General features: G+C 55.6%; 2 protein-coding genes and 1 long non-coding RNA gene across 12 annotated transcripts in view; 2 read left to right on the top strand and 1 right to left on the bottom strand.

The window, feature by feature from the left end:
- Window positions 1–581: 581 nt before the first annotated feature.
- Window positions 582–2,734, top strand: RNF227 (ring finger protein 227). The gene is made up of 2 exons (XM_084760822.1): window positions 582–1,197; window positions 1,299–2,734. Exons 1-2 carry the CDS (start codon window positions 681–683, stop codon window positions 1,352–1,354), a joined length of 573 nt encoding a protein of 190 aa, XP_084616948.1. The 5' UTR covers window positions 582–680; the 3' UTR covers window positions 1,355–2,734.
- A 635-nt stretch (window positions 2,735–3,369) lies between these two features.
- On the bottom strand, window positions 3,370–42,539 carry CHD3 (chromodomain helicase DNA binding protein 3). Of its 9 annotated transcripts, none has more exons than XM_084764686.1 (40): window positions 42,257–42,539; window positions 37,709–37,821; window positions 36,822–36,992; window positions 36,561–36,685; window positions 35,333–35,619; window positions 34,970–35,100; window positions 34,662–34,812; window positions 34,327–34,517; window positions 33,801–34,031; window positions 33,420–33,623; window positions 33,063–33,274; window positions 32,193–32,324; window positions 31,464–31,563; window positions 30,952–31,143; window positions 30,618–30,818; window positions 30,043–30,180; window positions 29,605–29,726; window positions 29,305–29,478; window positions 28,916–29,057; window positions 28,626–28,757; window positions 15,968–16,085; window positions 15,658–15,782; window positions 15,253–15,484; window positions 14,804–14,970; window positions 14,197–14,374; window positions 13,761–13,826; window positions 12,119–12,204; window positions 11,850–11,983; window positions 11,150–11,294; window positions 10,824–10,986; window positions 9,889–10,010; window positions 9,651–9,786; window positions 9,359–9,460; window positions 9,049–9,180; window positions 8,379–8,487; window positions 7,446–7,578; window positions 6,711–6,952; window positions 5,657–5,820; window positions 5,302–5,428; window positions 3,370–4,570 (listed from the first exon to the last, which is right to left on the bottom strand). In XM_084764686.1, exons 1-40 carry the CDS (start codon window positions 42,522–42,524, stop codon window positions 4,333–4,335), a joined length of 6,336 nt encoding a protein of 2,111 aa, XP_084620812.1. In that variant the 5' UTR covers window positions 42,525–42,539; the 3' UTR covers window positions 3,370–4,332. The 9 variants fall into 9 exon arrangements, with proteins under 9 accessions (XP_084620812.1, XP_084620818.1, XP_084620813.1 ...); XM_084764692.1 differs by having other exon boundaries at window positions 6,757–6,952; XM_084764687.1 differs by having other exon boundaries at window positions 9,049–9,177.
- A 9,860-nt stretch (window positions 42,540–52,399) lies between these two features.
- LOC311587647 overlaps window positions 52,400–60,948 on the top strand; it is a 10,096-nt gene continuing 1,547 nt past the window's right edge. The window contains exons 1-3 of one of the 2 annotated variants that reach the window (XR_014775929.1): window positions 52,400–53,610; window positions 55,378–55,482; window positions 60,149–60,948. The exon at window positions 60,149–60,948 is cut by the window's right edge and continues 1,547 nt beyond it. This is a non-coding gene — a long non-coding RNA (uncharacterized lncRNA). The remainder of the gene's footprint in view (window positions 53,611–55,377; window positions 55,483–60,148) is intronic. The other variant, XR_014775928.1, reaches the window with a different exon arrangement.

Here is a 60,948-nt window from a genome sequence, read left to right as displayed (position 1 = left end):
GCTCCTGGAATCCAAGTCCCGCCTTTAGGCTGAGACGTTAGCCAGAATCGAACTCTTTTGAGGGAGGGTGAACTTTCTGGAGCCAGCCTTGCAAAAAACCCAAGAGGTCATATATAAAAAGGAGAGGTGAGGGCTGGGTGAATTATGGCTGGGCAGAATCCAAACAAAGCGGGAGCCCAATTAAAACAGGGCAGAACCGACAGTAAACCCCGCGTATGTAGCCTGTTTGTGGGGGGTTGTGAAAGAGTATGGGCACGTGACAAACTGGCGAGGAGGGCCTTAGAGACTGTGTGCAAGAGGGGACCTGGGCACCAGCACCAGGTTTAAATGACAGCCAGCGCTAGGGTTTTGCTGGGGGGCGAGGAGTTCGACAAGGGGGCTGTGGATGGGACGTGTCCCCCCACCCCACCCCTCGGGCAGTTCTGGCATGGCCTGGGCCATCCACCCCGCTGCGCCCCCACTCGCATTCCCAGCCTCGCGCCTCCACCGCCCCGACGCGTGCCGCGGAAGGGAGCGGTCGATCTGTGCGTGACGCCTCGAGGGCGGGGCGTCACTATTAAAAGGGGACAGAAGCGGCGGCGCCGGCCCCAGGCCCCAGGCCCCAGGCCCCAAGAAGGGCTCGCTCGGTCTGCCTTCTTAGCCGCCCCCGGGATCGACGTCCTCCGGCCCAGGCGGCCACCATGCAACTCCTGATGAGGGTGCCCTCTCTTCCCGAGCGGGGTGAGCTGGACTGCAACATCTGCTTCCGACCCTACAACCTCGGGGCCCGCGCGCCCCGCCGCCTGCCCGGCACGGCGCGCGCCCGCTGCGGCCACACGCTGTGCACCGCCTGCCTGCGCGAGCTGGCCGCGCGGGGCGACGGCAGCCGCACGGCCGCGCGCGTGGTGCGCCTGCGCCGCGCTGTCACGTGCCCGTTCTGCCGCGCGCCCTCCCCGCTCCCGCGCGGCGGCGTCACGGAGATCGCGCTAGACCCCGGCTTGTGGTCGCGGCTGGAGGAGAAAGCCCGGGCTGAAGGTGAAAGAGACCCGATGGGGAGCCCGGCCAAGGAAAGCGGAGGCGACGGAGAGGACGAGGACGGGGAAGAGGAGAGCGAGCAGGGGGCGGGACCCACAAGTGCGGGTTGGCGCGCGCTGCGCCGAATTTTGGACAGGGTCCTGGCGCCGGCGCGCCGCTTGCGGCGTCCGTTGCCTAGCAATGGTGAGGGCCCGCCTGGGGAGGATCCCGGGTACCGCGCGCCGAAGAATGCCGGGTCAGGGTGCACCCCTCCGGTTGCCACTAACCTGTTTTCTTTCCTCCAGTGCTCTACTGCCCAGAGGTCAAGGACATTGCCCACATGACCCGTTGCACGCTGTAACCGAAGAACCCAGGAGGCAGGTGTGAGCAGCATCCCCAAATGGGTTGATGTCAAGACTACCCCCTCTGATGCTGGAATTGGTACGTGCGTGATGGAGTTGAACAGAAAGTGTCCTAGGTGGTGTGAATTCTGAACGGCGGGAGGCTCCTAGACTGTTGCCAGCCTTACGTTTTCAGAATGGAGTGGCCAAGGGACAATAGAAATGTGGGAAGAAACAAATATCACGCCATAGCTTTGGCGTCCGTTCTGGGAGGCTGTGGTGTAAGCAACAGATCCCATCTTATCATTGCTCAGTGGTTGAATATGTTTTCTTAAAAAGCAAAACAAAAACCCGGACAGGACGGGAGATAAGCTAATTTTGATGTCGATGTCGGGTCAATCTCACTTATCTGGTTGTGTGTGTTTGCTGGCGTGCCATCTTCCCACTCTCCGTTCCGTATTCCAGAAAATTACTGAGTTGCCTCCCTGCTCACAATCAGCCTGCCTTCAGCTTGATAGGGCAGGTTTGAAAACGCCCAAGAGGCATCTGCATAACGCCTTAATTAAGATTGATCAAGGACGGGTGAGCCTATTGATGAAGGAAGCAGAATTTAACCCTTTATCTGTTAATCTTTACAGACTGCAGCAATACTGAAAAGAGAGATGCTCACATAATTTTAAGTTTTTGTCCCATAATGGGACATTGCTTATTATATGAAATTAGCTCTATTTAAAGTCCTGTAAATATCTTACTATAGACTAAATTCAAGACCAGCAGCAGTGCTGGTCTCACAGCTTGCTAGAAATGCAGAATTTCAAGACCCCAGTCCACATTCCCTGACATTTTTGGAATCCCAGGTGATCTGTATGTGTGTAAGAAGCCCTGGTTTAGATCTTAGTCACTCTGGGGTGTCATCATTGTCATCCATGTGTAGGAGGAGTATTTAAAACACTAATGACACATTGCTTTAAAGTTCTAAAGTGACATTCTATTGTGAAGAAAACTTTTTCTGAACTCTAAATGTGAATTTACAGTAGACCTCAGTTTTCAGAGGTCATCAGGATCTTTTTGTTGACAAATAATAATATACCTATAGAGTATAAACCTCCATTTTAAAAATGTTTTGTCATTTTCCTGTCCGTAAGTTTCAGCTTAAATGTCCCCTTTTGGAGGCCAGCATGCAGCGGCTGTAATGTGCCTTATTGTCACTGTTTCTGTCTATGTGCTGCCAAAGCTAGTGCTATATTTTCTGGTGTTTTATGCTTTGAGTGTTTCTAGAATGTAAACTCCAAATGGCTACCTGCAGAGCCCATGCAGTGTTAATGCATATGATGTACTCGCTGTCTGTTGATTGTCTACTTTTAATGCAATGGTCTCAAGAATAAAGTATCTGCACTCACTCCAACCTGTGAAAGGCTGTTATTGAATAATACAGTGTTGTCCAGCAGTTTCAATCCTTCATAAGTGACACCACACTGACCCCAGGTCTTTAAAACAAAGTTAAATTTAAAAGCAGCAGCAGCAGCATCCCCTGCTGCACAGTGGACTTGAACCTGTGGAGCTGTAGTGACCTCTGCTGACTCTGGGGGAAGCGGTGGCCTGGAGCTGGGCAGCTGCTGGACACCTCTCCTTGTGTCAGGAAGCCTGCTCCCTCTGCTTGCCACACACTGGCCCCGGGGACCCTGCTGCTCATCAGCCTGTACACTAAGCTCATCGTGTGGTTGGTTTGGGGAGAAGGTCTTATTTTGGTGAATAGATCAAGAGATAAAAATCCAGGAAAGTCACAAAATAGAAAGGGGATTACTAACTGGGGTGGTGGCGGTGGCACACGCCTTTAATCCTGGCACTTGGGAGGCAGAGGCAGGATCTCTGGGTTCCAGGGCAGCCAGGGCTATATAGAGAAACCATGTGTCAGAAAGAAAAACAACAAAACGCAGGGGGAGAGAGTCTATTAAGAAGAAACAGAACAAAGCAACAATTCTTATTTTACCTCCACACCAGAATCCCCCTCCCTCGGTAAAAATGACAGCACACAGAAAGGAAAGTATAATTTATATGTACAACCGATAACCTGATACAGAAGGGATCGGGGCAGACCAGGAGCAGGAGCGAAGAGACTGGGAAAGGGGCAGCAAGGAGGATATGGGGGTTCCCCATGCAAACTGCCACTCCCTGGCCCCTCCTTGAAGGGGGAATGCGCCCGAATCTCCCCAGCCTGTTACCCACTATGTAGCTCTGGTCCCACAGGCAAGGCAGGCTCCTGACTAGGCCCCTGGCCTGACCTACTCAAATTTAGTCTGTATCCAGGCCTTGAGGAGGGAGGATTTAGTTCCCCAGAAACCTGAGCCCCAGAGTGGGGGGATCTGCCCCCATGTCTGGCCCCCGTATTCTCTCCCACCCTTTCTAGGTCACCCAGAACAGGTTGGGGAGCTCCTCTTTGGCTTGAAGGAGTATCACCCAACCATCACTCTTCGTGGGGGTGGTCCTGGGCCCCCAGAGAGGAGAGTCATTCCTAGCACAAGATGCTGGTACGCGGAGGTGACAGAGCCACTGGGACTCAACAGCAGCCAGCTCCCTTGTAGCTGCCCCACCCTCCGTTCAGGAGAGGGAGTGACAGTACCACGCGGCCACCCTCCTCTTCCCTTCTTCCTCCCAGCGCTATTTTCATCCCTCTAATAGAGCTCCCCTCTTCGAGGCTGTTCTCACAGAAGTTCCTGAAGGCCAGGCAAGCCTAGTTCCCCGCTTCACAGGAGGTGGAGGTGATACTGCAGGAAAGGACAGGGGAGGCCACATCTCTTCCCTCCGACAATCATTTACTGGGAAGTGCGTATGTCTGGTGGTGGGGCATATGGGTACCTGAAGACCCTGCTAACCATCTCCCACCCAGACCTCTGCACACCAGCACAGTCTTCAAGGTTTGGTGGGAAAGGTGTGTGGAGGTGGAGAGAGATAGGGGGTCCTTCTTGAAGGGAGGAGTTATAGAGGGACAAGGGAGCTGCTAGCCCAGTGGTGGCCCAAGGGGTGGGGACGGTGGAGGGTTGGCGGCAGGCCCCAAGGCCTGAGATGTGGGTCGGCTCCGGGGTCGGGGCCTCGGTGAAGGGCAGGCCTGGGATGCAGTCAGTCGTCTATACAAATCACCTCCCCTGCTCGGGGCTCCTTCCCATCCAGCCCGTCTGACACCAGCACCCCCATTTCCTTCTCTTTCTTCACCAGCACTGGAGGGCCGTTGGTGGTGGCTGTTTGGGGAGATGAGTAAGGAAAAGTCAGCCCCCACATACCAAGTGGCACTCCCTGACAACAGCCCACCCTGACTGCCAAGTCACTTCCTGCCACTTGTGAATTTCTAATAAATGTAGAAAGACGACTAGGGGTGACCCCTCCTCCTCCGACTAAGGGTGACCCTCCTCCCACTAGGGGTGACCCCTCCTCCTCTGACTAGGGGTGACCCTCCTCCTCAGACTCCTCCTGCAGCACAACGTGACAGGGTCTGACTCACTCTAGCCTCTCTGGGTTGACATTCACTTCCCCTGACGACACCAGGTAGAGGAAGTCCAAGTGGGAGAGAGCTGTGAAGCCGTATGACGGGGAGACTTTTGGTTTTTCTGAGATAGGGTCTTCTACATAGCCCCGGCTGCCCTGAAGCTAGAACTCACAGAGATCCACCTGCTTCTGCCTCCCCAGGTGCTGGGATTAACTGTGTGGAACACCACACCCAGCTGGCTTCTTTTTTGAGACAAGCATCTCACACAAGCCCAGGAGGCTAGCCTGAGGATTCTCAGGAATCCTGCCTCAGCCTCCTGATGAACGGGAGAGGTTAGAACAGCCAGAACAAGGCCAGAATAACTCGTCCCTAAAACCCTGGACACTTACAAGGAAGACATGGGTATAAAGCAGGACAAGGGAGTCAGGCAGAGAGGAAGTTTGGCCAGAGTGAGGGAGAAGCAAGGAGGCAGGAGCACCGTCTAACCTGTGATGAAGGACCCCGCAGGCATCTGGCTGTAATTGGCGCCTGCGGCGGCCAGCGCCCCTACGGGTGCGGCGCTGAAGGCCGCCCCGTACCCCGGAGGTGTGGCGTAAGGACCCGGGGGAAAGGCCTGGAACCAAGAGCAAGCTGAGGTTAGTCAGTCCACAGTTTAGGGGGAAGGATCTGTGGTCCAGAGTCACTAGAGGTTGTGGGATGGGGAGACTCAAGGTGAAGACTGTTGGAGCAGACTGCTCCGTGTGTGTGTGTGTGTGTGTGTGTGTGTGTGTGTGTGTGTGTGTGTGTGTGTGTCTGTGTCTGAGGGACACTGAGAGGTCATGCTAGGGAAGAAGAGGGTTACCGGTGTGGGATGAGGCTCTGTGCCCTTGCTGGCCAGCCGGCTGAGGATGCTGCGCTCGGACATCTGCAGGCGGGCCGCGATGGGGGGTATTCGGGACAGCGTGGCTGGCAGGCGGGTCACATCCGCCTTCATGTCGCTCAGCAACTCCTCCAGCTGGTTCAGAACTGGGGCCCGGGCCACAGAGAAAGAAGGGCAAGAGAAAAGGTGGAAAGAGAGATGGAGCCAGAAAAAGTGACAGTCAGATGGACAAGTATAGCCAGAGAAGAGAGGACACAAGGAACCAAGTGACAAAAATGACAGAAAAGAGACAGGAAAAGAGTGACTCAGAGGAGGAGAGTGTCAGGCCAGATATCACACAGGACAGATGGAAATAAAGAAGAAGAAACAATACGGACAAAGGGTAGGGAAAGACATTGGAAGACATGGGTCGGGGTTGTCAGAACATCCCATACTGGAAGAGGGAGGTTAGGGTTGGGGATGGTGGGGAGGAACGGGAGGCACGGGAAGTATGATTTGAGGGATCAGTTTTTGCACATAGTGGGGGAGGGGAGTTAAAGGGTCAGCGTTACACAGAAGGGCCTAAGGGAGCAGGAGGAGGTCACGACACCAGCTTCTGTTAGGTGGTTAAGATGGCTCTGGGACTTAACCTGCAGTTAGCAAGGTAGGAGGGTGCGGGAGAAAAGGTTGGGGGTCAAAGGAGAGTTTTATGGGGTACGGGCAGTAGTTTTCACTTCATAGGGTGACTGAATATGAGGGAAGTGACCTGCGGGGCCAGAGCTGAGGGCGTCTGTGGTGTACATACACGAACCAAGGCTGCCAGGACCGCGGTAGGTGTGACCATGCAGACCCACCCTGTGAGGTGACTGGTACCCTGCTGGTCACTGGTGTGAACCCGACCAAGTGTGGGTTTGGACAAGGGATAAAGGCTAAAAGCCAACAGTGTTCCAGCTGGGTCAGAGATGGGGTTAGAGGTCAGAGGGGAGTGGCTCAGAGGACAGAGGGGTAAGGGGATGGGGTGTGGGAAGATTTTGAAGGGTGCGGGGTGAAGACTTACGCAGCGTTGTGGGCCCTCCCCCGCGCGGGGCCACCGCGGCCCTTACCCTTGTGCAGGACGGCGTTGGCTGGCTTGTTCCCTGCCAGCGACTCCTTGGAGAGGTGCTGGTGGCTCTCGGCTAGGCACTCGGCCTCGGCAAAGCGGGCGTGGAGGGCCATGGCGGGGTGCGCCGGCTCCTGTGACAGGTTCAGGTAGGCCGCCCGCCGCAGCTGCTCCTCGATCACCAGCGCCTGCTCCAGGAGCTGAGGGTGCAGGGTAGAGGTGAGCACAGGGGAGTGGGGGGACCAGGACGCTAGGGCAGGAGCTGAGGGTGCAGGGTAGAGGTGAGCACAGGGGAGTGGGGGGACCAGGACGCTAGGGCAGGAGCTGAGGGTGCAGGGTAGAGGTGAGCACAGGTCAGTGGGGGGACCAGGACGCTAGGGCAGGAGCTGAGGGTGCAGGGTAGAGGTGAGCACAGGGGAGTGGGGGGACCAGGACGCTAGGGCAGGAGCGGAGGGTGCAGGGTAGAGGTGAGCACAGGGGAGTGGGGGACCAGGACGCTAGGGAGCTACTCCGTCCCCAGAGTGTGTGACCCCAGCATCAACTTCCATCCAGACCACAGTTCCCATCACACGGGCACACACTGTGGCCTTAGCCACACGTGCCATCTCGACTCTCAAGATGGCAACATTCCTTCTAGCCCACGCCTGGGCCAAGCCCTTCCCCCGCCCACTTCTTCCCCCCTTTTATTCCCACCTTGAACCTCCGGGCCAGGAATTTATTTTTCATCTCCAAGAAGTTCCCCTTATTGGCTTCGGTCTTAAATGGTTCGTTGATGATTGCAAACTGAGCATCGTTCTGAATGTCCTGCCACCGCGCATAGCCATGGCTGCCGACGGAGGGGAGGGGACTGTCAAGGAGCGGAACCGAGTGGACCTGGCTGTAAACAGATCTTGCTGGCCAGACTTGCCCAGAATGTGGCACAGGCCTCCCTGACTGAGCGTGAACCTTCTTCTCTTGCGTTCCCCTCTGTCTTGGCTAGTTTTTCTCAACCTGACACAAGTTAGAATTATCTGGGAAAGAGAACATCAGCTGAGAAAACACAGCCACGAGGCTGGGCTGTGGCAAACTTAAAGACATTTCCTTAATTAGTGACTGACATGGGCGGGCCCAGCCCCCTGTAGGCGCTGCCACCCCTGGGCTGGTGGTTCTGGGTCCTGTAAGAAAGGAGGCTGGCTGGGAGTGGTGGTGCACGCCTTTAATCCCAGCACTCAGGAGGCAGAAGCAGGTGGATCTCTTCGAGTTGGAGGCTAGCCTGGTCTACAAAGCGAGTCCAAGTCAGCTAAGGCTAACACAGAGAGACCCTGTCTCGAAAAAAACAACAAACAAACAAAAAAAAGAAAGAAAGAAAGAAAAGAAAAAAAGAAAGGAAGAAAGAAAGAAAGAAAGCAGGCTGAAGAAGCCATGGGTAGCAAGGCAGTAAGCAGCACCCCACCATGGCCTCTGCATCAGCTCCTGCCTCCAGGTTCCGGCCCTGACTTCCCTGGACAATGCGCGACAAGCTGTAATGTGAAATAAACTCCTTCCTCCACAAGTTGCTTCTGGCCATGGTGTTTCTCGCAGCCACAGAGCCGCTGCGACGCCGTCCCCAGCAGAGAGCCCTTCTTCCTGCCCAGAGACAGAGGATACAGGACGATCCCCGCCAGCAGCCAGTAGTCATGTCTGCGGTGCCAGATGTCGTTGAGTCTCCCCGAGGAAATGGCTGCCCGTTCCTCGTTCTGCCACAGTGTGTGCAGCTCTGCAGAGGGCAGGAGAGAGGCAGCAGGGGTCCGTGACCCACGCCCACCCGCAGGCGCACACAGACGGAGAGCTGGTAAGGGCAGAGTGTTCAAGGCCCCTTAGAACTGAAGGGAGGCTTAGGTGGGTGGCTGAGCGGTTAAAAGGACCAGAGCTCGGGTCACAGCACATACATGGCGGCTCACAACCACCTCTAACTCCAGTTACAGAGGGTCCAGCACCATCTCCTGACCGATGGGGCATTGTGCACATGTTGTGCGCACACACACATTCAGGCAAACACTCATACGCATAAAATAAATCTGAAAAGAGTTAAATTTTTAAAAAGGCAGGAAAACACTATGTTAGGAGGTAAATAATCAAGTTAATCATGAACAGGCTCACATTAGGATTAAGACAAAACTTGTACTGGAGACCAGCGGAAGTTTGGTAGGACAGGCAGGATTTAGAGCAAGGCTCATCGCCAGGATGCACCATTTCATTTAATGAGCTTGTTAGCCTCGGACACAGTGAGAAAACCCAAATGGACAGCGAGGGGCAGGGAAGAGACAAGCGCTCACACCTGTGAAGCCACCGTCGGCGATATTGAACATGAACCTCGGCTTCTCCACCTTCTCCTCACGGCGCCCGCTGGCCCGTGGCTCATCTCGAGGAGGCCCAAGGCGAAGCTCCCGGTCTGCTTTTCCATCTTCTGCTAGGCCAAACAAGGCAGAGCTCATACCTCAGGACAGCCTCCTCCTGAGTCCGAACACTAACACATGGACTGCACTGGCTCTTCCGACAGCTGCTCACCCAAGACCCAGGCACTGGGTCCCCCAGACTCTGCCCCCTACCCTCAGAGACTTGGGTGTCCAGCCCTTCTTCCCCGTTACCTCTTTTGCCCAAATCCCCCGGTCCCCGCTCGGGCCGCTCCCTGTGCTCCTGTGCATCCAGCGGTTCCTCCTCCCCTCTTCCTCCTGGTGTTGGCTCTGAGGCTGTGGGGAAAGTCAGGAGGGAGGAGGGAGGAGGGAGGAGGGAGGAGGGAGGGAGGAGGGAGGAGGGAGGGGGGAGGAGGGAGGAGGGAAGAGGGAGGAGGGAGGAAGGGAAGCTGTTACTCTCATCCCAGCTCCAGAAGAGGGAACTCCAGAATTCAAATCCGCGTGGCCACTAGGACAAGACACCCACCGGACTTGTCTCTGTCTCCTCGGTACCCAGGCTCAGGCGCTGTCTCTCCAGGCGCCCCTGGGGCTTCAACCTCTAATAGGCTCTTCCTCGGTTCTAGCCGCTCTCCAAGTGATGGGGCTGGGCTGGGACAATCAACCTGGGGGTGGTCAATTGAGTCAAGATGAGCTAACGCGTCCCTAGGCACCTAGTGGCCAAGGCCTCCCCCCATCTCCTCAGGGAGAAGAGGGTGTTCACACACCTCTGTCTCCATCTTCTCCCCGGCTCTGCTATTCTTCTCTGGTTTCTCTTCTGGATTCTCCGCGTCCTCTTTGTCCGGAGGTGTCCTTACACCATCTGCTTTCTCACTGGGAGCCGGGGTCGCTGTGGGACAAGGCAGTGCTAGGGCTTGGACAAGGCTTACTTGCTCTCCAGAGGTTCGTGTGTTGCACTGAATGCCACTGTGAGATAAGAACCTGGCAGACACTGAACTAACTACAGTATTTACAGGTGGGTTTGGAGGAGGCGATCAGGGTTAGATGACGTCATGGGGTGAGACCTGTAACTGAACCCTGGTGGCGCACGCCTTTAATCCCAGCACTCGGGAGGCAGAGGCAGGCGGATCGCTGTGAGTTCGAGGCCAGCCTGGTCTACAAAGTGAGTCCAGGATAGCCAAGGCTACACAGAGAAACCCTGTCTTGAAAAAAACAAACAGGGGCTGGAGAGATGGCTCAGAGGTTAAGAGCACTGGCTGTTCTTCCAGAGGTCCTGAGTTCAATTCCCAGCAACCACATGGTGGCTCACAACCATCTTTAATGAGATCTGGTGCCCTCTTCTGGCCTGCAGGCACACATGGGGGCAGAGTACTGTATAAATAACAAATAAATAAAATCTTAAAAAGAAAAGAAAAAAACAAACAAACAAAAAGAGGGCTTGGGAAGGCGGCACATGCATGATCTCTGCCATTCACCACGCAGCAGCCGCCGTGACCCAGGATGTTGCAAGCGAGACGCAGCTGTTGACCTTGAACCTCCAAAACCATGAGCCCAAACAAGCCTATTTCCTATACAAAGTTGTGCAACTTCATGTACCGCATTATAATCACACAAACAGACTAATCCAAGGGGGAAAACAGGTTTTCCGCCCTCACATCTGGCCACACTTGTTCCCCGCCATCCGCCCCTGACTTCCAATTACCAGGTTTAGAGGTGCAAGGACTGTTGGTTGTGGACGCCTCCGGAGTGGTGGGCGAGGTTTTGGTGGGAGAGGAAGCCCTGGAAGAGCGTTTGGAGTCAGCACTAGGGTCAGGCATCAGCTCCGGCATGGACCAGCGTCCGTTGATGTGCTCGAACTCCTGCACCTGGGGAAGGAGGCGAGCAGGGACGAGGTCAGTTCCCGGCACCAGGCAAGCAGGAGGCTCTGTCTCCTCTGTACCACACCAGCCTGAGGTGAGACTCAGATGAGAGACAGAGAAGAGCAGAGACTAAGCAGCCGGCCTGACACATGAGGGAGGAAAAGCTGACCTTCTTCTTGACAAGAGACATGACTCCGATTCGGGTCAGCACCTGCTGGCGACTCAGCCCCTCGCGAGGGACCCCATCGGCAAAGGTTTCAGAGCCGTCTGCCCCAGGCTCACACAGATGGCGCATGAACAAAGACACGTAGGCCCTGGAAAGCATGGGAGTGGGAGGGCTTAGCAAAGACTTAGCAGGGTTCGGGCACAGAAGACGACACACAGCTCACTGACTCCCTCAACTTCAACTCCCAGGTGCTTCCAAGACTCCGCCCAAAGGCCACGCACCTGCATCCGCCCTCACTTCCTAGCTCATTCACTGCCTGCAGGCCCCCCACCCCTCCCCTCAGCTGTCAGCTCCCCTGCTGCGTCTCCTGGGACTGGGCACTTTGTCCCTGAGCCATCAGTCAGTTCCTCATCCCGCTCACCAGCTCCTCCTGCCAGGTTTTCATGGCCAAGTAAATGTGAGGCCCGGCCAGCCCGGGTGAGGCTCCTTCCTCAGACACCTCTCCCGTGAGGAGGAGGCCTGGCCCCTTTATTCTAGGCTCTGCTGAGGGGAAGTGGGGCAGGCTGAGCCCACCTCCCAGGAAACAGAGCCTGCACATGACTACGGAGTGGTGATCAGCTGAGTAAGGTCACATCACGCGGCAGCCAATAGGAAGAACAAGAAGACCCAAAGCTCTTGGCTCGGGCCCTCCGTCCGCACTCACTTAAACTCCTTCTCGGTTTTGCCCCTCAGGTCTCGCACTAGCCACTGCGTGGTGAAAGCATCCTGAGGCGGCATCCCCCAGCGCATCACAGCATTAAGGAAAGCCTTCCGCTGTCGAGTATTGAACCCCAATACCTGCATCGGGAAGGTGAGGCAAAGAGGCGGGGCTGTGAATGATGAGGAGCCGGAAGTTCTGCCTACTCCATTCCCAGTGTACCCAGACCCCTTTTTTCCTTAGAGCTCATGCAAGGTGCCTGGCCAGCGTCTCACTTCAATGTTGCCCCCGACTCGAGCCAGCAGTGGGGGCAGCGGCTTGTCCTTTTCGTTCCGGAGCTGCCTCTTTGACTGCCGACGCCCTAAAGGTGAGGGTGACATTGATTAGTGGAGTCAGCACCCCCTCTTAGCCCTCAGTCTGCCTTATACCCATCCCATGACATATAAAACACAGGGCTAGTCTATTCACATTTGCCTCTGATTTTCTTGCAAGCACGTTGTCAGCATTACTACCTGCTAAGGCTAAAACAAGCCATATCCAAAAATTAGTAACAAATATCCTGACAGGCAACGTTACTCGTGGGAAAGTAAAGGTGTTGGGATTCTGCTCCAGTCGGCCTACCTGTGATGTCATTGCCTACCTGTGATGTCATTGCCTACCTGTGATGTCATTGCCTACCTGTGATGTCATTGTCTACCTGCCACGGGGGGGGGCATAGCCCTGCGCAGGGCTATAGAAAAGGACAGACCTTCCTTGTGGCTCTCTCTTTCCCCTCTCTGTCTCTCTCACCCTTCTCTTACTCTCTCGATCTGTCTTTCACTCTGTCGCTCTGTCTCTGTCTCTGCCTCTCTCTGGGGTACCCCTCCCCCCTTCCCTTCTCTCCCCAAGCTCATTTAATAAACCTCATATAATCTAATACCTGGTATCTTCTTATCATTGTCTTGTATCATTAAACGTAAAATTGACCCGGTATCTTACTGCCTTTTATCTATTACTAAACATTTAAAAAATGACATCCTCTTCCTGTTTGGCTTCAGTGTATGCGAGTTTGTACTTTTGGATGGAGTCTGTGCTGCTCAGGCCTCCACCTCCTGCATCCTGTCCAACCCTCCTCGCGGCTGGAGCTGCCGGTGTTGTCACCACACCTCGCCGCCTTTCTTGACCTGAGAACACCTGCTACCACATGGCTGTATGCTCCAGCTTCAACAACAGAGACATCATGGCCGCGACTTCCTTTCCATATTCAATAGTCAGTTTTCCTACCAGAGCAGCTTTTCTTTCTTTTTGAGATACAGCGGCTATGTAGTCAGAATGTGTAGTCAGAATATGTAGTCAGAATGTGTAGTCAGAATGCCTCGAACTAGCAACCCTCCTGCTTTCGCCTAACTGTTGACATTACAAGTGTGTGCTACCATGTTCCCACCCCAAAACAAAGCATTTTAAAGAATTTTTGTTTTTGCTTTTGCTTTTTGTTTTTGAGGCAGAGTTTAGCCTTGGTTGTCCTAGACTCACTTTGTTGACCAAAATGGCCTCAAACTCACAAAGATCTGCCTGTCTCTGCCTTCCTGAGTGCTGGGATTATGGGCATGCATCAGCGTGCCCAGCAAAACAAAGCATTTTTATTGCATAAAAACAGGGGGCTCAGGGGCTAGAGTGATGGCTCAACAATTAAGAGCCCAGGGCTTGATTTCCAGCACCCACACAGTGGCGCACAACCATCTGTAACTGCAGTTTCAGAGGATCTGACAACCTCTTCTGGCCTCTGCAGGTACCAGGCATGCAGACAGTGCACAGACATACATGCAGGTCAAAGTATATACATAAAAATAAATAAATCTTTAACAAATAAAGGACTTAAAGAAAGCTGGAAGGTGAAACTGAAAAAGCTGAGACAAAAAAGTCAAGAGAAGACGCCACCTTCTGGACGCTCATCGAAGTCTTCGTCCTCCTCCTCCGACCCCACCGAGTACTCTGACTGGTTATCTGTGAGGGACCGAGAGGGCTCCATGGTCAGCTCCGCGGCAGCCATACTGGGCTCTCTGCACTTGTGTTCTTCCTCCTGCACTTTTCTCCACCTCCACCCTGGCCCTGGTCCTCCTGAGCCATCTCTGGCCTCTCGGTATTTCCTACTTTCCCACTCTGACGCATGTCACAGCTACGTAAACAATGAGTCCCTGGGGTGCTCACAGGGTCCCTCTGCAGTCCCTAGGTCAGTAAATCTCACAGATCCATCTGGCCTTAGAAACTTCCTCCTGGCCCTTCCTGGTCCCCCAGCCCCCTTCCCGCCCTACAGCCTTGGCAAGAAGCTCTGCCCATCGCATCTTCCCTTCTCTCTCGTCAGGGGTGGCGTCACCTTGATCCTCCTGCGCGGCGTCGTTGTAGTTGACCTGCTTTCGCACCCTCTTGCCCTTGCCCAGGTTGCGGGCCAGGTCCTCCTGCTGCTGCTCATAGTGGTGGCGCAGCAGCTTCTCCCAGTAGTCGGGGTCCACGTTCTCCTCCTGCTTGATGATCTCCCGCTCGATCTCCTCAATCTGAAAGGGCGGCAAGAGTGAAGGCCGCCAGCCGCCTCCTCGCCACACCCACTGCTGCATCAAATCCCTCGCTGGCCAAATCCTGCTTGATGTTCTCGGACCCAGCATCCCGTTTCTGGAGACATTTTCCCTGTCACCTGTTCCCTGCGCCTTTAAACCTCTGCTCTACTTCCCCCTCACTTCCCACAGACACAGAAGCAGCGGTCTGTGACTGCTAGAACTTTCTGTACCTAGGTGTCTCTCCAAAGCTCAGTGTTGTCTCTCAGAATGAGAAGCGTTGGAGGTCCACTGTTGCTTTTTGCTGGGGACCAGGATGAGAGAATAAACCAAAAGCAAGGGTGCAGAATAGTACTACTTCAAAACTTAGTGACCGGCACGGCCCCCCAGAGACGGCCCTGGGGGACAGGGTGTGGCCCCCACACCTCTCACCTTGTCTTCTTCGCGCACGACGTACTGCGCCACCTTGAAGGAGCTAAGATACTCGTTCATGTTCTGCACATCCGTGTCCTCGGTCGCATCCTGGTTTCGGTCCAGCAGCCGAGCAATGGCTTCATTGTCATAGTGGATCACACTGCTGTCCTCCTCCTTATTCTCCCCTGGCAGAGACAAGGGACAGAAGAGGCCACAGCTTAGTCAGGACGGGAGATGCTCCGCCCCCTCCTTCTCACAGGCCTGGAGGAAAGGACTGTTCCCTGGGACTCGTGGCAAGGGTTTTTGCTTTGTGTCCTCAGGTGGCCAACCCTTATCTCAGGAAGACTAGGAAGAAGAAGGTATCTGTCCTGCGCAGGCTGACAGGAAAGGTTTGATTTGGGGGAGCTTCCTGGGGGTGTTTTCCCTGAGGAGCCCGGGCTGCCTCAAGGGCTGCAGAAGAGGCTCACCCTCGTTCTCGTCCTTGAAGAGCTCCTCGGTGCCAAATTTCAGGATGTCATCCAGCTCCTGCTTGGACATGGAGCCAGCCTTGGAGCCCAGACCCGGCCGCACGACCAGATGTGTCAACATCATCTTTCTCTTCGCCACCTGTGTGATTCGTTCTTCCACAGATGCTCGAGTCACAAACCGGTAAATCATCACTTTGTTTGCCTGGCCAATCCGGTGGGCTCTGCTGAAGGCCTACAGGGGCAGGAAGAAATAGAGGGCATCGCAGAGTGACACAGAGAAGCTGACACCGGTAGGGAAAGGCCTTCTTGTCTCTCCTAAGACCCGCCCCTGAGCAGGACAACCTCCTTCATGAACCGGTGTCAACTTGCTGAACGTAACAGGGAATGTGGGGTGCAGGTTCCCACCTGGATGTCATTATGGGGGTTCCAATCTGAATCGAAGATGATGACAGTGTCAGCAGTGGCCAAGTTGATGCCCAGGCCACCAGCTCGGGTGGACAGCAGGAAGCAGAACTGTTGGGCACCAGGAGCTAGGATGTGAGAATTAGGAGGCCAAGTTTACCCCTGGCTGCTAGGTGCTCCGACTATAAACACTGTATCCTAACTCCTGGTCAAGTTTCCAGCATCCCCTCAGCACCCCCCATCCTAAGGACATGGCAGAAGTTTCTCAGGCCTTCCATGTCCACAGGGACCAAAGAATTTACTTCATCCTCACCGTTGAAGCGGTCGATGGCCTCCTGCCTGAGGGCGCCCGTGATGCCGCCGTCGATGCGCTCGTACTTGTAGCCCTCGTAGTCTAGGAAGTCCTCCAGAAGGTCCAACATTTTGGTCATCTAAAAAAGAGACAGTAGGAGTCCAGAGACAGCAGCTGGGACCTCGCTCCCCGAAGGAGCCCTTCCTACAACAAATCCCAGAGCCCTGCACTTACTTGTTTGTTTGTTTGTTTGTTTGTTTTTGGTTTTTCATGACAGGATTTCTCTGTGTAGCCCTGGCTGCCCTGGACTTGCTTTGTAGACCGGGCTGTCCTTGAACTCAGAGATTTGCCTTCCTCTGCTTCCCGAGTGCTGGGATTACAGGCATAAACCACCCTCTCTGGCTTGCTTTATTTTTAAAGACGGGATCTCGCTGTGTAGACCTGGCTGACTTGAAACTCACTATATGGACCAGGGGGGATTCAAGGCGAACACCACCACACTGAGCCCAGACCCTCTTTGTTTTTAACTTGTTTTCCAGTGTTAGGGATCCGGTGCACAGCCTTCTGCAGCTAGGGGAGGGCTCTAGGACAGCACAGCCTCCTGCAGCTAGGGGAGGGCTCTAGGACAGCACAGCCTCCTGCAGCTAGGGAAGGGCTCTAGCACAGCACAGCCTCCTTCAGCTAGGGAAGGGCTCCAGCACAGCACAGCCTCCTGCAGCTAGGGAAGGGCTCTAGCACAGCACAGCCTCCTGCAGCTAGGGGAGGGCTCTAGCACAGCCTCCTGCACCTAGGGAAGGGATCTAGCACAGCCTCCTGCAGCTAGGGAAGGGCTCTAGCACAGCACAGCCTCCTGCAGCTAGGGAAGGGCTCTAGGACAGCACAGCCTCCTGCAGCTAGGGAAGGGCTCTAGGACAGCATAGCCTTCTGCAGCTAGGGAAAGGCTCTAGCACAGCACAGCCTCCTGCAGCTAGGGGAGGGCTCTAGCACAGCCTCCTGCAGCTAGGGAAGGGCTCTAGCACAGCCTCCTGCAGCTAGGGAAGGGCTCTAGCACAGCACAGCCTCCTGCAGCTAGGGAAGGGCTCTAGGACAGCACAGCCTCCTGCAGCTAGAGAAGGGCTCTAGCACAGCACAGCCTCCTGCAGCTAGGGAAGGGCTCCAGCACAGCACAGCCTCCTGCAGCTAGGGGAGGGCTCTAGGACAGCATAGCCTTCTGCAGCTAGGGAAAGGCTCTAGGACAGCACAGCCTCCTGCAGTTAGGGAAGGGCTCTAGCACAGCCTCCTGCAGCTAGGGAAGGGCTCTAGCACAGCACAGCCTCCTGCAGCTAGGGGAGGGCTCTAGCACAGCCTCCTGGAGCTAGGGAAGGGCTCTAGCACAGCACAGCCTCCTGCAGCTAGGAAAGGGCTCTAGGACAGCATAGCCTTCTGCAGCTAGGGAAAGGCTCTAGGACAGCACAGCCTCCTGCAGCTAGGGAAGGGCTCTAGCACAGCCTCCTGCAGCTAGGGGAGGGCTCTAGCACAGCCTCCTGCAGCTACGGAAGGGCTCCAGCACAGCACAGCCTCCTGCAGCTAGGGAAGGGCTCCAGCACAGCACAGCCTCCTGCAGCTAGGGAAGGGCTCTAGCACAGCACAGCCTCCTGCAGCTAGGGGAGGGCTCTAGCACAGCACAGCCTCCTGCAGCTAGGGAAGGGCTCTAGCACAGCACAGCCTCCTGCAGCTAGGGAAGGGCTCCAGCACAGCACAGCCTCCTGCAGCTAGGGGAAGGCTCTACCACAGCACAGCCTCCTGCAGCTAGGGAAGGGCTCTAGCACAGCACAGCCTCAGGCAGCTAGGGAAGGGCTCTAGCACAGCACAGCCTCCTGCAGCTAGGCAAGGGCTCTAGCACAGCACAGCTTCCTGCAGCTAGGGAAGGGCTCCAGCACAGCCTCCTGCAGCTAGGGGAGGGCTCCAGCACAGCACAGCCTCCTGCAGCTAGGGGAGGGCTCTAGCACAGCACAGCCTCCTGCAGCTAGGGGAGGGCTCCAGCACAGCACAGCCTCCTGCAGCTAGGGAAGGGCTCCAGCACAGCACAGCCTCCTGCAGCTAGGGGAAGGCTCTACCACAGCACAGCCTCCTGCAGCTAGGGAAGGGCTCTAGCACAGCACAGCCTCCTGCAGCTAGGGGAGGGCTCTAGCACAGCCTCCTGGAGCTAGGGAAGGGCTCTAGCACAGCACAGCCTCCTGCAGCTAGGAAAGGGCTCTAGGACAGCATAGCCTTCTGCAGCTAGGGAAAGGCTCTAGGACAGCACAGCCTCCTGCAGCTAGGGAAGGGCTCTAGCACAGCCTCCTGCAGCTAGGGGAGGGCTCTAGCACAGCCTCCTGCAGCTACGGAAGGGCTCCAGCACAGCACAGCCTCCTGCAGCTAGGGAAGGGCTCCAGCACAGCACAGCCTCCTGCAGCTAGGGAAGGGCTCTAGCACAGCACAGCCTCCTGCAGCTAGGGGAGGGCTCTAGCACAGCACAGCCTCCTGCAGCTAGGGAAGGGCTCTAGCACAGCACAGCCTCCTGCAGCTAGGGAAGGGCTCCAGCACAGCACAGCCTCCTGCAGCTAGGGGAAGGCTCTACCACAGCACAGCCTCCTGCAGCTAGGGAAGGGCTCTAGCACAGCACAGCCTCAGGCAGCTAGGGAAGGGCTCTAGCACAGCACAGCCTCCTGCAGCTAGGCAAGGGCTCTAGCACAGCACAGCTTCCTGCAGCTAGGGAAGGGCTCCAGCACAGCCTCCTGCAGCTAGGGGAGGGCTCCAGCACAGCACAGCCTCCTGCAGCTAGGGGAGGGCTCTAGCACAGCACAGCCTCCTGCAGCTAGGGGAGGGCTCCAGCACAGCACAGCCTCCTGCAGCTAGGGAAGGGCTCCAGCACAGCACAGCCTCCTGCAGCTAGGGGAGGGCTCTAGCACAGCACAGCCTCCTGCAGCTAGGGGAGGGCTCTAGCACAGCACAGCCTCCTGCAGCTAGGGGACGGCTCCAGCACAGCACAGCCTCCTGCAGCTAGGGGAGGGCTCCAGCACAGCACAGCCTCCTGCAGCTAGGGAAGGGCTCCAGCACAGCACAGCCTCCTGCAGCTAGGGAAGGGCTCTAGCACAGCCTCAGGCAGCTAGGGAAGGGCTCCAGCACAGCACAGCCTCCTGCAGCTAGGGGAGGGCTCCAGCACAGCACAGCCTCCTGCAGCTAGGGAAGGGCTCCAGCACAGCACAGCCTCCTGCAGCTAGGGAAGGGCTCTAGCACAGCACAGCCTCCTGCAGCTAGGGAAGGGCTCTAGCACAGCACAGCCTCCTGCAGCTAGGGAAGGGCTGTAGCACAGCACAGCCTCCTGCAGCTAGGGAAGGGCTGTAGCACAGCCTCCTGCAGCTAGGGAAGGGCTCTAGCACAGCACAGCCTCCTGCAGCTAGGGGAGGGCTCTAGCACAGCCTCCTGCAGCTAGGGGAGGGCTCTAGCACAGCACAGCCTCAAGCAACTAGGGGAGGGCTCTAGCACAGCACAGCCTCCTGCAGCTAGGGAAGGGCTGTAGCACAGCCTCCTGCATCTAGGGGAGGGCTCTAGCACAGCACAGCCTCCTGCAGCTAGGGAAGGGCTGTAGCACAGCCTCCTGCAGCTAGGGAAGGGCTGTAGCACAGCCTCCTGCAGCTAGGGAAGGGCTGTAGCACAGCCTCCTGCAGCTAGGGAAGGGCTCTAGCACAGCACAGCCTCCTGCAGCTAGGGGAGGGCTCTAGCACAGCACAGCCTCCTGCAGCTAGGGAAGGGCTCCAGCACAGAACAGCCTCCTGCAGCTAGGGGAGGGCTCTAGCACAGCCTCCTGCAGCTAGGGGAGGGCTCTAGCACAGCACAGCCTCAAGCAGCTAGGGGAGGGCTCTAGCACAGCACAGCCTCCTGCAGCTAGGGAAGGGCTCTAGCACAGCCTCCTGCAGCTAGAAAAGGGCTCTAGCACAGCACAGCCTCCTGCAGCTAGGGAAGGGCTCTAGCACAGCACAGCCTCCTGCAGCTAGGGAAGGGCTCCAGCACAGCACAGCCTCCTGCAGCTAGGGGAGGGCTCTAGCACAGCCTCCTGCAGCTAGGGGAGGGCTCTAGCACAGCACAGCCTCAAGCAGCTAGGGGAGGGCTCTAGCACAGCACAGCCTCCTGCAGCTAGGGAAGGGCTCTAGCACAGCCTCCTGCAGCTAGAAAAGGGCTCTAGCACAGCACAGCCTCCTGCAGCTAGGGAAGGGCTCTAGCACAGCACAGCCTCCTGCAGCTAGGGAAGGGCTCTAGGACAGCATAGCCTTCTGCAGCTAGGGAAAGGCTCTAGCACAGCCTCCTGCAGCTAGGGAAGGGCTCTAGCACAGCCTCCTGCAGCTAGGGGAGGGCTCTAGCACAGCACAGCCTCCTGCAGTTAGGGAATGGCTCTAGCACAGCCTCCTACAGCTAGGGGAGGGCTCCAGCACAGCACAGCCTCCTGCAGCTAGGGGAGGGCTCTAGCACAGCCTCCTGCAGCTAGGGAAGGGCTCTAGCACAGCACAGCCTCCTGCAGCTAGGGAAGGGCTCTAGCACAGCCTCCTGCAGCTAGGGGAGGGCTCTAGGACAGCACAGCCTCCTGCAGCTAGGGGAGGGCTCTAGCACAGCACGCCTCCTGCAGCTAGGGGAGGGCTCTAGCACAGCACAGCCTCCTGCAGCTAGGGGAGGGCTCTAGCACAGCACAGCCTCCTGCAGCTAGGGGAGGGCTCTAGCACAGCCTCCTGCAGCTAGAAAAGGGCTCCAGCACAGCACAGCCTCCTGCAGCTAGGGGAGGGCTCTAGCACAGCACAGCCTCCTGCAGCTAGGGGAGGGCTCTACCACAGCACAGCCTCCTGCAGCTAGGGAAGGGCTCCAGCACAGCACAGCCTCCTGCAGCTAGGGGAGGGCTCTAGCACAGCCTCCTGCAGCTGGGGAAGGGCTCTAGCACAGCACAGCCTCAGGCAGCTAGGGAAGGGCTCTAGCACAGCACAGCCTCCTGCAGCTAGGGAAGGGCTCTAGCACAGCACAGCCTCAGGCAGCTAGGGAAGGGCTCTCGCACAGCACAGCCTCCTGCAGCTAGGGAAGGGCTCTAGCACAGCACAGCCTCCTGCAGCTAGGGAAGGGCTCTAGCACAGCACAGCCTCCTGCAGCTAGGGAAGGGCTCTAGCACAGCACAGCCTCCTGCAGCTAGGGAAGGGCATTAGCACAGCACAGCCTCCTGCAGCTAGGGGAGGGCTCTAGCACAGCCTCCTGCAGCTAGGGGAGGGCTCTAGCACAGCACAGCCTCAAGCAACTAGGGGAGGGCTCTAGCACAGCACAGCCTCCTGCAGCTAGGGAAGGGCTCTAGCACAGCCTCCTGCAGCTAGGGAAGGGCTCTAGCACAGCACAGCCTCCTGCAGCTAGGGAAGGGCTCTAGCACAGCACAGCCGCCTGCAGCTAGGGAAGGGCTCTAGGACAGCATAGCCTTCTGCAGCTAGGGAAAGGCTCTAGCACAGCACAGCCTCCTGCAGCTAGGGAAGGGCTCTAGCACAGCCTCCTGCAGCTAGGGAAGGGCTCTAGCACAGCCTCCTGCAGCTAGGGAAGGGCTCTAGCACAGCACAGCCTCCTGCAGCTAGGGAAGGGCTCTAGCACAGCCTCCTGCAGCTAGGGGAGGGCTCTAGCACAGCACAGCCTCAGGCAGCTAGGGAAGGGCTCCAGCACAGCCTCCTGCAGCTAGGGAAGGGCTCTAGCACAGCCTCCTGCAGCTAGGGGAGGGCTCTAGCACAGCACAGCCTCCTGCAGTTAGGGAATGGCTCTAGCACAGCCTCCTGCAGCTAGGGGAGGGCTCCAGCACAGCACAGCCTCCTGCAGCTAGGGGAGGGCTCTAGCACAGCCTCCTGCAGCTAGGGAAGGGCTCTAGCACAGCACAGCCTCCTGCAGCTAGGGAAGGGCTCTAGCACAGCCTCCTGCAGCTAGGGGAGGGCTCTATGACAGCACAGCCTCCTGCAGCTAGGGGAGGGCTCTAGCACAGCACAGCCGCCTGCAGCTAGGGGAGGGCTCTAGCACAGCACAGCCTCCTGCAGCTAGGGGAGGGCTCTAGCACAGCACAGCCTCCTGCAGCTAGGGGAGGGCTCTAGCACAGCCTCCTGCAGCTAGGGAAGGGCTCCAGCACAGCACAGCCTCCTGCAGCTAGGGGAGGGCTCTAGCACAGCACAGCCTCCTGCAGCTAGGGGAGGGCTCTAGCACAGCACAGCCTCAGGCAGCTAGGGAAGGGCTCTAGCACAGCACAGCCTCCTGCAGCTAGGGAAGGGCTCTAGCACAGCACAGCCTCAGGCAGCTAGGGAAGGGCTCTAGCACAGCACAGCCTCCTGCAGCTAGGGAAGGGCTCTAGCACAGCACAGCCTCCTGCAGCTAGGGAAGGGCTCTAGCACAGCACAGCCTCCTGCAGCTAGGGAAGGGTTCTAGCACAGCACAGCCTCCTGCAGCTAGGGAAGGGCTCCAGCACAGCACAGCCTCCTGCAGCTAGGGGATAGCTCTAGCACAGCACAGCCTCCTGCAGCTAGGGGAGGGCTCTAGCACAGCCTCCTGCAGCTAGGGAAGGGCTCTAGCACAGCCTCCTGCAGCTAGGGAAGGGCTCTAGGACAGCATAGCCTTCTGCAGCTAGGGAAAGGCTCTAGCACAGCCTCCTGCAGCTAGGGAAGGGCTCTAGCACAGCCTCCTGCAGCTAGGGGAGGGCTCTAGCACAGCACAGCCTCCTGCAGTTAGGGAATGGCTCTAGCACAGCCTCCTACAGCTAGGGGAGGGCTCCAGCACAGCACAGCCTCCTGCAGCTAGGGGAGGGCTCTAGCACAGCCTCCTGCAGCTAGGGAAGGGCTCTAGCACAGCACAGCCTCCTGCAGCTAGGGAAGGGCTCTAGCACAGCCTCCTGCAGCTAGGGGAGGGCTCTAGGACAGCACAGCCTCCTGCAGCTAGGGGAGGGCTCTAGCACAGCACGCCTCCTGCAGCTAGGGGAGGGCTCTAGCACAGCACAGCCTCCTGCAGCTAGGGGAGGGCTCTAGCACAGCACAGCCTCCTGCAGCTAGGGGAGGGCTCTAGCACAGCCTCCTGCAGCTAGAAAAGGGCTCCAGCACAGCACAGCCTCCTGCAGCTAGGGGAGGGCTCTAGCACAGCACAGCCTCCTGCAGCTAGGGGAGGGCTCTACCACAGCACAGCCTCCTGCAGCTAGGGAAGGGCTCCAGCACAGCACAGCCTCCTGCAGCTAGGGGAGGGCTCTAGCACAGCCTCCTGCAGCTGGGGAAGGGCTCTAGCACAGCACAGCCTCAGGCAGCTAGGGAAGGGCTCTAGCACAGCACAGCCTCCTGCAGCTAGGGAAGGGCTCTAGCACAGCACAGCCTCAGGCAGCTAGGGAAGGGCTCTCGCACAGCACAGCCTCCTGCAGCTAGGGAAGGGCTCTAGCACAGCACAGCCTCCTGCAGCTAGGGAAGGGCTCTAGCACAGCACAGCCTCCTGCAGCTAGGGAAGGGCTCTAGCACAGCACAGCCTCCTGCAGCTAGGGAAGGGCTCTAGCACAGCACAGCCTCCTGCAGCTAGGGGAGGGCTCTAGCACAGCCTCCTGCAGCTAGGGGAGGGCTCTAGCACAGCACAGCCTCAAGCAACTAGGGGAGGGCTCTAGCACAGCACAGCCTCCTGCAGCTAGGGAAGGGCTCTAGCACAGCCTCCTGCAGCTAGGGAAGGGCTCTAGCACAGCACAGCCTCCTGCAGCTAGGGAAGGGCTCTAGCACAGCACAGCCGCCTGCAGCGAGGGAAGGGCTCTAGGACAGCATAGCCTTCTGCAGCTAGGGAAAGGCTCTAGCACAGCACAGCCTCCTGCAGCTAGGGAAGGGCTCTAGCACAGCCTCCTGCAGCTAGGGAAGGGCTGTAGCACAGCCTCCTGCAGCTAGGGAAGGGCTCTAGCACAGCACAGCCTCCTGCAGCTAGGGAAGGGCTCTAGCACAGCCTCCTGCAGCTAGGGGAGGGCTCTAGCACAGCACAGCCTCAGGCAGCTAGGGAAGGGCTCCAGCACAGCCTCCTGCAGCTAGGGAAGGGCTCTAGCACAGCCTCCTGCAGCTAGGGGAGGGCTCTAGCACAGCACAGCCTCCTGCAGTTAGGGAATGGCTCTAGCACAGCCTCCTGCAGCTAGGGGAGGGCTCCAGCACAGCACAGCCTCCTGCAGCTAGGGGAGGGCTCTAGCACAGCCTCCTGCAGCTAGGGAAGGGCTCTAGCACAGCACAGCCTCCTGCAGCTAGGGAAGGGCTCTAGCACAGCCTCCTGCAGCTAGGGGAGGGCTCTATGACAGCACAGCCTCCTGCAGCTAGGGGAGGGCTCTAGCACAGCACAGCCTCCTGCAGCTAGGGGAGGGCTCTATGACAGCACAGCCTCCTGCAGCTAGGGGAGAGCTCTAGCACAGCACAGCCTCCTGCAGCTAGGGGAGGGCTCTAGCACAGCCTCCTGCAGCTAGGGAAGGGCTCTAGCACAGCACAGCCTCCTGCAGCTAGGGGAGGGCTCTAGCACAGCACAGCCTCCTGCAGCTAGGGGAGGGCTCTAGCACAGCACAGCCTCCTGCAGCTAGGGAAGGGCTCCAGCACAGCACAGCCTCCTGCAGCTAGGGGAGGGCTCTACCACAGCCTCCTGCAGCTAGGGAAGGGCTCTAGCACAGCACAGCCTCAGGCAGCTAGGGAAGGGCTCTAGCACAGCACAGCCTCCTGCAGCTAGGGAAGGGCTCTAGCACAGCACAGCCTCAGGCAGCTAGGGAAGGGCTCTAGCACAGCACAGCCTCCTGCAGCTAGGGAAGGGCTCTAGCACAGCACAGCCTCCTGCAGCTAGGGAAGGGCTCTAGCACAGCACAGCCTCCTGCAGCTAGGGAAGGGCTCCAGCACAGCACAGCCTCCTGCAGCTAGGGGAGGGCTCTAGCACAGCACAGCCTCCTGCAGCTAGGGGAGGGCTCTAGCACAGCACAGCCTCCTGCAGCTAGGGAAGGGCTCCAGCACAGCACAGCCTCCTGCAGCTAGGGGAGGGCTCTAGCACAGCACAGCCTCCTGCAGCTAGGGGAGGGCTCTAGCACAGCACAGCCTCCTGCAGCTAGGGAAGGGCTCCAGCACAGCACAGCCTCCTGCAGCTAGGGGAGGGCTCTAGCACAGCCTCCTGCAGCTAGGGAAGGGCTCTACCACAGCACAGCCTCCTGCAGCTAGGAAAGGGCTCTAGCACAGCACAGCCTCAGGCAGCTAGGGAAGGGCTCCAGCACAGCACAGCCTCCTGCAGCTAGGGGAGGGCTCCAGCACAGCACAGCCTCCTGCAGCTAGGGGAGGGCTCCAGCACAGCACAGCCTCCTGCAGCTAGGGGAGGGCTCTAGCACAGCACAGCCTCCTGCAGCTAGGGGAGGGCTCTAGCACAGCACAGCCTCCTGCAGCTAGGGAAGGGCTCTAGCACAGCCTCCTGCAGCTAGGGGAGGGCTCTAGCACAGCACAGCCTCCTGCAGTTAGGGAATGGCTCTAGCACAGCCTCCTGCAGCTAGGGGAGGGCTCCAGCACAGCACAGCCTCCTGCAGCTAGTGGAGGGCTCTAGCACAGCCTCCTGCAGCTAGGGAAGGGCTCTAGCACAGCACAGCCTCCTGCAGCTAGGGGAGGGCTCTAGCACAGCACAGCCTCCTGCAGCTAGGGGAGGGCTCTAGCACAGCACAGCCTCCTGCAGCTAAGGAAGGGCTCTAGCACAGCACAGCCTCCTGCAGCTAGGGAAGGGCTCTAGCACAGCCTCCTGCAGCTTGGGAAGGGCTCCAGCACAGCACAGCCTCCTGCAGCTAGGGGAGGGCTCTAGGACAGCACAGCCTCCTGCAGCTAGGGGAGGGCTCTAGCACAGCACAGCCTCCTGCAGCTAGGGGAGGGCTCCAGCACAGCACAGCCTCCTGCAGCTAGGGGAGGGCTCTAGCACAGCACAGCCTCCTGCAGCTAGGGGAGGGCTCTAGCACAGCACAGCCTCCTGCAGCTAGGGGAGGGCTCTAGGACAGCACAGCCTCCTGCAGCTAGGGAAGGGCTGTAGCACAGCACAGCCTCCTGCAGCTAGGGAAGGGCTCTAGCACAGCCTCCTGCAGCTAGGGAAGGGCTCCAGCACAGCACAGCCTCCTGCAGCTAGGGGAGGGCTCTAGCACAGCACAGCCTCCTGCAGCTAGGGGAGGGCTCTAGCACAGCACAGCCTCCTGCAGCTAGGGGAGGGCTCTACCACAGCACAGCCTCCTGCAGCTATGGAAGGGCTCTAGCACAGCACAGCCTCAGGCAGCTAGGGAAGGGCTCCAGCACAGCACAGCCTCCTGCAGCTAGGGGAGGGCTCCAGCACAGCACAGCCTCCTGCAGCTAGGGGAGGGCTCCAGCACAGCACAGCCTCCTGCAGCTAGGGGAGGGCTCTAGCACAGCACAGCCTCCTGCAGCTAGGGAAGGGCTCTAGCACAGCCTCCTGCAGCTAGGGAAGGGCTCTACCACAGCACAGCCTCCTGCAGCTAGGGGAGGGCTCTAGCACAGCACAGCCTCCTGCAGCTAGGGGAGGGCTCTAGCACAGCACAGCCTCCTGCAGCTAGGGGAGGGCTCCAGCACAGCACAGCCTCCTGCAGCTAGGGGAGGGCTCTAGCACAGCACAGCCTCCTGCAGCTAGGGAAGGGCTCTAGCACAGCACAGCCTCCTGCAGCTAGGGAAGGGCTCTAGCACAGCCTCCTGCAGCTAGGGAAGGGCTCCAGCACAGCACAGCCTCCTGCAGCTAGGGGAGGGCTCTAGCACAGCACAGCCTCCTGCAGCTAGGGGAGGGCTCTAGCACAGCACAGCCTCCTGCAGCTAGGGAAGGGCTCCAGCACAGCACAGCCTCCTGCAGCTAGGGGAGGGCTCTAGCACAGCCTCCTGCAGCTAGGGAAGGGCTCTACCACAGCACAGCCTCCTGCAGCTAGGGAAGGGCTCTAGCACAGCACAGCCTCAGGCAGCTAGGGAAGGGCTCCAGCACAGCACAGCCTCCTGCAGCTAGGGGAGGGCTCCAGCACAGCACAGCCTCCTGCAGCTAGGGGAGGGCTCCAGCACAGCACAGCCTCAAGCAGCTAGGGGAGGGCTCTAGCACAGCACAGCCTCCTGCAGCTAGGGAAGGGCTCTAGCACAGCCTCCTGCAGCTAGGGAAGGGCTCTACCACAGCACAGCCTCCTGCAGCTAGGGAAGGGCTCTAGCACAGCACAGCCTCAGGCAGCTAGGGAAGGGCTCCAGCACAGCACAGCCTCCTGCAGCTAGGGGAGGGCTCCAGCACAGCACAGCCTCCTGCAGCTCGGGGAGGGCTCCAGCACAGCACAGCCTCCTGCAGCTAGGGGAGGGCTCTAGCACAGCACAGCCTCCTGCAGCTAGGGAAGGGCTCTAGCACAGCACAGCCTCAGGCAGCTAGGGAAGGGCTCCAGCACAGCACAGCCTCCTGCAGCTAGGGAAGGGCTCTAGCACAGCACAGCCTCCTGCAGCTAGGGAAGGGCTCTAGCACAGCACAGCCTCCTGCAGCTAGGGGAGGGCTCCAGCACAGCACAGCCTCCTGCAGCTAGGGGAGGGCTCCAGCACAGCACAGCCTCCTGCAGCTAGGGGAGGGCTCTAGCACAGCACAGCCTCCTGCAGCTAGGGGAGGGCTCTAGCACAGCACAGCCTCCTGCAGCTAGGGGAGGGCTCTAGCACAGCACAGCCTCCTGCAGCTAGGGGAGGGCTCTAGCACAGCACAGCCTCCTGCAGCTAGGGGAGGGCTCTAGCACAGCACAGCATCCTGCAGCTAGGGAAGGGCTCTAGCACAGCCTCCTGCAGCTAGGGAAGGGCTCCAGCACAGCACAGCCTCCTGCAGCTAGGGAAGGGCTCCAGCACAGCACAGCCTCCTGCAGCTAGGGGAGGGCTCCAGCACAGCACAGCCTCCTGCAGCTAGGGAAGGGCTCCAGCACAGCACAGCCTCCTGCAGCTAGGGAAGGGCTCTAGCACAGCACAGCCTCCTGCAGCTAGGGAAGGGCTCCAGCACAGCACAGCCTCCTGCATCTAGGGGAGAGCTCTAGCACAGCACAGCCTCCTGCAGCTAGGGGAGGGCTCTACCACAGCACAGCCTCCTGCAGCTAGGGGAGGGCTCTACCACAGCACAGCCTCCTGCAGCTAGGGAAGGGCTGTAGCACAGCACAGCTCAGGCAGCTAGGGAAGGGCTCTAGCACAGCACAGCCTCCTGCAGCTAGGGGAGGGCTCTAGCACAGCACAGCCTCCTGCAGCTAGGGAAGGGCTCCAGCACAGCACAGCCTCCTGCAGCTAGGGGAGGGCTCTAGCACAGCACAGCCTCCTGCAGCTAGGGGAGGGCTCTAGCACAGCACAGCCTCAGGCAGCTAGGGAAGGGCTCTAGCACAGCACAGCCTCAGGCAGCTAGGGGAGGGCTCTAGCACAGAACCATCTTCGGCCATCTGCTCTTTTTATTTGAATACAGGGCCTCTCTACATTTAGACTTGCGTTGGCTCAGCATCACAAATTCAGTGATTATGGGCATGGGCCACCTTGCCTCCCAGAGTCAAGACAAGCTGTGGGTATGATTCCCCTCTGCCCTCGTAGAGCAGCCATGGGGACGAAGACAGGAAGTGCGGTCCGGGTGGTAAACGGCAACAGAATACAGACATGGAGAGAGGGCAGAGCGACGTCACCTGTGAGAAGATGAGCACTCTGTGACCTTGCTCCTTCAGTTTCCTCAGCATTTTCTGCAGCAGCATGAGCTTGCCTGATGACTTGATCAGCGCCCCGCCCTCATACGCCCCACTGGGGAGTTTTGGAGACTCCTGAAAAGAGGGGAAAAGGAGAAAGAGTCAGGAAGCTTAACTACAGTCCCCACCCTTCTCAAGGTCAGAAGCTTGGCCCTGCAACTCAGCTCCATGCCTAAGCTAACCCAGACCCTCCCGGCGAACCCATGCGACCGGTCCCTGCTCTCTGCCCCTACCATGGCGGCCACAGGGAAGAGGTACGGGTGGTTACAACACTTCTTCAGATCCATCATGATGTTGAGCAGTGACACCTGGTTCCCACCGCCTCGTGAATTCAAGGCCTCAAAATTTCGAGTTAGGATGTACTTGTAGTATTTCCTAAAGACCAGGGTAGGGATGTACAAGAGATACAAACAATAAAGGAGCCTTCTGTTTTCTTTTTTACACAGAGTTTCTCTGTGTAACCCCAGCTGTCCTGGAACTCATTCTGTAGACCACGCTGGCCCCAGACTCAAGAGATCTGTGCCACCACTCCCAAGAGGAACCACTTCTAAGACGGCACTTGGCCCCAACTCGTGCAAAGCTATCGCCCGATCCCCACCGCCAAGCACAGCCCAAGTCTCACTTCTGCATAGGGCTTAGCTCCACTCGGACAATGAGCTCTGTCTTAGCAGGCATGTTCTTAAAGACGTCAGCCTTGAGCCTCCGCAGCATGTGCGGCCCCAGCAGGTCATGCAGTTTCTTTATTTGGTCCTCTTTGGAGATGTCGGCAAACTCCTCCAGGAAGCCTTCCAAGTTGCTAACAGACACAAAGAGAAAAGCAGTCAGACAGCGGAGGACGTTCTTCACCTCTGACCTCGGGCTCTGCCTCCTACAACTCTCCAAGCTGCTTTTCCTCCCGCAGAGCACTGGGTGAGCCACTTACTTAAACCTCTCTGGAGTGAGGAAGTTCAGCAGGTGGAAGAGCTCCTCCAGGTTATTCTGCAGTGGGGTCCCCGTCAACAGCAGCTTATGATCTATCTTGTAGCCATTAAGGACCCTGAAAAACTAGGAAGTGGGACACGGACAGGCAGAAGAAAGGGTTTTCAGTGGCAAGTGGCTGTGTCACCTCGTAGACTTTTCCCTTTTTTGCCAGCTCCTGAATTGCCATTTCCCTCAGGATCAGAGGCCCAAGTCCCCAGCCCTCCCCTCCTGCAGCACAGTCCTTTCCCCAGCTTCCCAGGCTACAACAACCCCCAAGGCTGTTGAGTTTTGTTTTGTTTTCTTTGTTTTAAGGATCAAGGCAGGTGGGGCTCAGCTTCCAAGCTCTCGCTCAGCTCACTCGCTTGCTCGCCCGCCGCTTGCTGCCGGGGGCCTGGCTCACCTTGGACTGGTTGTTCTTCAGCCGATGAGCTTCATCCACCACTAGACAGGCCCAGCGGATGGAGCCAAGTGCTGCCTGATCAATGGTGATCAGCTCGTATGACGTCAGGAGAACATGGAACTTCACCTGGGCCTCTCTCTGCCAACAGAAGCACTGCCCAGTCACCTGCCAGCCCCCCTCCAGGCCCCCCTCCAGGCCCCCCCAGCCCCCCCACATGCCAGCCCCCCTCCAGCCTCCTTCCAGCCCCCCACCTGCCACCACCCCTGTAGCCCCCCTCCAGCCCCCCACCTGCCCTCCCCCCTCCAGCCCCCTACCTGCCCTCCCCCCTCTAGCCCCCCCTCCAGCCCCTCCCTTTATGAAGAACCACGTGAGCCCCTCAGGAGGCCAGGAGTTCTAACCTCCACAGGGAGCACAGCCCTGGGTCTCCACCCCTACGCCCAGGACTGGCAGAGTTGTGCATGCTCCCAGGAGACTCCACTATGGAGTACAGAGGCACAGAGATAAGGAGAGGAATTCCTGGTTGGGACAAAGAGTGACAGATCTGAGGGTCTAAACGCATGAGACAGGGGACCTACCTTCATCTTGAAAGCTTTCTTCCCGCCTTTTATGGCGTTATCCTCAAAGGAGAACTCATTTTCTCGAATGATGGCCCGGCTGTCCTTGTCACCCGTGTACGTGACCACATAGAACTTGGGTGCCCACATCTGGAACTCCCGTTCCCAGTTGATGATGGTGGAGAGTGGGGCGCTCACCAGGAAGGGGCCTTTTGTGTGGCCCTGAGAGTAAAGGGTGGAAGCCCGTTAGCCCTGCTCAGGGTGGACACAGAAGTCTGCCTGCTCTGGCCTTCCGCCCTTCACCCCCATCCAGGTGAGGACTCAGCCCCCTAGGGGCCCAGAGCCCGACGCACACCTCCTTATAGAGCGAGTAGAGAAAGACGATGGTCTGGATGGTCTTGCCCAGCCCCATCTCATCAGCCAGGATCGTGTCCGTGCCCTGGGCCCAGGAGAAGCGCAGCCAGTTGAGCCCCTCCAGCTGGTACATGTGCAGTGTGCCTCCCGTGGCCGTGATAAACCGTGGCTGAGTCTCGTATTTCACTGTAGGCTGTGGAGTCGGGACACAGCAAGGTTCAAGGGAACAGCTGAGGCTCCTCTGCCCTGCCCTGGCACTGGTGTCAGGGTAGCTTACAACCCCCTCAGCCTCGGACTGAGCTGAGTTCTGGTCTTCAGTCTTCCTCCCTTCCCCTCCCCTCGGCCCCTAAACCAACACCCAGCACAGCGCGAGGAAGCTCAGGAAGGAACGGGCTGCCACTGCGGTAGCACTCCAGGCCCTACGCCAAGACCCTGGGCCGCTGCTCAGAGGCTGCTGACCGTGTCAGAGCAGTCGGCCCCAACGCTGCAGTGGCAGGAAAAGCGAGAGCTTACGTCATTAGTCGGCGAGCTGGGAGGCCCGTCACCCTGTAACTCCTTCTTCTTCTTCTTATACTTGCGGGGTTGCGCAGGGTCCTCGCCCATAATTAGCTCACTGAGGAAAGAGTGGGCGTCCGAGTGAGGCCTGGTCCTCAGGCGCACCCCACTTCTCTAAATCCATTCCAGACCCGCCTTCCTCTGCCTAAAACCTTCTCTCATTTTCTTTCTTCAAAGTGTTTAAAGAAAAAAATCTCATTACGGTTACAGAGGACAGAGGTCCCCGGACAGCGAGGTCCCCGGACAGCGAGGTCCCCGGACAGCGAGGTCCCCAGACAGCGAGGTCCCCGGACAGCTTGTGGAAACTGCCCTCTCCTTCCACTGTGCGGACCCTAGGGCACACGCTCAGGCTGCCAGTCTCAGAGGCAGGTGCCGTCACCCACCAAGCCGTCTCGCCGCCCTCTCCTACGCTTTCTATCCCAGCTACTGGGGCTCCTGGAGAGCCAACCCTTCTCTTCCATTTATCCTAGGACCCATTTCTCAGACCAGATCTTATTTCCCCTTCTCCTGGGCATCCTTCCAGGCTGGCCACATCTTACTGCTCCACCTTGTACTATGCCTAGCAAACCCAGCCGAAGCCCCGGCCAAGGCCAGGCTGCCCCTTCCCCCCCACCTGAGTTTTCATGCTCTGTGAGCTGCGGCCCCTCCCCCCCCCCCCCAGGTTTTCACGCGCTCTGAGCCGCTCACCGGTGTCTCCAGTAGCTCTGCTTCTGGTCCTCGTATTCGGGGATGTTCATTTCGTCCTCCTCCCACGTGGACTGGTCGTAAGGCAAGTCCTTCCACTTCACAAGGTAGTGGTAGCTCCCCTTCTTGTCCATACTGTTGCGCAGGGAAACCAAGAAGAGAGGTAAGAGGGGAAAAAATAACAGGGTCAAACATCGCACAGAGTGCTGACAGACACAGCGTCTGCTGCCTTAGCCTTCTCGGGATGGTATGTAAAAGCCGGCCACCACAGAGCGTGGCCGGAGAGCCGGCACTGCCGCTCACGTAAAAGCCGGCCACCACAGAGCGTGGCTGGAGAGCGGGCACTACCGCTCATGTAAAAGCCGGCCACCACAGAGCGCGGCCACAGAGCCGGCACTGCCGCTCACGTAAAAGCCGGCCACCACAGAGCGCGGCCACAGAGCCGGCACTGCCGCTCACTTACCCAGACAGGACTCTGAGTGGCTAACGTGAGCCAGCCATGGATGGGGTACTAGACTGGTGAGCAAACCAACACATGTCCCGCTGATCACTCACACCTCAGTGCAGGAGAGCTAGTGCCAGGCAGTAGTGAACACTGCTCTGGAACACTCATCTGCACAGCGTGTTTCTCGGTTCGTTTGCACGCCCCACCCCCACCCCACACTACTAGAGGCCAACAGCGCTGGACTGAGCTTTCCTCCCGCTTTCTCAAGTCCCCGACAAGACACCGGGCCAGAAGGGCTGGGGCTGCAGAGACTGAGGTTTGGTGACTGAAGCCAAACCTCAGCTGGACCTTCAGCTTCTGCAGGGCCACTGCCAGCGGTGGGGCGGTGTCGCGGTCTGGGTGAGCCTCTCCCCAGAGCAAGGACGCACCTATGGTTGATGATGCGGTGCACGGTCATCCACTCCGGCTTGATGCCGAAGCGGTAGTACTTCTCCTCCATCTCCGCGTACTGCGGGTCCTTCACCTTGCGCTTGCCGCTCTTCCCGTCATCTTCCCCGGAGCCGTAGTCCAGCGGCGGCGGCTCGTCCATGTCGTTCTTCCGTTGGTAGTTACGGTACATCACCAAGTGGAAGATTTCCAGCTGATGGGGCAAAGGGGAGAGACAAGAGATGGCCTCCAAAGACAGCAAGGGAGGGGGCGGCCCAGAGGGTGGGGAGGCGGGCTGCGGGGGGGCGGGGCGGGGGGAACGGGACACACTGGTGAACAGGAAGGACTGGCCTCTGTACCTGAAGCTCCTTGGCCCAGGAGCAGTGCCAGTAGGACAGTCCCACCCACTTGACAAAGAACTCTCGCTCCGACCGGCCTTGAAGAGGGCGAGGGGGTGGGACATCTGGATTCCCGTCCGCCTGCTGCGGCGCTGGCACTGCCACAGGTGGCTCCCCCCATCGCCAGTGCAAGATCTTCTGAACACGGCCCTTCAGCACGGGACACTTCGGGGTGGACGCATGAGAGAAAGAGGAGGGAAAAAGCAAACAGAGTCCCTTGTTAGGGAAGACAAAGGCACAGCAAGGGGTGCGGGCTGGGGAAGAGCTGGGTGTTTGGGCCCCCCTGAAATGGGTGGCAGGTGGGGCTGGACAGCGAGCACTGTGAGGCGCGGCTCCACTTACTGTGCACCGTGGGCACAGCCACTCGCCGTGGGGGATGTCAGGCAGCGGGGGGTTCAGACAGTGGATGTGGTAGGAGGAGATGCAGGCGTCGCAGCACAGGAGCTCCCCACCGTCCTTGCACACCCGGCAGTACTCCATGTGGTCATCCTCCTCCTCCTTCTCTCCTTCCTCCCCCTCCTCTTCGTACTCCTCCTCCTCTTCCTTGGCCTCCCACTGTACCCCCTCCTTCTCCTAGGAGGCCAAGAGCAGACAGAGATAGACAGAGGAAGATATGAAGAGATGGGGAAACTGAGGCAAAACCAAGATGACTGAGCCCTGGAACATGCGTAAGAGTTTCACGGGGCCTACCAAACAGGACACCCCAACTTTCCAAAATTACTGACTCTGGGAACAAAGCGTTGAAAGAAGGGACCAGGTCAGGATTCTGGACTCTCGAGCACCTACTGCTGAGAAGCCCGGGAGGCTGTTAAGAGAAAGTGAGAGGAGGAAGAAGAGACAGGCGGGAGCCTGAGGGTGTGGCACTCACACAGTGCGGGCAGCTCCACTTGCCCTCGGGAGCCCGGTCAAGCTCAGGGTCAAGGCAGACGAGGTGGTAGGCACGCGGGCAGGTGTCGCACAGAATAATCTCCCCGCCCTGCTGGCACACCTCACAGTAGTCCTGGTGATCCGTCTCATAGCCGTCAAGCTCCTCCCCGGCCACTGCAGGACAGCCCGGGACTGTCATGTACCCCCGCCAGGGAAAAGAGAACAGAAAAAGAAAGAAAGGGGTTCAGGGAAAGACAGGGAGAAGAGCTGAATGGAGAAGAGCGACCACACAGGAAGGAGGCGGTCCGAGGGGGTCACATGTGAGAGCACCCTTACCCTTTTTCTTCTTCCTTCCTGGCCGGCCTCGCTTCAGTTTCTTGGCACGGACAGGGCCGTCGGGCCGGCCTGAGGCACTGTGGACGCTGCCACTGTCCAGGTCTGACTCCTCGGCCTCTGGTTCAGGGCCCTCGTCACTCTGAAAAACATACTGCCCATAGCCCCGCTGCCGTGAGTCAGGTGTACCTCGCTATACCCACTGCCCTCCATCCCTGGACCAGAGGTCGCCACCCCGGCCTCCCTCATGGAGGGCCCATGGATCTCAGCCCGACACCCCGATGTTTAGCAGACAGGATAGGGCTGCTCACCGAGCCCGGCTTCTTCCTCTTGCCACCCAGCAGCCCAAGCTTGATCTTGAGTGGCGCCATCTTCTTCCCTCGAAGCTTCTTGCGCCCATCGGGCACTCGGGGGTTCTTATTTCGCCTCTTGTGGCCCGGACCTGAGCGAGAGGCGGGAGGAGCGAGAAGACCCACAGGCGTGACACATCCCGGTAGAGTAAGAGCCACGGGGACTCTGGACCGGGCCACGGGCCACGGCTTCCCGGCTCCCCTTCCTCGGAGGCCTCCACCCCACCCCCGCCCCCCGCAGCTGTCAAGGCTGGGAAAGCGTGGGTTGTGGAGTCATGCGGTTTGGAAAGAGGGGGACAGAGGTGGGAAGAAGGGGGCTCCTACCTTTGCCCTCTTTGGTTTTGGCTCTTCTGATGGGTGGGGGCTGGGTTTCAGGAGCGGGGGGTGGTGGAAGGGCAGGGGGGGGTCCAGATGGTGCAATGGGGGTGGCTGAGGAGACAGCAGCTGACACCTGCTCGGCTACAGCTGCTGCTGCTGCCGCCGCCGCAGCCGCCACAGCAGCTGCCGACCCTTTGAAGGGGTTATTGGCGCTGAACTCCCTCCACTTGGCCCCCAGGATGGTCATCATCTTCGACATCGGGATCTTAGGGTTCTTCTTAGCAATTAGGGGCCTGAAGACACAGAGGCAGGAAACTCAGGCCCTTCACAGATGGGCTAGGAATCCCACCATCTCCCCGCACCAGTTAAGTCTATGCTAACAGTCCTGAGTGGGAAAAATTTGTCCTATTAGGAAAAAAATATTAATTTAAGGAACTGACTAAGTAAAAAGAAGCTGAGAGGAAGATGTATTCGATTTTCTGCATTTTATTGAATTCCATGGAACCTGAACAAAGCTTCCCTTGGGACAGTTTGAAAGAGGCAAACATCACGCTTTCCTCTAAGGGGTGTGCTAAGCCCCTCTTCAGTGCTGCCTGCAGCAGGGTACGACATCCCCGAGGACAGCTCCCAGTTAGCATCCCTGGAGCCTAGGTACCAACTGTACTGGGCTAAGCACTCAGCATCCTGCCAGCTCCACACAGGCTCCAGCCAGGCATTAGTTCCGGTTTACAGATAAGGAAGCTGAGAACGGAAGAGATGAGGTGACTGGCCAAGAAGAGCCAGGGCACTAAGCTGCTGCCCACTGTCCCCGCCTCTCAAGGCACTGGCACTATCCCTGCCTCCCCAGCCACTGCAGCGCAAGGCCTGCTGCTGTCAGTGCCTGAGCTGGGGTCACCGGGACTTAGGGAAGGGTTTTGAAGACTCTTGGACTGTGATGTCACCCAGGTCTAGTCTAGAGAAGTTACAGAGAGAAAAATGGACCAGTCGAGAGCGGAAGGCTCAGTCCTTCCTGTCCGCGCCGTCTTCTAGTTCTGGAAAGCTCTCTAACGCAGTACTAGACATGACCTCTGCCTCCACGACCTGAGGCAAAGGTGGACTCTTAGATGAGACTGACAGAGCCCAGACCAAGAGACTGAATTTGTGTATAAAATTATCTGTGCACATGCTGTGAATTTCTCTAGGAAGCATTTTCTTAGGTTTTAAGCAGACCCAGAGAGGCCAAGCTCCGCGGTACCTCATGAACTGACTGAAGGCTTTGTAGTTGGTGAGTGTGTGGTAGTCCTCCTCAGAAAACACGTGTTCCACATCCTCCAGGCCCCAGGTCAGAAGCAGGGTTGCCGATGACTTCTGCTCCGCCTGCTGAGTGGGGCACAGTGTGGTAAGGTGGGGCCCAGCCCCCCCCCACTGTCCCCCTCCCCCCTGCAGCCCCGCCCCTGCGGCATCCTCCACCCTGTGCCATCTCTGGCGCTCACCCCTACGTCACAATTCTACTTACCTTTTGTCCCCCGTCTCCTTCTCCCCTTTTCCTCCTCTTTGTTTTTTTCTCTTTTTTTTCTCGGTGCTTCCTTCTTCGTTTCCGACCTGGCCCGGTGCCATATTCGCTGCCTCCACTCTCTGACTTCTCCCGGTACTCCTCTCGCTCGGAGCCAAATTCCTCCTCACTGTCCTAAGGAAGAGAAACAAGAATAGCATTTATTCGTTCTTACCGTGTGCCAAGAACTGTTCTTAGCGCAAAACATATTTTATCTCTTTCCATCTTTACAACTATCCTATGAAACAGCAATTGATCTATATATATTCACTTTTTTTTTTTTTTAATCAGAGGAAATTGAGGCACAGGGAGTTAAATAAACTGCCCGGGAGGCAGAGGCCCTCCAGGCTCTGCACTCATGCCCCAAGACTGTGGTTTGCTTTTTCCTTCAGTATTGGGCTCAAACATGTGGGGCAAGCTCTCTACCACTGAGCTACCCCCAGCAGGACAGTGTGCTCTCAACTGTGTCTCTCAGATGGTAGACAACTGGACTTTCCCCCACCCCCCAAGACAGGGCTTCTCTGTGTAGCCTTGGCTTCCCCCTGACTCGCTTTATAGACCAGGCCGGCCTGGAACTCACAGAGATCCGCCTGCCTCTGCCTCCCAAAGTGTCGGGATTAAAGGCGTGCGCCGCCATGCCCGGCTACAGCTGGGCTCTTTACCAGGTTGGAGAAAGTGAGGTTGGGGGGGTCTAGGTCCAAGAGATACAGATGAGATACATGAATGGGGTTGCCCAGCCTCTTGACTTTAGGAACCCCACTACCCAGGTACCCAGGACCAGAGAAAAACATCATTCTCTGGGGAGGGGCCTCCTGGGCCTCTCTACAGCGTTAGGGACCCTGCGCACTCACGAGCTTCTTGCGTTTCCGGGGTTTGCCTGGCTTCTTCTCCTTCTGTTTCTTGGGTCCTCGCTTTCTCTTCTTCACACCCAGTGCTGAAGGCAGCAGCCGAATAGCATCCTTATCTTTGGAGAAGAAAGTACCAGGAAACTTGAACTTGGAGCGTCCCCTTCTCACCACCTCAGCCACTCTCTAGGAACCCAGGCATTGACGCCGCTGAATTTCCCTGCCCTTCAACAACGCAAACACAATCCTTCTAGTATTCTGAGATCCTCTGGTTCTGGATGGGAGGTCAAGGGTCAGACAGGAGGACCAGCCAAGCCACTCCCTGCCCGTCCCCCACTAACAAGGGACCAGACTCTAGGCCACCGGCTCAGACTGTGGCAGGTCCTCTCAGTTCTCGCCAGGGCTCCTCCTGCCTTCCCCCTCACTTTGCCAGCTGGCAGCTTGCCCAGGAGCCGGGGAAGCCATGCCCAGCTGCTGGCCTGGCCTGACCCCAGCACTTGGAGTAGGGAGACACAAGCTGGCAGCTCCCTAAGCCAGATGCTGAGAAGGCAGAAGCCAAAGGTGGACACCTGGGCTCTCACACAAACACACCGGGGCCCTGACATCCTGTCTGCCAAGAGCGAGGCCTCTGTTTACATTTTCCTGGATAATCACACCAACACCGTGCCGCCACTGGAGCAAAAGAAATTCTCAGCTAGTCATCCTAGCCTCTTGCCCACGGGACCAGTATCTGCTTCCATCACGGCCCAAGTCAGCAAAAGGAAGTCTACGCAGTTCTCTAAACATCCTTCTCCCAGAGGACGGGAGTACATCTGCCACTACGCCTATTCCCAGTGGCCCTGCCCTTTATCCCATGGCCTCACCTTCCACCTCTGTCTCAGACAAGCTGACCCCATCTACGTACAAGTACTGCAGGGACACAAGCAAGGAATGTAATCACAGACACACACACCTGATGTACGTAGTCTCAAATACACACATACACACACACACACACACACCCCACACACCCTGCTGTACCTGCCTCCACACAGCTATGTCCCTGGCTCTCTTGCCAGAGGGCCCTGTCAGAGGGTCCTGGGCAGGGTCTCTGATACCCCACCACCCCGTGCTCCCTGATCCCTGCCAGCCTGCTCGAGTTGTTAAATTAAGCCCTGATACCACACAGAAATGGGGCCCTGGTTTACCTACCACCCCCACCAATCACTAGACTAACCAGCCAGACCTGTCTTGTCCAAGTAGAGGCAGCTGCAGCCAGAGGGGGAAAGCCAGGGCTTGGCCTAGACTCTAGCTCTAGGACAGACAAGCTTCTTTCCAGAACGGGCCAAGGGAAAATTAGCCACAATTAACACCCCAGGCCTGGGTTTCCGATCTGACCCTACCTTCCCTTCCACCTCCATTACCCCTTGTCCCCGTGAGCAAAGACGCTCTGGAACAAGGTGTGGGCACGCAAAGGGGACTGCCTGCCCAGAGTCAGTGTGTGAAAAATGATCCAGGGCTGTAATAGGAAGTCGGACGTCATGCCCAGCAGCTGGCTCCCCTTAACTCTGGGGACTTGGGTTAACACGAACATGGAAACGAAGACCACGGGGCAAGTGGCAAGGGCAGGCCAGGCCCCGCCAACTGGCTAAGGATCAGGGAAGTGGCCCGCCCCGGGTCACCCTGGGTGTGTGGGGCGAGGCGGCCTGTGAACTCCACTTCCCACCCGGCCCAGCAGGAGGTTCTCAATTTTAGGCCGACGTCGGCGGCCAGCAAAGGGGAAGGACGGCGAGGAGAGGCAAGGGAGGGTAATAAAGCAAATCTAAGGCCCAACCTCTGTCTCAGCAGCCTCTCAAAGCTGGCGGCGAGCCCAGACTCTCCCACACGCCGGCTCAGATCGCGGGAAGACGGGGAGGGCGAGGGCGGAGCCTGGCCGTGGGGCTGTGGGAGGAGCCTGAGCCAGAGCCTTCCTCCCGCCCCTCTCTCCTAATCTCGCCATCAATCTCTCACACTTATATTTATTTTTTTTCCTCTAAAATTCCCCTCCCTCCCCCACCACGAACCTCCATAATAGGTCTGCCGCACATGCGTACTGAAGGCAGGAGGTGGGTTTGTATTTTCAGACCTTTTGCAAAGAAACTACCAGAATTTTCCGCACCACCCACAATCATTTCCCCACCCCCATCCCCACCCCCCCCAAGGAATCACATCTATATATTATGTTATATTATTTCTCTAGACTTGCCAGAAGGGGGAGGGAGAAGAAATGAGGGGTTTTTTTTCCTTTAGCTTCCTGCTCCCTTCCCCCACCAACACGAATGCTATTATTTTAAACGTTTAACAATGTAAGGAGACTGGAGCGAAGGGGGAAGGGATAAAAATTGGTCTTGGGTAAGAATGTAAAACAAAATGGTGAGAATCAAAGCAGTCGCACTGAAAAACAATGGAAGGCTCTCACGAGTACAAATTCATATTCCAGAAAGAGACGAGGGCGGGCAGCCTGAGCCGAGCTCCTTAGAGGAGACTTATTTTCCCCACACTTAGGTAGACGGATAATGAGCACGCTAAAAATATTTTCCGAAAGTTTTACCTCAGAAAGTCATCTGAGGGGGTGTATCTGGGTCACTTTGACTTGGAGGGCTGGAAGGGAAACGGAATTGCCCAGAGAGACAGAGGAGGTGAGCGTTCATTTCAAATATAAAAATTTAAAAGCGTTTGACGTTTCTCAAGGATTCAGAAAGCAAAGGAGGGGGAGGGAGAGGGGGAGGGAGGGAGGGAGGGAGGCCGCCACACAAAGACCCACCTCGACCTTAGACTCTTTCATTCTCCTCTCTAACAGGCACCCAGCTTCGGGGATCAAAACCAGACCCCGAGTTCAGGACAGTTAGGCAAGAGTTACCGGTCCCCTGGCTCACCTGACAAGCCCTTCCACCCCTTTCTCACACCTTGCCTTAGGCAGCCCGGCGGGCAGCCCTCTCCCCACGACCTGCTAGTCTCACCCCCCGCCCCACGCGAGTTCTGCGGGCTCGCTGGGATAACTTTTTCCTAAACTTTTCCCCCTTTTCGGGTAACCCTGGCGGGGTGGAGGGGTGGGAGCGCGGGGGTGGGCTTTACCCAGTCTGCATTAAACACTTTATTCGCCACCCACCCACCCCCAGCCCCAACGCGAGCGGCATAAAGTCTCACGCTGGTCAGCACCATAGTTTTACAAATAATGTGTTGAAGTTTGGTGCATCTGGGCTGCCCCGCCGCGGGAGACTTGGGGTGCGGTGCGTGTCCCCCGGGCTGAGGTTACCGGGGCCCACCCTAAGGCAGAGCGAACCCCGCTCCACCTGGAGGGTGGTCTGGGGGGGGGGGACACTGCTGGACGTCTGTCCCCAGCACCGCCGGACGCGCTGCTCGGAGCGCCAGGGGACCTGTCACCTCGGGGAGAAGGGTGCTGAGTGGCCATGGTCAAGCGCGCAGCAGCCGGGTGGGCAGCTCACGCCCCCCAGCGTGGTCAGGGTGTGTGGGTGGCTTGGCCGGCCGAGTGACAGTGAATGGCAGCCACGTGAGAGTCACAGCTGGGCAGTTCGGCCACCTCAGACTGACGGGGTCACAGGGGTGGGGGGGTGGAGGGGGTGGGAGGAGGAGGGGGCTGCACTTGACACAAAAGAGCCGGGGGCAGAGATGACGAGGGTGGGGCTGGCCCCGTGTAGGGGGTGGGGGGGGTGAGTGTGGCTTCCCCAGACACTCTCCGGTCTCCCCTCATCCGAAGTGACCCGAGAGCTGGAAGGCCAGCTGGGGGGGGGGGGGAAGCAGGGGAGTTTGGGGGGGGGGGGAGGAGTGGAGGGTAGGTAGGTCCAAGTCTTTACTCCAGGAAGTGGCCCGCGTGGAGTGTGGTCACCACCTGCCCCGAGTCACCAGCCGCTACAGACATGCACACGACCCCTCCCCTCCCCTCCCCCGCGTGCCACCGCACGCCCCTGAGTTGGCGGGCACCGAAGTCCCTGCAGGTGGAGGGGCTGGTCCGCCGGGCCACCGTCCCACCTCTGCCCGCCCAAGTCCCCCGCGGAGGGCGTCGGGGGGGGGGGGTGGAGAGGGTAGCGGTCAGCTCCACACATCCCGGACCCCACGGCGGGGGGGGGGGGGGAGGGAGAGCGGAGGCCGAGCCCGTGGGGCGCTCACGCCGGCCGCCCCTCCCCCCACGCGCCCCTCCCCCCACGCCGCCGTCCGGTCGCCGGGGTCTCCGCGATCGGTCCCTCGCTCGGCCTAGGAGCGGGCTGGGGGGGGGGGGGGGGGACGGGACCCTGGCTTCGCCACGGCCGTTTCCTGCCTAACCCCCTCCCCGCCGAGGGTAAAAAAAAAATCTCCTCCCCCGAAAGCCGCGACCAAGTGGCCCGGTCCGCGCGCGCAGCTCGCTCCCAGCGCTCTCCAGCCCGGGCGGCGGCGGCGGCGGAGGAGGAGGAGGGGTGCGGCGGGGGAGGGGAGGAGGCCTGGCCCCGAGGCCGCCGCGGGGACCGCGGGCACCGGCCGGGCGCGGGGGACTCGGCTCGGCGGCTCGGCACGGGCCCCGGGGGTCGGGCGGACGCTTACCTGGCGGCGGGGGCGGCGGCGGCAGCGGCGGCGGCGGCGGCAGCGGCGGCGGGAAGAGGTGGCAGCTGGGGGGGCTGTGGCGGTCGCGGCCCCGGTCGTGGCCGGGCCCGCGCCCGAGTACTCCCTCTTCGTCGTCCTCCTCATCGTCCTCCTCGGCCGCCTCCACCTCCTCCTCCTCCTCGTCGCCCTCTTCTTCCTCCTCTTCTTCCTCCTCCGACACCACCATCTCCTCCTCCTCCTCCTCCTCGTCCCTCAGAGGGGAAGCCATCCTGTGGCTCTGGCCCCCCCACCACCCCCCCACCCACCGCCCGCCCGCCTCCCCCACCGCTACCACCACCACCTCCTCCTCCTCCTCCTCCTCCTCCTCCTCGGCGGCGGCGTCCTCCTCCTCCTCCTCACCGCCTCCCCCAGCCCCCCAAACCCCCGGGCCACCCCCCTCCAGAACACCCACCCCCGGGGCCGGCGTCTGAGGAGGGGGGCCGCACCACCCCCAAAAATGTTCTTGGAAAAATTTTAAGGACTTTTTCCCCCTTCTCTCTTTCCTCCCAAGAGAACAAGAAAGGAAGATCGTTTTTTTAAAAAAATTATATATATATGTATATAAAAGTTTTCGACTTCTCTCTACCCCCCTCGGTTGCTTTAAATATATTTAAATTCTGAGGGGGGCGCTCAGAAATATTTCTCAGAGCTGAGGCACTAAGATGGCCGCCTTGAAATTATTTTTAAAACAACCCCCCCTCCAGCACCGCCACCCCCTCTATAAAGAAAGAGAGACGGGGGTAAAATCCCCTTTTAAAACAAGATGGCTGGCTTAATATTTCATTTTTCATACACCCCCCTCTTCTCCCTGTTACATCCCACCTTCAAGCTTCTACTCAGAAACCCACTAATTTCTCCCTTTTTTCATAACTGATTAGTGCACAGATTAATACATTTTCCTTGTGTATTGAGAGAGAGAGAGAGAGTGTGTGTGTGTGAGTGTGTGTGTGTGTGTGTTGGGGGGCATGAAGGATTTCTGCATAAAACAAAAATGGCTGCTGTGACTTAACTCCCCCCCTTATAAAAATATTTGGGGGGGCATTAATCAGTACTCATGCTCAGTCTGACATCAGCATAAATTGTTAAAGGTTAACTAGTTAGATACTAGTCCAACTAGACTGAATTTTTCTTTTCTTTACTAGTCTTGTTCCTCCCCCACCTTCCTTCTCTAAAGAAAAGCTTTTTTTTTTTTCTGAATACTTCAGAAGGGAGTGGTTTGATGTGAAGGTTTTTTTTTTCCTTCAGGCATTGAAAAGGAAAAAGATGAAATATATGTTTATATATAACTCTGCATACCTCATTGAAGTCAAAATGCATTTAATTGTGTACGTATCTTTTAAATGAGAAACGGTACTGGGTTTTTTTTCTTCTTTCTTAAAAAAAAGTGACAAATCCTAGTGACTTTTGGGGGAGAGATATGAATAGATACGATGATTGAGTTTTTTTCAAAGGAGTCCATGTTTGAGTCTCTCCTTCGCCCAGCCTTTTCAGTGTTTTGTAATTGTTGTAAATTTTATCTCTACTCTTTCCCCCTTTCCCTCCCCCAGTTGCTTGCTTGTAAACGCGTCTGACTTGAGAAAATAATTTGGGGGTAAATCGGACAGATTTTTTAGAGTAAAGAGAGGAAAGACAAATCTTAAAATTGTGAAATTCTTTTCTCTTTTCTCCTGTTTCAGTGTGCAGTCGCGCCCTCCATGGTCTTCAACACTGCTAAAGTAGGAGAAACTGAGGCATGGGGAAAGAGGAAAGTAGCTGACTGAGAAAAGGACAGAGGCAGGGAGCACACTCAAGCCTTCTCACTGGACCGGCTGAGCCATGATTTCCACCTGGATCCCAGTGTTTATCTTGAAGTTGTACCAGGGATCAGATGAGCAGTTGATACAGAGTCCAGAAGTAAGTTTTTCCTACAGAGACTTGATAGAGCACCTCACCTAGAAGCTAGGGAAGGGGCAGATAGCCGTGTCCACTTTATTTATTTATTTATTTATTTATTTATGTTCTTGACTCTTTTCTTGCTATAATTCCCTCCCAGTCTTTTGACCTGTCTGTGCTGCTTCCCACCCCTGGCCTAGGCAGACCATTTCTCCTCGCCCCCTCAGCTTTGCCGGGTTGGAGAGAACCCTGAGGGCAAGGCCAGCAACAACCAACAAAGTATCAGTAACAAAGAAACAACGGTCTACACATTTTTGTTTACAGTGCTCAAATGTTTCTTACTGATGTTCTGTTTCCTGCCCCCCCCCTCACTACCTCTTTATTGAACATTGGTTTTCTCTCTCTATCTCTGTGTGTGTGTGTGTAATTCTCTTGCCTGTGCTCCCGTATTGTTTTGTCCTCTCTCTTTACTAAGTGTGATGTGGGCATCTCCTCCTGGGTATAGACACCTCTCTACGTGTGCTCTCTTCCTCGGAGACTATTTTTCTCATACTTTTAAACTCTCAGGGCTCCATCATTTCTAAGTGACTTTCCATCTCTGTCTTCTGTTTACATCTCTCTTCCGGTCTATGGCTGTGTATAGCGCTTCCTGGTGGATGCCTGACTTACCCTCTATCTGGCGTGTGTGTGTGTGTGTGTGTGTGTGTGTGTGTGTGTGTGTGCGCGCGCGCGCGCGCATCCTAACACTGAGAAGAGCATCTCCACTTGTGTGTGGACCACACTGCACAGCATGTGGCAGCAGCCTCTCATGCCCTCTTATGCCAGGCGCCTCTGCCTGCCTGCCACATGTGTCAAGATCTGCAGGCGTAGGTGTGTGAAGGTGGCGGTGTGCCTCCCCGTGTGGGCCTCCATCCTTGTCTCTTTACCAGAGGACCTCTCCTTGTTCGTCACAGCCCACTACCCCACCACCTCCAGCCGGTCCGCTCTTCTCCTGCGCACTCAGGCTCTCTCTCCCTCGTGTGTGTGTGTGTGTGTGTGTGTCTGTCTGTCTGTCTGTCTGTCTGTCTGTCTGTCTTTCCTTCCTGGTGACCTCTGGCTTTGGCACCTCCCCTGGCTGCTGCCTGCCTCTATACCTGCTTCATTCTGTTGTGATGCCTGCCTGCCTGTCTGCTCCTCCCTCGCTGGCTGGCAGCTTCTCTCTCTCCCTGGTTGTCTGTCTGCTTCCCTGGCTGTTTGCCCACCACTCTCTCTCTCTCCAGCCATCTGTCTCCCCGCCTGCCTGTCTCTGTCACTTTTAAAGCCTGAACCTCTTGGTTTGTCTACCTTCCAGGACTTGCCACAGTTTCCCATGACGGTTTGCCTCTGTCTCGACCTTCTGGGTGGGAACCTGCTAGGGTCGGCACTCTTCTTTCCTGCTGCTTGTCTGCTGCGCTGCCACCGTTTAATGTTCCTGTCTTTTCACACTGCTTCTCTGCCTTTTCTCCCTTGGCTTCCCGGGGTCCTGTCGACACCCCCGCACGGGGCTAGGCCCTCTCCCCAGGCCTCGCCTGGGAGTCTCACCTGCGTTCATGCGTTCATGCCGTTCTCCTTACCCCGCCTTCTTTCACGTTTGCACCTTTTAAAATCGCCCCTCTTTCCTCCTTGCTGCCATCACAGGCAGCCTGCCCGCCGCAGTCTTTTCGCTGGTTTCCGAATCTCTATTTCCCTGGCTTTTTGCTGTCTGCTTAGCAGGTTCTGGCTGTCCGTATCTCTGCTTGCTTTTCTTTCATCTTGTTTGTTTTAAGTCAGATTTTCCCCAGTCAGCTTTCGAATAGACATAAACACACTGTGGAACTCCAGAAGTATGAGACCTAGCACTAGAGAGCCGGCTTAGTAATTAAAAGCATTGGCTGCTCTTCCAGGGGACCCAGGTATGGTTCCCAGTACTGAAATGGTAGCTGACAACGGGCAGAAACTCCAGTTCCAGGGAGTACAGCGCCCTCTTCTGGTGTCCTTGGTTACTGCATGAATGATATGCATACCTGGACTCATAAAAAGTTAAGCACGGGCGGAAGAGATGGCTCATTCACGAAGAGCATGTGTTCTTGCAGAGACTGGGACTCGGCACCAGCACCCACACGGGTGCGCACACTCACTCTCTGTAACTGTCGTTCCAGGAATTCGACACCGTGACCACCAAGACACCAGGCACACGTGTGGTACACATACATACGCACCGCAAAACACTCATACACATAAAACAAGTAAGTGCTTTTTAAAATATAGCCTTATTTTTATGAAGAAAAATATTTAATGAAGAAAGGCTCCCACATACCCTCTCCCCAATCACTATTACAATTTTTTTTTAGAGCCATCTACACATCTGAACCGCGTCACTCTTGCCCACACAGATACTCCCATTGAATTTTACTGTGTTTCTCAAGTCCTCTCTCCCTGTATCGTGTCAGGACTTCCTAACCTCGCTGGGATTGCCACCTCTTCGCTCTTGTCTTTCTGGTCCTACTTTGTAGGTGTCACGGAAACATTTATCCTCTTTTTATTGCCTGGTTACTCTTTGCCATCACTACCAGAGACGAAGTTAGGACAAGCCTAGTCTCCCCGATCTCTTCTGTCCAAACGGGTGAGTTACACCCTCCTTGGTCTCTGGACTCAAATGTGTGCTGTGAACAGAGGTGACCTCGCGGGGAGTGCTGCACCGCCGTGCTGATGCAGCCAGGCTTCGGAAGCGCGGTCAGCGTGCAGACTGCGCAGTGGACGCCGGCACCACTCTTCACGGGTCGACTTACAGTTTCTGTCTTCTCCTTTTTCAGGAGCACCAAGTCTAAGACCCCCCCCCAGCCTCCCAGGGGCACGTTTGTGGGCGTGCGCCCACCGTGCCTAGGCCTGTGCAGATTCGTCTGAAAGGCCAGTGACTCCAGAGCCTTTTTGGTTACCAGGTCTGTCCAAGACATCTGCCTTCTCCCTTATCTAAGACACTTTGCTCTTTATTCAAACTCCTTCCTCGCCTGCCCGCCCCGAGCCCTCCCTCCCAGCTCTTCTCCAAGCACCGCAGAGACAGTGTCTCACCCTGTTCCCGGCCTTTTATTTCGAGAGATGACAAAACTTCTCCATATAATGCGCACTGGTCCTTCGTTTTTTGCTTAAGTGGCCTGTGTCCCTAACTTTAACCCTTTCAGCCTCTCTCACTTCTTGGCTCTGTCTGTCCTCCTGTCTGTTCCCGCTCTCCATCTGACTGGCTAGACCCTGCCTTTCTCCCTGCCTGGCCTAATCTCTCCATCATTCCGTCTGCAGTCATGCGCGGTAAGGCACTGGTGAACGCTGAGGCAAGGTGTCTGTGGAGAACGTTGCTCTGTCGCCTTCCCTGTCTCCTCTGCCGTGTGTCTGCTGTGTCCTCCCTGCCTCCTTCCTTTTTCCCTTTGTGTTTGCCTTGGGAATATTGCCTGCTTTCCACAGTCATTTGTCTTTTCCCTTGCCAGCCTGTTTCCCTGACGGCCTCCAGCTGCTCAGCTCTGGCTCCCACCTTCCACAGGTTCCTCGGACTTTCTTTTACATACTTGCTCCCTCTGTCCTTGGACCTCTTCTCTGTGCCTGTATGTCTCACTCTCTAGATGCCTGTCCCCTGCTCTCGATTTCAGTGTGAGCATCTACTCTCTCTCTCTGCATTTCAAAAATAAGAAAAGTTGAAATCCCTTGTAATTAATTGGTGATTAATTCTTGTTTTTATTTAGAAGAGTGTTAAGGTGAGAACAAGGAATATGCGCACAGATGTGTAGTTATCAAATGCAAACTAGACTTCGATGCCCCTCCCCTTGAAGTCGATGCCCCTCCCCTAGAAGTCGATGCCCCTCCCTCTCAGCATACAGTAAGGAAGAAGGAAAAGCACCAAGGAGGCTCCTAAGCCAGTAACAAGATCTAAAGCAAACTCAAGACATGTATCTAAGGTGAGAGTTAAAAACCTTTCAGAGTATCGATTTTGCTAGAAAAAAAGGCAGGCACTCTGAAAGGCAGAGATCTGGCTCTATGCAAACTAATTTCACCACAAATCTGTATGTGCTAGGCTGGGGAGATAGCCCAGGTAGAGAGCTGCTTGGCACACAGCCAGGTGTGGTGGCCCACACCTTTGATCCCAGCACTCGGGAGGCAGCGGCAGGCGGATCACTGTGAGTTCAAGGCCAGCCTGGTCTACAAAGTAAGTGCAGGACAGCCAAGGCTACACAGAGAAAGCCTGTCTCAAAAAACAAAATAAATAAATAAATAATAAATAAATAAACCTGCACAAGCACGGCACCATGAGTTCAACCTCCAGCACCCCTTAGAGAGCCAAGCATGGCTGTGCAGGCGTGTGCTCACAGCTCTGGGCTAGGGATACCGGTAGACCCCAGCTTGACTGCTCCGAGCTTAGTCTAGTTAGCAAGTCCCAGGTCCCAGTGAGAGACCCACCTACCTCAAAGGACAAGGCAGACAGGAAACCTGGGCCTCCGTCCTCCACATGCACCAACACACATGTGTGTGCATAAGTACACACATAATAGAGTCATAACAATTTTTACTTAAACGAGTAAATAATATTAAAATGAACATTTATCCATCACTCAACTTGTTAACTGTAATATTACCAACATCTTTAAAGCCACGTGTAGAGGCTGGAGGGATAGCCTGGCAGGTGAGGCGCTTACTGCTCTTGCGGAGGACCTTAGACTCGGTTTGCAGCACTTGCCCAGCAGCTGACACCTGCAGCTCCGGCTCCAGGATGTCCGAACATTGCTGTCCTCTTGCCTCCCTGCTCTCTGGCATAGAAGTGGTGCTCATGCATTCATACACATGCACAAACACACAAATAAATAAAAAAACTAAAAAATACAATGGTGGTTCTTGCTGTTTGTGCACATCCCCATGCTTTGCCTCCATCAAAATGTTCTGTTTAAAGTGTTCTTGTTTGGGGCACGAGAGACGGCTCAGTGGTTAAGCGCACCGGCTGCCCTGCCTGAGGCCCTCGTGATAGCTCACAGCCGTCTGTCATGCCAATCGGGGGACCCAGCACCTTCCTCGGCTTCTGTGGATACCAGACACGTGGTACACAGTAAACCTTTTTTTTATATATCTAATCTATAGAGAAATCTGAAAGCATACAGCGTCCGTGTGCTCCTCACACAGACTTTACTGACTGTACGTTCTGTACGTCGCCAGTGCGTATGCTGGCTACTTTACGCCAGTGTGAAACAGGCTGTTGTCATTTGGGGTGAGCAAACCTCAGCTGAGAAAACGCCCCCACCAGACTGGCCTGGGGCAAGGCTGTGGTGCCACCCCTGGGCTGGTTGTCCTGGATACTGTAAGAGAGCAGAGCCAGTGGTGGCGGTGGCAGCGGGTGGTGCAGCACAGCTTTAGCCCCGGCACTCGGGAGGCAGAGGCAGGCAAATCTCTGTGTTCCAGGGCAGCCAAGGCTACACAGAGAAGCTCTGCCTCAAAAAACCAAAAGAAAAAGAAAAGGAAAGAAGGAAGAATGAAAGGAAAGAGGAGACAGAGACTGAGAGGTGGCTCAGAGGATAAGAGCACTGTCTGTTCTTCCAGAGGTCCTGAGTTCAATTCCCAGCACCCACATGGTGGCTCACAACCACCTACAATGAGATCTGGCGCCCGCTTCTGACCGGCAGGTGTATGTGCAGGCAGAGCACTGTATACATAAAAGGTCTTTTTCTTTTTTTTTTAAGAAGGGAAGGAAGGAAGGAAGCTGTAAGGAGTGAACCAGTAGGAGTCATGGCTTCTCACCGACTCCTGCCTCCCAGGTCCCCGCCCTGACCTCTCAGGGATGGTCAAGCTGACCTTCTCAGGCTCCCATGGTGTTCCTATCACAGCAGTAGAAACTCTAGTTAAGACCATATAGACAGATTCCTGTGACCCGATCTTAAGTGAATAAATATAAGATTATGCCAGTAATATAATTCCAACCATGTAGCAAAATAATACAAGGAGATAATTTAAATGTTAATAATGATTTTCATATAAATAAGCAATAATTCCCTCCGAGAGTTTTCTCTGAAGTGCATATTCTATGATGTGAAAAACTAAACTGAGTTGAGAGAGGCTGACTAACTTGTGGTCCTAAAGGTTGGTCGTCTCCAGTTGAGAAGAGCCCTGCGGACTGGGCCGCGGCTCAGTGCGAGAACGCTGGCTTTTCTCCTCAGAACAGACCACATATCTGAGGGAACTGTGTGCGCGTGCAGTGTTGGAGACCGAGCTGTGGCCTTCTGCATGCCAGCCAGGGACTACACTGAGCTACAGCTCTGTCCCAGGAGAATCTAATTTTAGATCCAGGGTTGCTTCCAAATTCCCACCTTGTATTAAGAACTTACATTCCTCAAAGACTCAGCTCCCTCACTTCTCCCCTTTAGCTGAGTTTTTGTGGCGCTAGCGGATGGCCCAGTGGGTACTTGCAGCATCTCTAAGGGATCTACATCTTTGACCAGGTTGTCCTCCTGTCTCCACGTGTGTGCAGTGGTGTGTCTACCCACAGCACGCACGTACGCACATACATACATAAATTACTAAAAAATATATCATTTTAAATGAGAAAAATAGATTCATTTTCATAGTCTCCTGATTATCAAGTTCGTTCTTGTTGGTTTGGTTTGGGTTTTTTGTTTTGTTTTTCCAAGACAGGGTTTCTCTGTGTAGCCCTGGCTGTCCTGGACTTGCTTTGTAGACCAGGCTGGCCTCGAACTCACAGCGATCCGCCTGCCTCTGCCTCCCGGGTGCTGGGATTAAAGGTGTGTGCCACCACGCCCGGCTGATTATCAAGTTCTTACCTCTCGATCAGTCCCCTTACTCGCTGAAGACTGACGCCTGACCCCACGCTGCCGTTAGCGTGGGTCACCTCAGGTGTCACCTGCACAACGTAGACACTGATCTCATGCCTCCCAGAGGCCCTTCCTCTGTCACGCACCTGCCACTTCTGCAATATAAAATAGAGGACAGCACGTGCGTCTCAGCTCTGACCCTCGCTTTCTCGTCGACTACACATCGCTGTTCTCGGACCATGAAATAATCCTTTCCTTCAGCTCCCAATTTCCTCCTAACCAGCCCACTTTCGCTCCACCTTTTCAACCAGCTGGAATTCGCATGGCCAGTCAGGTCAGCCGCTCTCCAGCCTTCCTGCAGTGGCTGGCTGTGTGTCACTGTGGCTGCTCACCACCAAGGTGCAAAGTGCTGCAGTTTGAACCCTGACCGGCAGACAAAGTTCCTCCTCGGAAGTTCCTTCCTAATCAGCTTCCTTTGTGAGTCAGAGTTCTCCACGGTGGCTTTTCTAATTTTTTTTTTTAATTTTAAATTTAGTTTTAACTATGTGTATGCATACAGATGCCTGCAGAGGCCAGAGGTGTTGCCCCTCTGGAGCCGGAGTGAATTGTGAGGCACCCAGTGTGGGTGCTGAGGACTGAACCGAGGTCTATGTGTAATTTATTAACCATTCAGTCACAGCCACTTTTTAAAACCAGTCTCCAACCCATCCCTTAAAATAAGTCTGAACCAGACGTGGTGGCGCACGCCTTTAATCCCAGCACTCAGGAGGCAGAGGCAGGCAGATGGCTTTGAGTTTGAGGCCAGCCTGGTCTACAAAGTCTATCACAAAAAACAAACAAAAAGTGTGGTCTACTTCCAGAGGATGGAATGAAGGCAACAGGTCAGGAAGAGAGCAGGACAGACAGACAGACAGACAGACAGAGCTGCACACAGCTGTGACCCCTGCGCCTGGGGAGTGAAAGCAGGAAAGTCAGGAATTAAAGGCCACAGCCACCCAGAGGCAAGGAGGGACAAATAGGGACAGAGTTTAAGTATGCAGACTTAAAGCCTGCTCTCAGGAGACTGTAGCAAGAGGGCTTTAAATTCAAGGCCAGCCTGGAAGGAAAAGAAAGTCAGCGGTGGTGGTGCACGCCTTTAATCCCAGCCCTGGGGAGACAGAGGCAGGAGGATCACTTTGAGTTTGAGGCCAGCCTGGTCTACAAAGTGAGTCCAGGCTATACAGGGAAACCCTGTCTCGAAAAACCAAAAAGTAAAAAATTAAAAAAGAAAGAAAAAAGATTTTTGCCCAGGAAATGATGAAATTACAAAAATTGTTAGAAGGGCCAGAGGTGACCATAATAGCAACTTTCAGAGTAGGCAGCACACTGCAGGCCTGCTTAGCAGCGCCCTCTCTCCCTGTCCCTAGCACACTGCAGGCCTGCTAGCAGCGCCCTCTCCCTGTCCCTGCCGTGGCCAGGAAGCTGTTGGGTCGGTAGCTGCTTCCACAATCCATTCTCCAACAGTGTAAAGCGACAGGAGCCAGTAAACAGAAAGGGCGGGGAGGAGAGGAGCGAAGCTGCCTGCTGGCTTAGAGTAAGGTCTCACAGTGTTGCCCAGGGTGTGAGAGTTCAGTGAGCCTCCTGCCTCAGCTCCCTACGTAACTGGGAACTACAGGTGTACACTACCACACCTGGCTGTAATGTTTCTTTTCTTTTTCTTTTTTGCCTTCCTTCCTTCCTCCCTTCCTTCCTTTGAGATAGGGTCTTGTTACATAAACCCCGTGGCTGGCCTTGAACTCAGAAATCCATGTTTCTGCCCTGAGTACTAGTATTACAGGCATTCGACTCCATGCCCAGCTGTTCTCTTGATTAAGGAAAGAGCGCAGGCCAGCCTTTCACTTGCTGTCAGGCCTCATGGCCCCTGTGGGAGAAGAAAACCGGTACCCGACAGACGTGCTGCGGCAATGGTCCCACACACACACAAACCAACAGAAATATAATTTAAAAAAAAAGACCTCATAGAAACGCATAACAATAAATAGATCACTAGAAAAATGCAATTGAGTCGTATAGATCACGTGAAGTGACAGTGGCTCGTCTTGCTGAGTTGTGCTTTCCGTCCAGGAGCTTTCCTGGACAGCACACAGGAGGCGCCTCCTCCTTCCTATATAACCTACAGTGACCTCACAATCTCCACTTCACAGAGAAGGAAACTGAGGCGAAGGGAAGTTAAACAGCTGGTCCAAGGTCAGAGGCAGTTAGAGGTGTTCAGCAGGCATCCCCATGGCCAAATGCAGGGGCCTGAGCACGGGGAGGTTGGACGGTCGTTGACTCTAGAACAGGAGAACCATGACCAACACCGCAGGAACGAAACGGAGAAGGAGATGGCTTCCAGGAAAAGAAAAAAAAGATTCTATATTTTAAAACTGTACAGCCTCCGAAATCCACCCCAGAGCCGATAATGAAGTTACCCCATATTCATGAGGCGAGGAGAGAGCTCCAGGGTCGGACAGGTGGGCGACCGCTGCCACTTACTAGCTTAGCCCCGACTCTCCCGCCCAGCAAGCTCCTTCCTCCAATGCCAGGCCTGGGTCCGCAAGGCCGCCTGCTTCACCTTGTGCTGGGGATGGCGGGAGCCGCACCGCCTGGAGGAGAGCCCACCTAGTCACGGTTAGTTATGCTGATAATCACATTTACAAGTCAGCTGTTTCCCACTTAGATTCCTTTTAGACGATTTCAAGGTGAAGGACTCATGACCTTGGTTATACATACATACATACATACATACATACATACATACATACATACATACATACATGTGTGTGTGTGTGTGTGTGTGTCCTAAACCTAAGGTGCACGAGATGAACTTCAGACACTTGTTCCTGAGAACTGGTCTGTTCCCTTGCTCCGCCTCACTTTGCATAAAAAAGCTCAACTCTGATAGGACAACTCCGTTTAACTTAGTAATTCTCTGAGAGACACAAACACTATTCGGTTGGAAATATAAAGTTAGTAGCAGCTATGGTCTCCTAACTTTCTAATCATGACAGATGTTCCTGGATACTAAATATTGCCAAATCTCAGGAATTTCCAAGAGAAATTTGTTAAAAAAGAATGATTACCATTAAAAAAAAAAACCCTATAAGAGAAGGTGGGTGCAGTGATGCACACCTACACTTCCAGCTCGCAGGGAGGCAGAGGCAGGAGGATGACTGTGAGTCTGAGGCCAGCCTGGAACTCTATCAAGTGAGTCCAGGACAACCAGGGCTACACAGAGAAACCCTGTCTCGAAAAACCAAAAACAGGAAAAACCAAAAGCTACAAGGAAAACGAAGCTGTCTGAGTGTTTCTTTAAGGCCCTTCAGAATGACGGGCGCTTGTTTATAGCTCAGACCTCAGCGGCCGTTAGAGCTTCTGTTCCAGGCCACGCTCAGGGTTAGACCTGTGGTCCCTGCTCTCACTGTCTGTCAAAGAAACGACACGTAAGGGAAGTACTCTGCACGCAGCTACTGGTCAAACACACGCTCCCCTTCTGAGAAGCAGCCGGACCCTCCCTGCCTCCCATGCCTGGCTCCTGTAAGACACTCCCCCCCCCCCCACACACACCTGCTCTCTGCTAGATCCACAGGTACTTATGTCCTCTCTTATTACTGGACCCTACCCAACATTTCACAGTTTCACTCCTGCCTCATGTGAGCTCCTGGCATCCGTACTGCCATCCTCCTAGCTCCGTCTCACGCTTTTTCTCTCTCTCTCTCTCTCTCTCTCTCTCTCTCTCTCTTTGTTTTGTTTTGAGGCAGGTTTCTCTATGTTATCTTGGCTGTCCTGGACTCACTTTGTAGACCAGGCTGGCCTCGAACTCACAGTGATCCACCTGCCTCTGGATTAAAGGGGTGCGCCACCACGCCCGGCCTCTGGCTCTTCTTCCTCCTGTCCCTGGGGCACTGTTCCTTCTCAGATCTCTCCTCTCACCAGGTGGCCTCACCCTTAGCTTTGGCTGCAGTTACTGCCAGCCAGGAATTCCTGGCTCAAGGCACCCAGATCACCAGTCCCAAATATTTTCATGTTGTGAAGTTAGCACAGGCCGCTAACTCACCTCCTCTTTCAGCCCCCCTCTTCTGGCCACTGGATTCGCCACCCTCCCAGCCACTCAGGCCAGACAGATCCTTCGGAGTTATTCTTGGCTCCTCGCAGTACCGCTGACATCTGCCAAGTAAATTACTCTGACTTTAGTCCTCCTCCTCCTCCCCTGGTCTCCGCTGTCCTAGACCTCGCTGCCTTCATCTCTCCCAGAAGGCTGCGGTAGCTTCAGCCCCCCAGTGCCCCCCACTTTCTCCTGCTCCATTCTGTTCTCTCATGACACTGTAGTCCAGCATCTTTTATTTACTTATTTATTTATTTATTTATGTGGGGTTTTTTGTTTTTGTTTTTTTCCAGAGCTGAAGACCAAACCCAGGGCCTTGCACTTGTCAGGCAAGCGCTGTACCACTGAGCTAACTCCCCAACCCCTCAAGCCATCTTTTAAAGTGCGTATCTGCCTAGGTGTGGTGGCACACACCCTCAGTCCCAGCACTGAGGAGGCAGTCAGTCCAGTCTCTGAGTTTACATCCAGCCTGGTCTCTATACAGCGTTCCAGGCCAGCCAGGGCTACATAGTAAGATTCTCACAAAACCCAACAAGCCCGCCACAGATAAATGCAGGGCCTGTAGATGGCTTAGCAGGTACAAGTGCTACTACCCAAGCTGCACGTCTGAGTTTGAGTCCTGGGACCCACAGGGTGGAAGGAGAAAGCCCACAGTGGAGGAAAGAACAGATCCTGTAAGTTGTCTGATGACCTGCACACACACACACACACACACACACACACACACACACACACACACACATGCACGCACTAAACAGAACTCTAAAAAATTAAATGTAAAAAAATAATTGTAACGCAAATGTGAAAGTGCCCTTCCCTCTCTAAGCTCTTAACTCCGAACAGTGTAAAGGGGTAAGAGCTTACGTTGTGCTTACATTTTACAGCAGTTCTCTGTAAGAGCAAAGCAGAGCCTGGCCTGATCACGGAGCCTCCCCGGCCTGGCCTGATCACGGAGCCTCCCCGGCCTGGCCTGATCACGGAGCCTCCCCAGCCTGGCCTGATCACGGAGCCTCCCCGGCCTGGCCTGCCTTCGGTGTGGCCCTCCCTGGCTGCACTTCCTTACGAGGGTGAACATGTATGCTCTCCCCTCTGGAGTTTGCTCTCTCCTTTCCCCTTGCCCTCTCCCTAGTCTAACACCTAGGCAAGCACCTCCCTGTCCTTCAGGGGTCACCTCGAGATGACATGTCCCCAGAAAGCCTTCCCTGATCTGCACAGAAGGGGATCAGGACTGTTGCCCTGTGTTTGCTCGGCTGTGGTAGCACCAGGCACATATTTGCTTATTCTTGTAGACATTTGTTGAGTGCTCTGGGCTGCGTGCTGAGCATTCCACAGCAAGGGAGAGGTAGGGTCTCTATTCTCTCAGGCACTAAGAAGAGGAACAGTGGACAGGAAGCTATGCTGGGGCCAGTGATGTAGTGCAGTGGGTAGAGTGCTCACCTGGCATTGCCAAAGCCCTGAGTTCAAATCCCGAGCACAGCATAAAAACCTGTATCATGGCACATACTTATAATCCAGCACTGTGAGGTAGAGACAGCAGGAGCAGTTCAAGGTCAGGGCCTTTATAGTGATAACTCAACAGGTAAAAGTATTTGAGATTTAAAAAAAAAAAGGGGGGGGGTCATGATGGTGCACACCTTTAATCCCAGCACTCAGGAGGCAGAGGCAGGAAGCTCTCTGTGAGTTCAAGGCCAACCTGGTCTACAAAATGAGTCCAGGACAGCCAGGGCTACACAGAGAAACTGTCTCAAAAAACAAATAAACAAACAAAAAAGGTAAAAAAAAATTCTGATGACTGTGTAAAAGTAGGGTAGCAAGTTTAAAAGGGTCCCAAACTTCTCTGAACCTCCTACTAAATGTTTTGTTTTCGAGACAAAGTTTCTCTGTGTAGCTCTGGTTGCCCTGGAACTCAAGAGATCAGCAGGCATATACCTCCTGAGTCCTGGGACTAAAGGCTCAGAGGTTAAGAGCACCACCTGCTCTTCCAGAGGTCCTGAGTTCAATTCCCAGCAACCACATGGTGGCTCACAACCATCTATAATGAGATCTGATGCCCTCTTCTGGCCGGCAGGTGTACATGCAGATAGAGCATTCATACATAAAAGTAAAAAAAAAATCTTTAAAAAATGCATTTATATGCATGTGTGAAATGCTCAAATAATATACGTTGAAAAATATATATACATATATTTTTTTAAAGCTGGGTGTGGTGCCCCATGCCTTTAATCTCTGTGTGTTTGAGGCCAGCTTGGTCACGAAGTGAGTCCAGGACAGCCAAGGCTACACAGAGAAACCTTGTCTTGAAAAACCAAACCAAACCAAAACAAAACAAAACAAAAAAAAAACCAAAAAACAAAAACAGGGGGAAAGTGTGTGCCGCCACTGCGAAACAGCCACAGTGACTACAGTGTTTGAATGCAAATGGTTCCACAGGCCCTTACGGAGTGGCGCTATTGGGAGGTGTGGCCTTGTCCAAGGAAGTGGCAGTGTGTCGCTGTGAGCTGGGCTTGAGGTTTTAGAAGTCTAGCCAGGCCCAGTGTCACTCTCTCTTCCTGCTGCTTTTGGATGCAAATGTATCACTACACAGAGAAACCCTGTCTCAACAAACACACAAACAAATAACTCCCTCCCCAAAAAAAGTTAATTTGCACTCTGTGTCTGGTTCAGGTATTTGGGGTTACAACAAATAGGAAAACAATTCTACTTTATTGGGGCTTACACTCTAGTGGGGTAAATAAGTAGAAAAGGTCATTTGTTGGTTTTTAAATTGCATTTTTATTTATATAATGCCTAGGTATAGGTATGGGTTTGCTCGAGTACCAGAGCACATGTGCAGGACAAGGGCAGCCTGCAGGGCCAGCTTCTCCCTACCGTGTGGGTCCTGGCAATCACCACAGTCCTTAGTCTTGGCAGCGTGTGCCTTTACCTGCTAAGCCATCTCACCAGCCCAGAAAAGATCACTACATAGTTTGGTCTTGGGTTTGGTTTTGTTTGTTTGTTTGTTTGTTTGTTTTGAGGCAAAGTCTGGCCCTGAACTTATTGTGCAGCTGAAACGGGGCTTGAACCGCTGATATTTTGGCCTCCACCCCCACAAAGGGCTAGAATTATAGATGTGAGCCACCACACCCAGCACAATCATTTGAGACGGAACCAAAGTTATACCATATACACATACACGAGAACAAATTTACTTGTGCATTTATCTCGGCACTTAATCACATTATGCTCTCAATGTACTTAAGACATAAAATAAGTACAACTCGATTTATAGTCCAGGCTGGCCTCAAACTCACAACGATCCGCCTGCCTCTGCCTCCTGAGTGATAGGATTAAATGTGTGTGCCATCACGCCCAGCTTATAATGTTAATTCTTTAAGCAAGCATTATTTGTTATAATTCTGTGTCAGGCAGTAGATAATTATATAGGATACAGGGATGATTTAAGTGGACAGCTGCGTCCCCAGTCAGCAATAGCTCTCAGCGGGCACTAGATGGCGCTGCTCTGCACAAGGGAGCCATGATGCTAGCAGGCCCATCTTGTTGGGTTGTCTGCTCTATCCGCCACCTCAGCTGTCTCCTCTCACAGATTCCCACGTCAGCTTTGCTTTACAGTGTCTCCTGTGTGCCTGAAATATCCATGCCAGTGGTTTGCATATCTATTTGCATTTTGAACACCAAAGGTCTTACCTCCAGGACAAGGACCGCTAGGTCACTTAGGTTTCAAACACTGCTTTCTCACACTCGTCACATACGCTTGCTGATCATCAAACTGGCTGTTCTAGTAACCACGCAGCTGCGTGCTCCCCACACACTCAGCTCCAGATCTGGACGCATCCACCTTACCCAGACGTCATGACTGGGGTGACATAAGCCTCCAGCCTACATGAGCTAGACGCCCCTCAGCTACGAGGCACAACCAATCAAAACATTCGAGGATAGCTGTCAAACACTTCAGACCACTCCCTGACTCCAAAGGTTAGACATTTCTGCCACGGCAACACAGAGCATGTGCTATGGTCGACATGGGCCATTAAGACGGAGCCAGGGATGCTGCCTGTTGGTTACTCTGAGGCTTTTAAAGTTCCATTATTTTTGTATGAGTGAAACTACTATTGTAGGTAGGGGTTTGGGCTCTTTAGGGAATCTGATGGAAACTGTAGTTCTTTAAGATCTCACACACACACACACACACACACACACACACACACACCACACACATACACACATACACACATACCACACACACCACACACACACACATACACACACACACCACACACACACACCACATATACACACATCACACACACACCACACACATATACACACACACCACACACACACCACACACATATACACACATACCACACACACACACACCACATACACACACATCACACACACACACCACACTACACACACACGGATGAGTGTGTATGTATATGTATGTTTGGAAACTTTCAAGATGTCCAGGTTGGGGCTGGAGAGATGGCTCAGAGGTTAAGAACACTACCTGTTCTTCCAAAGGTCCTGAGTTCAATTCCCAGCAACCACATGGTGGCTCACAACCATCTATAATGTGATCTGTGCCCTCTTCTGGTGTGCGGGTGTACATGCAGGCAGAGCACTGTATACATAATAAATAAATAAATCTTTAAAAAAAAAAAAGGATGTCCAGGTTACTTCCTGTCAGGTAGAACCCTTTTCTATACAGTAAATGGTATTTTAGCTGCAAGCATAACGTATGCTTACTCTGCCCAATGAAGTGTGTCGCAACCAGTGTGCACAAAACTGCCCATTGGGTCCTCTGAAGCTGCTGTGGGTTACTGAGGACAACCACTCTTTTGGGGAGGGTTGAGATAGGGTCTCTCTGTGTAGACCAGGCTGGCCTCGAACTCACAGTGATCCGCCTGCCTCTGCCTCCCTAGTGCTGGGATTAAAGGCGTGCGCCACCACGCCCGGCTCAAGGACACCCACTCTTTCCTTTTTACCCATCTCCTCATAGCACACACGAAAGCAGCACCACAGAGGGACTTATAACCAACAGCCATGTTGTTTTCTTTCTAGATCTCAGTCCGATACTCCTGGTGCCAACTATGCAGTCCTGGAACTTTCCAGCGTCTACTGGAAAGGCTTGCAACAGAACAAGTAACGAGGATTAATACATGAATTAACACCGTGTTCCTTACCCGTCTGCTTTGTCCCCTGTTGCCACCTTAACGGTCTCCCCTCAGTCACACCTCAGCTTTTTTTTTTTTAAGTGTACCTCTAGCACCTTAAGAACTAGCCAGGTGTCCTGGTTTTGGTCTTTGTCATCTTGACACAGCTAGAATTACTGGAATCATCTAGGAAGAGGAGCATCGGTTGAGAAACGCCATAGGCACATCTGCAGGGCATTTTAAAAAAGATTGACTGATTTACTATACAGTGCTCTGCCTGCATGTACACCCGCTCACCAGAAGAGGGCGCCAGATCACACTACAGATGGCTGTGAGCCACCATGTGGTTGCTGGGAATTGAACGCAGGACCTTTGGAAGAGCAGCCAGTGCTCTTAACCTCTGAGCCATCTCTCCAGCGCCCCTGCAGGGCATTTTTAAATGAACAATTGATGTTAGAAGCCCCAGTCCACTGTGAGTGGTGCTACCCCTGGGTGAGTGGTCCTGAGTTGTATAAAAAAGCAAACTGAACCAGCAATAGGGAGAAAGCCAGTAAGCAGTATCCTCCATGGCCTCGGCATCAGCTCCTGCCTCCAGGTTCCTGCCTTGAGTTCCTGGCCTGACTCCCTCCATGATGGAGTGTGACCTGAGCTGAAATAAACCCTTTCCTCTCCAGGTTGCTTTTGGTCATGGTGTTTATTGACACAATA

The sequence above is a fragment of the Acomys minous genome (genome assembly GCF_964271855.1).
Source record: "Acomys minous genome assembly, chromosome: 16".
In the NCBI taxonomy this organism is placed as follows: Eukaryota; Metazoa; Chordata; class Mammalia; order Rodentia; family Muridae; genus Acomys; species Acomys minous.
Note: the sequence above shows the minus strand (reverse complement) of the source record. Positions and strands in the feature narration are given on the sequence as shown.

What these genes read in the sequence shown, in the direction of transcription:
- RNF227 (XM_084760822.1), top strand. Translation starts at nt 681, where the DNA reads ATGCAACTCCTGATGAGGGTGCCCTCTCTTCCCGAGCGGGGTGAGCTG. An exon ending in GCGTCCGTTGCCTAGCAATG is followed by an intron (nt 1,198 to 1,298) that starts GTGAGGGCCCGC and finishes TCTTTCCTCCAG; the next exon opens with TGCTCTACTGCCCAGAGGTC.
- CHD3 (XM_084764686.1), bottom strand. Translation starts at nt 42,524, where the DNA reads ATGGCTTCCCCTCTGAGGGACGAGGAGGAGGAGGAGGAGGAGATGGTG. An exon ending in AAAACCGAGAAGGAGTTTAA is followed by an intron (nt 11,295 to 11,849) that starts GTGAGTGCGGAC and finishes CATGCTTTCCAG; the next exon opens with GGCCTACGTGTCTTTGTTCA. An exon ending in TCCTTGCACCTCTAAACCTG is followed by an intron (nt 10,011 to 10,823) that starts GTAATTGGAAGT and finishes CTTGTCCCACAG; the next exon opens with CGACCCCGGCTCCCAGTGAG.